The sequence below is a fragment of the Emydura macquarii genome, unplaced genomic scaffold, assembly GCF_026122565.2.
Source record: "Emydura macquarii macquarii isolate MOO-44397 ecotype Brisbane River unplaced genomic scaffold, CSIRO-AGI_Emac_v2 contig_2897, whole genome shotgun sequence".
Classification (NCBI taxonomy): Eukaryota; Metazoa; Chordata; order Testudines; family Chelidae; genus Emydura; species Emydura macquarii.
The window spans coordinates 55,603,837-55,670,601 of NW_027133034.1; the positions used below are offsets into that span (position 1 = coordinate 55,603,837).

At 41.4% G+C, this 66,765-nt stretch overlaps 1 long non-coding RNA gene across 2 annotated transcripts; it reads right to left on the reverse strand.

The window, feature by feature from the left end:
• Nucleotides 1-35,579: 35,579 nt before the first annotated feature.
• On the reverse strand, nucleotides 35,580-60,711 carry LOC137166712 (uncharacterized). 2 transcript variants are annotated; one of them, XR_010923776.1, is made up of 4 exons: nucleotides 60,662-60,711; nucleotides 51,833-51,898; nucleotides 45,285-45,385; nucleotides 35,580-35,755 (listed from the first exon to the last, which is right to left on the reverse strand). It is a non-coding gene; the product is annotated as an uncharacterized lncRNA (long non-coding RNA). The 2 variants fall into 2 exon arrangements; XR_010923775.1 differs by lacking the exon at nucleotides 35,580-35,755 and adding an exon at nucleotides 42,438-43,330.
• Between the last annotated feature and the right edge of the window lie 6,054 nt (nucleotides 60,712-66,765).

Below are 66,765 nucleotides of genomic sequence, written 5' to 3' on the forward strand. Positions count from 1 at the left end.
GCAGTGGCTCGAGTTTAGCGGGCGGTAGAGGCTATTTCCCTTCTGGGGATCGGCAAGGATCAGGGGGAGGGGAGGGGGACGCAGGCCCACCCAACTCCACTGCGTCCCAGCCCAGGGCCCTAGCAGTGGCACGGGTGTTGCCACTCAGTCGGCGGGGCTCCTGCCGCAACACGCCGACTGGGCATTGCCCCTAATACAGCCACGCCTCCGGCTGTCCCTGGGCTCCTTCCTCCCCTGGTTCCCCGGTACCTATGTCCGTTGGCTCCTTGGGGTCGTCGGGGTACACTGCACGGGGTAGTCCAGTCAGTCCTTCCGCGTCCACGGGGGGCAGACTGGGAAGCTCCTCAGCGAGGGGCAGCTCCTCCAGATCGCAGAGTTGGGGGTACGGTTCAGCCTCCGGCAACTCCTCCAGGTCAGATCCCGCCTCCTGGGGTTGGGCGTCTGGCAGCTCCTCCAGGTCCGGACCAGCTTCTGGGCGGAACTCCCAGCCCTCTGGTTCAGGGGGCTCGTCCCAGCCGCTGCGGGCCTGAGGCTGGGCCCGGCGCCTCGGGCCTGGAGACCGCGGCCAGTCCAGAGGGCCCGGAGGCCCAACCCAGGCCTTAGAGGCGGGTCGCCGGGGCCGCAAGGCCGGGAGGGGGTTACCTGCGGCAGTAGTCGGGCGTGGTTCAGCCCCTTGCCGCAGCCGGCAAGGCAGTGCGTCTGTCTCTGCCGGCAGCCTTTTTCCTTCTGAGCTGCAGGGCCTGCTCTTTAGGGCTGCTGCCCTCCCTAAGGCTCCGCCCCCCTGCTGTCGGGTTGGCCGCTCGGCAGGGCCTATCGGGGCCCAGCAGCCTGGTTGCCGGGCAGACTGGGCTGCCGGCCAGTCTAGCGTCTGATTGGGTGCCTGCGGCCCTTCCGCGGGCCCAGGCTCAGAGGAAGGCCACTGCGCCTTCCTACACGATAGTACTCAGGGGCAGGAGTTTCATTAGGGTCTGCTGAAATTTTAGCAGACACCCACTGAAAATGCTAAAAAGTCATCTTCCCATTATGTTTTATTTTTAATTTTCAGTCCTTGCCAAGCTAAGACACTGCGTTCCTCTTACGATCTGCCTGCTAAGTTCCTAAATGGCCCCCACCTTATTATCTGAGTGCCTCTCACAATTATAAAGCATGCACACACAGATATATTTCTCTCTCTTCTCTTAAGTCATCAGGGACTGGATTTCATAAGCTGAGTTTATACTCAGTGCAGCTGAGGAGAACTGGAGGGAAAGGTGGCTCCTGAAATTGTCCCTGGCATAATTTGGGGCAGGTATTTACTTGGGATTGCTGCAGTCCCATAGAAACACTGCACTGGCCAAAGATCAGGTAACATGATGTTCACAGCACCCATCCCCTCTTGTCCTTGGCACATCCTTACCCTGCCCCCAACATACCCACTATGTGCAGGGAAGTCACGGGCAGCACAGAGCTGACTACGTTAGCTTTATGCCATCTGAAGATTCCCCTCTGTCAGAGGCAAACTTCAGCTGCAGTTTTAGGGCAAATTTCTGGCTACTTTGCTCTGAGCCAAAACAGTTTGAGCCAGCATCAAGGACTGGTCAGTCCCTTGCAATGTGACTTTATTGTAGGAGGGCTAAGTCAAAGAAGTGGGTTTTGCATTTTGCCCCAAAGGTGCTGAGGTTTGTGGCTATCCTGAACTTTTTGGTGAGTCAGTTCCAGATTTCTGGGCCAGTTGCAGAAAGTTCTGCAAGCTTGCCAGCTACAAATGGGGAGGGTGTTTTTGTAACTACAACTATGCACCTATTCGTGTTCAGAGCAGATTGTAAAGTTACTAGCTAGCACTCAGCTAATCAGAACGTTCTTCAGCAAAAGGGTGAGTCGAGGAGAGCACTTCAATTTGCACTTCTAACAGAGGCTATCAAAGATAGAAGGAAAAGACCATTTCTAAAGAAACAAGCAGTGCAGATGAGGTAGCTCAAAGAGCTTTAACAATGTTCAAATATTTTCTCCTAATTTCTATCTAAAGTTCAGAAGCAATTTCCTATTTCTTTATATATGATTAGCAAAGAGATGGTACAGGAAACCATTTAAAATAAAATATCTCTACATTCTGCAAAGCATGGATTAGAGGAAAGAAAATAAACATTCCGCCAAGTTCTCTCCTGTGTTGCTTGCTTTTATATATTTACAGACTTCTGCTGAATGGTCATTTCTTTTTGTGCATGCTCTTTAAACAGCGTGCCAAAACATGTCCTCAATCCAGTCCTGATGCCCATTTGAGTCTTTCACTTAGCACACCCTTATGTTAGCGAAGAGACAGCTATTTGTAGGACAAATAAATGGAATATTATGTCAGTCCGTTCAGTCTGATGGGAGAATTAATGTATGAAATAGTTTAAAACAGTTGTTAAATTCAGTACCAAGGTGCCCTCAGGCCCTATTCAAGTTCCTAATAATCAAACGTCCTGAATTCACTGTTTCAGCTTGAATTGTTGTGCTGCTATTCCTGTGTCCTTTCTTCACTGGAAGATTTTCTCTCTTCCCTGAGACATTCCCAGCTGTCATAAAGCAGTTGATGAGGTTCTGTTTGCTTATACTGCGTAACTGATCAGACAGAAACAAAGAAGCGGCTTTGCTACAGGTGCTAAGACTGATATATGTGGGACAATTGATTTAACACATTGCTTTGCTTGAAAAGTGGAAGTTTTACTAAGTCAGAGTTTAGAATGCAGTATTTAGTGCAATATGATTGTATAAAGCTACAGTACAATGTTGCTGATGGACAATATTTGAATTAGTTTAGTATGGTTTTTCCCTCTGGCTATTTTTATATAAAAAGCCACATGAAATTGGGTACCACATAAAAAAATTAAAGACATTAGCACATCACTACATTTTTTATCCTAACATCTATATCCTATTACCAAATGTAATACCCGTCACTCAATATTGTCCCTATAATACACCAGAGGTTACAGAAGCATTTCTATTCTCATACTGAACCAAATGTGTGAGGGGGGAAATGCCCTGAACATTTTCACATTCAAATTATTTGGAATTAGTATCCCCCATTCCACAAAGGAACTCCCAGAACCAAGCCTCCTTCTCCAACACACTTCCCTACCTTTAATGATATCTCCAGCACTTGCTCCCTATCTGTCTACTGCCTTCCCTGATCCATTCCCAGAGCCAAATCTGAGCAGGTCTTTGCCTTGCATTGAACAATTCTGAATCAAACAAGAATCAAACAAACCCAAAGGGTGCCAGGCCACATTAAATTATAGTGGAGCAACATAGTTGTATTTCATTGCTGTTTTGGCAGCATAACAACCACACACATGTTCAATTATATCACCATCTACCTCTCCTCCCATAAAATCCATACAGCAGCAATTCTCTGAAAGAGAAATGATACTATTTGGTATTTATGCGTATTAAGTGTAAATGGACATTTGTGTCGATAAACAATGGTTAAATATCTGTAGAGTAACTGTTGTTCTTTGACATGTATTATGTAAATATACATTCCACTTTAGACGCTTGTTCAACCAGTCCATTCTAATGGGAGACTTTTGCTAGCAGTACTGGCAGGATGATGCTATATATCTTTATGTGCACAGCCAAGGAGATAAAAGGTAGGGCTTTCTGACTTCTCTCTCGGTTCCTTTGTACTAAAGTCTCAAGATTGACCTGTCTAAAACAAAAGAAAAGGATGGAGGTTGTAGAACAAACATGTGCACAACACATTTGAGAAAATACGCTTACATACCTGTACAGTAACTGTTCTTGCTTTAAGTGACTGTGCACATATACATTCTGCTTCAGGTCACTCTCAACCAGTTCTTTTGCAGGTGGTGGAGCTTTAGAATCTAGCTGAACAAAAACTGCAAGATACATCTATCAAAGTCCACAACAACCATTTGGCCGCTTTACAAATCTCCAAAATAGGGATGTGGTTTAGGAAGGCTGCTGAGGATGCTTGTGCTCTGGTGGATGAAGCAGTCACTTTAATGGGGGACCCAGACTGTCTAGTTCATAGCAAGACTTTATGAAGGATGAAATCCAGTTAGAAATCTCATGTGTTGAAACTGCCTGGCTCCTGGAGCTTTCAGCATATGTTATGAAGAGCCTGGGTGATCATCTAATTCCCTTATTCTGTGGATGTAAAAGGCTAGCTCTCTTCTGACATCTGGGGAGTGGAATCTCCTCTCATCTTTGCATAAATGACACTTTGGGAAAACCATTGAGACCTATGTTGCCTGATTCAGGTGAAAGTCTGAGACTATTTTAGGAATAAACTTGGGATATGGCCTTAGAGATACTTTGTCCTTACAGAATATTGTATAAAGCAGATCAGCCATGAGAGTCCGCCACTCAGACTTTTCTGGCTGAAGTGACAGCCACCAGAAATACTGTTTTAGCTAACAATTAAGATACAGCATAGAAAGCTATGGGCTCAAATGATGGATCCATTAAATGAGATAATACCACATTAAGATTCCCCAGGCGGCATAGGATATCTAACAAGAGGATAAATCCTTATAAGACCTTTGAGGAATCTTCCCACTGAAGGATCCTTGCATGGGCAGATTTATGGCTGATATAGCAACCAAATGGACTCTGACTGAGCTGATAGACCAACCATTCTCTTTCAGGGGTGATAAGTATTGCAGAATGTCCTGGATCTGAGTTTGAGTAGGAGAGAGTTGATGTTCTGTGACCCATATTAAGAATCTTCTCCATTTTGTGAGATAAGTATGCCTCATGTTCTCCTTCCTACTGCTAATGATGATGGATTGGACTTCCTGAAAGCATGATCTTTCAATTACGTTCAGCCACTGATAAGCCAAGCTGAGAGGTGCATGGATTGCAGATTTCGATACAGTATTCTCCCATGATTCTGCAAGAGTAGGCCCTCTACTAGTGGGAGGGTTACTGGGAGGTGAATAGAGGTCCTGGAGATCCACACACCAGTATAGCCTTGGCAATGCAGAGGCTATTAAGATCATTGTAGCATAATCCTATCTGAGCTTCCTCACCACAATGGGGATCAGCGGTGTTGAAGGAAAAGCATGTGGAAGCTCTTGTCCAGTAACAGGAATGCCTCCATGATTGATCCTGGGCTTTGGCCTGCCTGGAATAAGCTCCTGAGCACTTGTGGTTGAGATGAGTGGCAAAAAGATTCACAATGTGTGTCTCCCATCTGTGGAATATGTCATGCAGTATGTCCCCGCTCAGGGACCTCTTGCGATGTTGCGTGAATTCTACCTGGAAACTGCATGTTTTCAGAATGATGTCACTGCGAATGCAGAAATTCATGAGCTGGACCCACTTCTTGATGCAACCTGGTTGATCTGTAACATGCAGCTCTTGATCAACTGCAGGAAAACTTAACAAGCCTGAAGTATTGCTCTCAGCTCCAGAACATTTACATGGAGGGAAGCCACCTGTGCAGTCCCTAGAGCTTGAATCCTTAACTCTCCTACACAGGCACTCCATCCAACAGCTGAGGCTTCTGTGACCAGAGTCAGCCATGGTGTGGATGGAGAACAAGGAACTCCCTTGCAGACATTGTCTGGATTCATTCACAAGTCCAAGGAGGAGAAAGCCCATGCAGGTATGTAAACCAATATGTCCAGGTGGTGCCTGTTTGATTGGTAAACAGAGCTGAACCAGGCCTGCATGAACCTGATGTGAAGTCTCACGTGCAAAGTCACATACATACACAATGCCATGTGTCCTAAGAGACAAAGGCAGGACTTTACTGTGGTCCCTGGATCATTTTTCTGAGTTTTGCATAGATTTACAATAGCCATGAGTCTATCCTGAGTTAAACATATCTTCACTGAAGTGGAATCGAGAATGGCCCCATAAATTTGATCCTTTGCACTAGTATTAAAGTTGACTTTGTTGTGTTTATCTTCGGACCTAGTTGATGGAACAAGGTTAGAATCAGATGGACGTTGTCTGAAATCTGTTCTTCTGATGAGACATGGAAGAGCCAGTTGGCAGGGAAGGGAAGACTTGTATACCATTTCATCCGAGATGAGCCGCTGAGACAACAGATTGCAGCAGATGGTATTGAGTGCTTTAACAGAGGAGAGTCTTGCACCAGCAAAGTTAGCAAGTCTTTTGCTGCCAGGATAGCCTATGGCAGGGGTATCAAACATACGGCCCGCGGGCTGCATCTGGCCCGCGAACCTTTTTGATCCGGCCCACGTTCGGCCAGTGTAAGTGAGTCATGCTGACGCATTTCTCTGCGTATGGCATTGCCACTTTAAGAGATTTGTGGGTGGAGGGCATTGCCACTTTAAGGGAGTCTTAAAGTGGTAATACCTTCCTCCGCAGAACCCTGCCGCTGAAAAGCGGAAGATGCCCTGAATTTTTCGGTGGAGAGTATTGCATGGCCCCTGTGAAGTGCAGTTTATGTGAATTTGGCCCGTCGTCATAAGCGAGTTTGACATCCCTGGCCTATGGTGTCAAAGGCAGTAAGACAGGTGGCAGCATCATCGATATCATCTGAATAGATGCTGGTCTCGACAGTACTGAGGCCATCAGTAGTAGATTCAAGAGCACCACCTCCAATGGTCCTGGGCAACAGCACTGTTTATGTTTTGAACCAAAGTTGGTACTGGAGGACTTACGCATGCGAGGAGGAAATCTTTTTGGCTTTCTACTTTTTTTCAGAAGATTTATTCTTTGCAGATGGGTCTGGATAAGGTGATGAATCTCTCTTCTCACTGCTCGATTTTTTAAAGCTTTTAGATATTATGGGAGGAGAACTTTTAAAAGATCTACTCTGAGCTCTCTCCAGGCCCATCTCTTTAGAAGCTGATGAGGATATCATTTCTTGTTCCAGGAAACGGTGTCTGAGAGGAATCTCTCTCAGCATAAAAGACTTGCAAATCGAGCACTTATGTCTTCAGTGCCCCTTGCCCAAACAGAACATGCAAATAGATTGTCCATCACTCGCAGGCATCACAACTTTGCAGGTGTCACATAACTTAAAACCTGGAGATTTCTGCTTATTTAATACAGCTGTTGTGTCTGAGTTAATAATTCAAGATTGTTGAAATAACAGGCTCAACTGGAATAATTTAATCTAAGATTATCAATCAGAGATTAATACAGCACTATACAGAATACAGAAAATAAGAGAATACATTATCAGCCCTTGTTGTTAGACTAAGAGTTGGATATGCTTCTCCTGCATCTGGAGGGGATGTGAAGTTTTCAATCCCCCCCACTAAGTTCTTATATCAGTATCATTATATAGGGTTTCAGACAAAGGAAACCTCATTGCCAAGACTGTTCTCCCTGAAACATATGTGGTGATGTCATTTCTACACATTCTCAGTTTACCTGACTTATGTGTGAAGGCATGATTATTTACAGCTGGGAGGACTAACAATTCTTCAAGTTAATATCTCTCAGTGGGTCTTTCTTACCCCACAATTATTAGTCCATGTTGACTTCCCCCACAGAAAAACATCTGCTATAACAATCCTCAAGTCTATATATGCTTATGTCAGCATTATATATATATAAAGGAGATGGTTTCCAAGAATATCTGGATTTGTATAGACATGAAGGCACCCAAGAGTTATTAAATCCAGTGTAATGAATAAATTCCTGAATAGGGTTACTTATTGGTCAAGGACCAGTGTTCTGAGCCTAGAATTCAGTCATACTTTTTGTGGAAGATAAAGATTCTAAAGAATAGTTAATACATAAATATATTAAATATACAGAAAGAAAAACTACAATATTACTATTTATTAACACGTATTAACACAGTGAAGTCACCTGGAATCAGTAAACAAGAAAGTAATACAAGAAGAAAGAAGAAAAATTACCCCTGAAGAGAATAAACCACTAACTCTAACTAACATTGATGCTATTTACAATTATCAAGAGCACTAGCTACCCAGAAACCAAGTGACTGAGAGAAAAAGGGAGCTCCAACTGACTGCACAGGGAGTAAGAAGGAACTGAGAGGGATGCCAGGCAACCCTGGCTTTTATAGCCTCAGCTGCATGCATGAAGATATGCAGCGTACATGTGTCACCCTTCCAGTATTGTTAGCAAAAGTCTCTTAGAGAGCACAGGGTGCACATAGACCTGAAATGGAATGTACATATGCACAATCACTCAAAGGAAACCTGGGGTAAACGTAATGATGGGAACAGGAAAGATGCTCTGTCCTGATGGCACAACATACGTCACTTCTGGGTTCCTACCAAGTCTACCGTAGAATTGGCTGCCTCACCCCAGCATTGCCTCCTGAACACACCTGGTACTGATCAGTCCTGGATTTGACATAATTCTCTGCAGCTGAAATCCACAAACTTGTATGAAGTTGTGGAGAAATTGTATGATACCCCCACGTAAAAATTTCTAAAATTGAAAATGAATTAAATTCAAGAATTTATTATCCTTTTTAAAAGACACAGATGGTCCAAATTTTGTTCATAAAGATTCATACAGGTCATGTGAAATAGCCAAAATCTTAATCTCCCAAATTGGATCTTGGATTAAAAAAACAACAACTCAGCCTTAATTTCAGTGGCTCTACTTGTGCTGTATAATTATCTCAGAATATAGAGGGTCTGAATTTCAATAAGTCATCTGTGCAGTTTGTATGTGATAAAATGTGTGTGCATGAAGTTCTTTGTCTATTACTGTGGCTATAATGAAAATCAGGTATTTGTACATACTAGTGGTTAGTTATGCATCTCCATGGTTATTTTCATGGGCAAGCATTCAGTTTGCATAAACAATCATGTCAAATATGGATACAAGTGCCTAACTTTCTGAAAGGTAGGCCTAGGTTCTCATTTCCAAACGCACTTTAAGAGACCTTTTACTGACTTGGTTCAGTGACTCATAATCTGGGAAGTTAATTACTTTGGAAATAGTCACAAACCTCTAGTTAAGGAAGTGCCTTACTCATGTTGGGTAGCCCACTCATTCCACAAGTAAATCTATTGACTTCAGTGGGCCTGTTTGTGAAGTAAGGCATCATTCTTTATCAAGATCTGGCCTCTGTTAATTAAAATACATGCAGAAGGATGTTGTAAGGCATAATCCATTAATGCACACAATTTTTTTTGACATAAGCAAGCTTTTAGAAAGGAATTAGAATCATCATCTTGCCCAAGACAAATAATCCCAGTTGGTACAAGAGCCATGATGGTAATGACAGTGTGTCACTGAAGTTCAGCATGACTCCAAGTAACATTCGGTTATACCATAAGGGTGGCTTTTCAGTTCTCTGCTAAGAAGCCAGAATAGAGTGCTTCACTACCTTATTAAATTAATTTGTTTCCCCTGCACAACTGAAGACATGCTAATAATCAAGGGCACATTATATGAGGCTGCAAGATTTTCTCAAATCAAAAATAGCAGACTTTACAGCTGCTTTATAGTTCTGGGTCTACCTTATCTAATTTATACTACCAACCATCACCATAGAATCTGAGCACCTTCCACAGAAAATAAATGCCAAGTCTTTAGTAGATTTCATGGAACCTCTGGTACTTTTTCTCTTTTCAGGGAAAAAAACTTCTTGAGATAGTGTTTTTGATTATGATATTTTAGATTTTATTTATTTGCTTATTTGGATGGTAGGGATTTGGGTTTTTTTGTTTTTTGTTGGTTCTTTGTTTTTGATACAAGGGGATGTCAGTGTCATTCTTATGGTGAAAAACAGGATGGTTTGCAGAGTTTCCTAAAGCTGGTCAGAATTCACCCGGTCTCCTCTGGATCATGGCCAGATCCTCCTGATTGAGAATACTTCATCTCCAGCTCTTATGAAGTTGATCCTGGGTTTCATGACCTGCATTGGCTCAGAAAAGTGCAGTTGTTGGGGTGGTTTATAGCTTGAAATTCAATTTTTGATGTAGCTGGGGCTAAATCAATTGATTGCTTTGAGGATTAGAACCAAGGCCTTAAACTGGCATCAGAACCTGGCAGGTAGGGACTTGAACACAGACCTGAGCTGTGGGAAGCCTGAGCCAGGAGAAGGCAGATAGCAACATTTTATACCAGCTGGAGCCTGTGCATCATCTTCTCATTCAGCCTCAAGTGCACTGAATTACAGTATCTTTATGAATTACAGTACACTGATGTGACAAAAGCATGGATCACTGGGGCCAGGACCTCATCTGGGAGGAATGGACAAAGTTTCCTTGTAAGATGAAGGTAAAAGAAGGTATTTTTGGAAACTGATGATACTTGGTCCTCCAGGCTTAGAGAGGAGTCAGACAGGACCCCAGAAATTCACACAATTTTGACAAATGGTGGTTTTACAAATGGTGGTTTTATTATGCCTTCAGTGGAAGGTGGAGAGAGCATTTTGACTGGCTTCTCGAAGCATTTCCCCACTTTCTCACCAGCATCGCTTCATTCTTGCCTGGGTTCAGTTTCAGCCAGCTGCGCTTCAGCACCAAGCTGATTGTTTTTTTGTAGGCATTCTGATGTTTTGGTAGTGATGGTGGTTGCACCTGCTGAGGATGAGATACATAGTTGAATGTCATTGGGATCATGTTGGCAGCTGAGCCCATGGCGTCTCACTTTCTCTCCCAGTCCTGTTCAGTATTTGCCATTCTAAATGAATTAACTACTTAAAGTAATCATTACTTATTTGAAGTAATACCTAACAGCCAAGATCATGAAAGGGATAAGGAAAGGGTTGTACAGACACATAAGGCAATACCACCCCTGCCCCAAAAAGCTTACAAAATGGTAATAGAGGACAGCATTTAAATATATATTAAAGAACAGCTTTATAATTTACAACCTTTCAGATGTTTCTAAAAATTAACTTTCATGTGAAAACTCAAGCAACCTGATGATTATCCAACCTGATGATTATCAAAGTTTATACCCTCTCTACAGACTGAATTCCTCTGGTGGCTGTCACTACTCAAGCATGCCTCCCCTCCCCCCCAGCAAAAAAATAAATTGCAACAGAGTAATTGTAAAGCAGGCAAAAAGAAAGCTTTATATCTATGTATAAAAAATTCTGTGAATTTTTCAATTCTTCTGTGAAACGAACAGCAAAAACCCATATATAGCCTCCCAAATGGAAGAATATGACACAAAACAAGAATGTTGCTGGGCTATCAACAAAACTGATTCATAGATCTAATATGGTCAAAGAAAGTTATGCTGCATATAACGAAAAAAAATTCAGCTATATATATAGTGACTGATTCTGATCTCACAATGGTACAAATCAGGGGTAATGCCACTAAAAGTCAATAGAGCTAAAGTGGTATAAAATATATATAAAATATAGAAGTCAAGAGACAATCAGAGCCCTTTGCAAAACATGATGTTATAAAATATTCTGCCAAGCAGATATAAGCACACTCTGCTTAGATTATAAAGTGATAGTGCTTGTGAATTATTCGTATTACAGAAATGACCAAAGGCCCCAGCTAAATCAGGAATCCATTTTGATGAATACTTAGGAAAAGGCAGTCCCTCCTCCAAAATGGTTACAATCCAATTAGTGATTAGGTAGACAGACAGACATGAGGTTATCTACCTACCAACACCCCACACTGGAACCCATATGAGGTATCATCAAATTATTATAACTGATACTTCATGGGGACCACATCCTGAAGGAATTTTTTCCCAAACTCCCTCTTCTGGACTTCAAGCAACCTTCCAGCCTCACCAAGCTCATCATCAGACGCAAGCTTCCCATAGACTTGGACACACCAACATAAAGCAGCACCGGGCCCTGCCAGAACAAGCTCCACTGCTACTAATGATCAATACCACCCCCCGCCCCTCCACAACACAACTTTCAAGATCCATGACTCCCTAACATGCCTATCACAACATGTGTTGTACCTCATCCAGTGCATCATATGCCCCAATAACAGCTATATTGGTGAAACCAGACAATCACTTAATTCTTACACGAACTCACACAGAAAAATGATATAAAAGAAAAAACACCCTGCCATTCTTGGGCAAATACTTTTCACAAAGTGATCACTCCAAATCTGACCTCTCAGTCTTTGTCCTCAAAGGAAACCTGGACAACTTCTTCAAAAGACAAGCCTGGGAACTTAAATTCGTAATTCTGCTGAACACTAAAAATCATGGACTGAGCAGAGGGTATGTCTACACTGCAAACATACTTCTCTGTCTACTAACCCGCCTTCATCCTATGACTGCTGAGTGCAGACTTCATTTTAAGTGATCTCCTACAACATGTGTTAACTCCTTATGCTGAAAAATCTGTCCAACCACATATTTAGCTGTGATGCTTAGGTTACCTTTTTCAGACCTGAGGAAGAGCTCTATGAAGCTCAAAAAGCTTGTCCCCTCCACCAACAGAAGTTGGTCCAATGAAAGATATTACCTCACCCATCTTGCCTCTCTCATATTCTAGGACCAACACAGCTACAACACAATAAATAGATAGCATAGATGTATACAAAATAATTTGCTTGAGACCAAGATTCTTTTGCAGTAGGACCTAGTCAACAATATTTACTAGCACTCGATATTTTCAGGTAATATGTTTTTTTTACCAAGAAAGGTGAAATCTAATATACAATTCAATACCAGTTAAATGTTTTGCATGCACTCTCAAAATATTTTGTAGTACTCATCTCGTTGGTGAAAAAGTGTGAGTACACTCATTTCTGTATGAGCTACTAGAAAATGAATGCAATCAATAAGACCTTATACTTTAAGTGCTGATGACAGTATATTTGCTCAGGCTTGTTCTACTTCATAGCTCTTGTTTTATAGATACTTTCTAGTTATAGACCATTTGTAAAAAGAAATGGGTCTAGTGGGTGATGGATTTAGAGCAAATTATTCATGTATTCTGGATTGTGTAATGTATCGAAAGCCATAAAGGGTTAGTCTACTGTATACATCATAGGCTCCTCAGTACTGAAGTAACTGGATAAACTAGTCATGCAAACTCACCAATTTCTGTTTTTTACTCCATTAATGATGGTATTCCCCTCAGCCATCAAAGCATCAATTCATTCTGCTTGCGTCAGCTAATCCCCTGAGATTCCAGAAGAGCTCATTCCTCTCATCTTATGAAAAGTTTGATCCTTTTGTACTTTCCCTCTCTTTATCTGGGTCTTGATTCTCCCCCTTACTAACACTAATGTCACTCAGTTGACTTCAGGAGAGTTACTCCTGCTTTACTCTGGTGTAAGTTTGAGAGAATCAGATGCCTAATTGGCAGGCCAAGCAGGTAACATCCCTCTCCAAAACCAATAAAGATTCTACTTTCCAGCTTAGTGGGAACAAGTTACTGTTGTGCAAGTGGTGTTTATGGATGTTCCTCCTCATCTATCCAATAGCCCACAAAAGTCACCCTCACTCTATGCCTGATCTCCACTGATCTGAAACGTGAGAGCTCCAAGGCCATTTCTGAACTTCTCCTGCTCACCTGCTACAGTATATAGCACTGGTGCCAGGAAATGCAGATTTACTGTATGCAGCTAGCATAATAATTGTTTAATGCATTAACTGTTTAGTGCTGTTATACAGCCAGGAAATGTTATTTGGTGGTTATAGCAGGAGACAGAAATAGAACTCCTGGTTTCTATTCCTAATTCAATCTCCTACCCATTTTACGACCTCTGATAAGTCACTTACTTCTCTTTGTTTCAGAACACTCATTTGTAGAATTGGTATACTACTTGTGTATCTCCTGTTGACTGCCGTCGAAATCCGCGGCCAGTGTACACAAGGCCTGTGTTACTGGAGTATTGTAAGATTGTTTCTTAGGTACTTTGTACTCCTTAAATGAAAAGTATTCTAATTGCAAACTATTATTTGTTTTTTACATTATTTGTATTATTTAGGCAAATAATAAAGAGTAGTAATAAAGAGCAGAAAGCAGCATGAATTATACAAAGCAAATCTATCAGGCATTTATATAGTTCTCCAGTTTTGGTTAGCATGGACTGTTGCCTAGAGATATCATATAATCTGCCCTGATAATTGAGCATGTTCCAAGAAAAGCCCTTACTTACCTTTGGAATTCACTCTCCTTAACCATTACAGATCCAAAATATCTTGAATATGCAGTGTATCTTCCAGGGTGCGTGTTGAAGCTCTCTGTTCTACTGGGTTTCAGGGAAGGGTTGAGAAGTTGGAGAGCACTAGTTCTTTATTTTAGGGAGGATGGGGGGCTGTTGGAGGTTGATTATTTTATGTGGGAAGAGATTCATTTGAGCTGGGCTAACTGATTGCATTTTTACAAACTTTGCATGGATTATATATTTAAAATTATGTGTAAGCATCTAGAGAGTCAAGGATGGGAGCCTTTGTTGCAAAGTAAAATAAATGTCAATATTTCAGCAAACTGAACCAATTCCTTAAGTTAATCTTTGTGTTTCATCTTATACAGACCTAAATGTGTTCATATATTTCCTGGTGTGCATTACTATAGTAGAGTACACTTGAGGCTAGATTCTGCCACCTTTATGTTGAATAGCACCTTACTGTATAAGACAATATATTGATTTTAATGACTGTATTAATGGAATAAGGCAGTACCCACTGTGACAGAACCTGGCCCTTCCTCTAAGCATAAATAATTTTTAAAAAGGCAATTTAGAACACACTAGGCAGAGTCCATCAAATATTATTGTTCTGCACATGTGAGTCTCCTTCTAAAGAAAGCAATTCTGGTGCTCTCGTTGCTAATGGCTAATAATATGCTCAATGTCAAGAAATCTCACCTTCCGTTGCCAAGCATATACTCAGTCAATATGGATCCAATTCTTCCTGAGTCACTGAGCTGTGAAAACTTCCTAATGCTTACTTATCCAGTGGGTAACGTATTGATGAATTCCTCTCTATTATTACCAATACATGATTCCTTACAATATCATTAATCTAATTGACCGTTCTGTGAGGTCTACAGCACTGTATGCGAACATTTTCAGAAACAGTGGTAATTTTACTGTAGGGAAAAGGACATCAGAGCAAATGCTGTTTATTAAATTCAACTTCTTGCTTGATAGTTTAGTAGTATATTTTCTACAAAAACACATTTTCATCTATATTATGAAATTGTTTTAAAGCTATGATCACAAATATTCTGTCATTTTAAGTTTAAATGCTTTGCTAGAGTGGGGCCAAAAAGATTCTAAAAATACTCCAAATCCTATAACATTCTCTATTACGTTCTATGGGACTTTTCCATAAGTATTTGGTTATTTAACTTCAGTCAAAAAGATATAATCTTTGTGCTCAAATACCCAGGGGAAATGGTCACTGACCGTAAGTTTCAGGTATTTAGTCAAATGACAGAATGGCAGTTACATACAGACATTATATATAACATATTTAGGGACTGTTACTGCTCCCATGAAATATGCCATATCTACCCATTGACTTCTATGAAAGAAAAATCAAGTCCTTAATTACCTAGCATGAACTCCATTCCATCCACATAAAACAAATAATTGTGCTATATACCAAGGAGAGTCTAGAGGGATTGGAAAGGTAAAATCTCCCCCAATCCAGGGCCAAGAAGGGCTAACTACAAAGCCCTCTCCTCCAAACCATCCCATTTGTGATGAGTATTGGGGGCCACAAACACCATGTAAACACACATTCTCCTAGCCTCTCCCCTGGCCCTCTACTATTGCAGCTGTCACAGAGACAGTTTCCACAGCATATATACACATACACAGGCACCACTGCACAGCCTCTCCATCCTCAGTCGCTCTCCACATCCCATGCAGTCCATATATAGAAGGCCTTACACAGGCTTAATGCATCACTGGTGAATTTCACTCCTAGAGCAGTTCTGTAGCTAGTGCAATATTTTTAATATGCTGCATATTTGTCATGAAAATATATTACTGTAGTATAAAGGGGTACATTTTCCATACTGTGGGTAGACCTCAGAACTACAAGTATCAGACCAACTATTGATGGACAGGATATCAGTAGGTGCTACTTTCAAAATATTTTCCAAAATACTAAACTGTGTCCAGAGATTTCTAGCATATTTTAAATATACAACACTACAAAGCTGTTCCAAGGCTATAAATGGATAAGGTCAAAGTTAACGATTTCCTGCTGCTTCACTTTGGCATCTATCAATGATAAATACAGAAAAGAAGCCAAGACATTTATTTTCAGATTGGAATACATTGATCCTATGACTGCTGCATTCCACATTGATCTTGCAAGTTCATTCCCATTATACCAAATGACTAATAAGGTGGATATTTTATTCCATCTAATAAACAGAAATGAAGTTGGGGGAATTGTTTACTATACCATCCAACTTTATTTTTGACAGTATCCTTCATATAAACTGCATCACAAATGCTTTTTACAGTGTTATGTAAAATGTAATAGAGGGAGAGAGAAATTAAAGAGCAGAGGCAATGTATTTTCATCCAAGAGCTGAAGTGATTTTACCCTCTGCATTGTGATTGCCTTAAATAATATATTTGGTCTGTGCCCAAGCAAGTTTATTAATAAAAAACACAGATTAAACAATAATAATCCATTGTGTTTTATCAATAAACTATTTTCTGATGGGCTACAGTTGTATTATTTTTCTTAACTTTTATTCATAAATAGGATTCCACCATTTATCAGTGTGATTGGTTGGCATGAGTTTCATTTAGTATAACTGATGGTTTTAAAACCAGTCCAGGGCTTGAGAAAAAAAATACTTTTATTTAGCTTTTGATTTTGTAGAACTGCTTTAGGGTTTAAAACAAATATATCTGGATACATCATTTGAAGTAAAAAAGATTAAAGATTAAAGACAAACATTCTTTATTTAGTATGTGATGTTTTACAGCTGCTGTAGGGCTCTGCAATTTAATTTAACATTTGGAGGTTTTATACCATTTTGCAGGTCTAGACAAAAGAGAGAGAGAGAGAAATGCCACACTTTTTACTAGATGTTTAATAGTCTTAGAAATTAATAATTGTATTTTTAAACTCTAAGAATGGCTTCAAGCTGAAATACAATTATTATTTTACATCTCATGACTAATAATGCTGAGCACTAATATAGCATATCTCAATATTTCTACAAATAATTAATTAATTTAGCCTCAGGACACCCATATGAAGAAGGGAAGCATTAGTGTCCCTATTTTATAGATGAAGGATCTGAGGCAGAGAGAGGTTAACAGGATGGTTTTTGAAGGTGGTTAGCACGCAAGGCGTTGAGTTCCACTAGCTCTGTATAAACACAGATCAGGTAACTGGAGCACTCGGTAACAAAGCAGCAAGGAACTGGGATGTTCAGTTTTGGATGTTGTTAATCATCAGGAGAATTTACAAAGCTTCAAGTGGAGAACTCAGAGCAGGAGTCACATTTACAGAATGTCTGGGTGCTGGACACTAGCTGAGAACTCAACTTTAGAATTTTCAAAAGGTGTCTGCCACATTAGTTTCTGGCACCCAGCCACTGCTTTGCAACTAGCTGACAAACACAACTGTATTTCTGCCCTATTTTGGACCCTATACAGACAGGGTCTATGTGATGGCCACTGCAATCTGAAGGACCCCCCCACACACACACACACAGATCCAGGAAACATTCAAGCCATCAGAAATAAAACATTCTGCTTAGATGAGTATATACAATTTATCAGATCATTGATAAGCCTGCTTGGAATAGCTGGTGGGAAAATGTTGCAGAATATTGTTAGTGAAATATACATCTGATAAGAGGCTTCTTCTGCAGCATATTTTCACCCCATATTGACACATTTCAAGGAAAGATACAGGATCATAGAAATCACAGAAATGTTTCACTGAAAGGGACCTGGATAGGTCATCTAGTCTAGGGGCCTGCACTAAGACAGAACTAAATAAGGATTACACTCTACTAATGACCTCAAAAGAGATGGGGTGGTAATGACCCATTTCCCATTATACACTGGCTAGCAGATCTGGCTGACTATGGAGGGAATACATGCTGCACCACTGTAATGGATATCATGGCACCCATGCTCTCCCTCTGCATTCTAGAGTTCAGGGAGATGTTGTATATTGGTCCCTGGCCATACTTTGACTATCAGGTAAAAGGTCCAATTGAGCATACAGTTAGGCTGGAGATACTTTTCTGCAAGGCTGAGTTAACTAGGCTGCAGCACATTAATTTACATTTAGATGTGTGCGTCTTTGTGACCCCTGCACTTAGGCAGGACTAAGTATGATCTGGACTATCCTTGACAGGTGTTTATCTAACCTGTTCCTAAAAACCTCCAGTGATGGGGATTCCACAGCCTCCCTAGGTCATTTGTTTCCGTGTTTAATTAACTACCCTTACAGTTAGCAAGTTTTTCCTAATGTCGAACTTAAATCTCCCTTGCTGCAATTTAAGCCCATTACTTCTTGTCCTGTCCTTGGTGGTTAAGGAGAACAATTTATTGCCCTCCGTTTCAGAACAACCTTTTTGCATGCTTGAAGACTTATGTTCCCCTCTCAGTCTTCTCTTTAAACAAACCCATTTTTTTCAATCTTTCCTCATAGGTATGTTTTCTAGACCTTTAATCATTTTGGTGGCTCTCCCCTGAACTTTCTCCAATAAGCCCACATCTTTCCTGAAGTGAGGTGTACAGAACTGGACACATTACTCCAGCTGAGCCCTTATCATTGTGCTGAGTGGAGAAAAGAATTGCTTCTCATGTCTTGCTTATAACACTCGTGCTAATACATACCAGAATGATGTTTGCTTTATTTGCAACAGTATTACTGTATATTGTTGACTCTTATTTAGTTTGTGATCCAGTATAACCCCCAGATACTTTTCTGCAGTACTCCTTCCTAGCCATTCTGTATTTGTGCAGCTAATTATTCCTTCCTAATGTAGTACTTTGCATTTGTCCTTACTGAGTTTCAGCTTATTTATTCCAGACCATTTCTCCAGTTTATCAAGATTATTTTGAATTCTAATCCTGTCCTCCAAAGCACTTGCAATCCCTTCCAGCTTCATATTCTCCGCAAACTTTATATGTGTACTTTCATGTCCCATTTCAAGGAATCACATCAGGAAACATCCATTGACAGTAATATCTTGGACCAATAAACAACATACAGGCTTGGAGGAGACAGTCATCCACGTGATGGTAAATTCTTATCTGTATCTGTACATGAACAAAAGCAGCTCTCTATGATATGAAGTCCAGGTATTGAGGACACTCTGTTTGCTACAGGGGCACAGATGCGGGGACAACACTACTCAGTTGGATAACACTACTCAGAATTCCCCATGTGCATCCTCAAAGGCACCAGGGATTTGGGTGACCTGGCAAGCAAATATCCCCAACTCCTCATTCAGTACCAGTTGCACACTGTTTTGAGAGGCTCACATTTGAGTAACAGCAACTTACGAAATTCCTGATGTATGTTTTATAATAATAGGAACGTATAGCTACTGCAACCTATAAGTCAGCACCAAGCACAATAATCAGTCTTGATGCAAGGGGATTTGCAGCAGTTGAGGGGAACAGTTCCAGAGGGGTAGCCGTGTTAGTCTGTATACAGCAAAAAACAACAAGAGTTCTGTGGCACCCAAAGACTAACAAACTTAATTTTTGTAGGCATAAGCTTTCGTGGGACTCAGCTCACTTCATCAGATGCCAAGGTAGAATGTTACAGTAAATAGGAAACATAGATATACAAGTGCATAGAGAACAATGCAGGAGGTGGATGAAAGCCAGGTACTTGAGGGCTAATGACAGTCATTGAGTAGGAGGTGAGAATGGGTGAGCAAAGCAATTACCTCTTGTAATGAGAGTTGAGGGGAAGGGATTCTCTCTTCCAGGCCACAGAGCAACAGCAGAGCCACTACGGAGGCCCTGCAATTGCAGTAGCTCACCACTCTCATACATACACCCTTCAATAGAGCAGGGGGTATGGTGGGGGTGAAGTGAGTGGTGAAGTCCTTACACCACTATGCTGACTGGCATCCCAGGGCGGTGGAGTCCCATGAAGGCTCCAAAGACTCTGCCCAGCAGAAGTGGCAGGTTCTGCTGCAGTGAGGGCTTTCCACAGCCCCTGGAGAGACTGTCAACCATTCCTTTTACCCTCAATAAAAATAGTAACTAAAATAATTTATATTGAGACATCAAAAGGGTTGAAAAATGAAGGGATAAATATCCAGGAGAGTTCAGAGGGATCCTGCTGCACACCTCCCATTAATTTTAATCCGAGAGCCATGTACAGTAGCTAAATCCCTATGATTTATCCTGAAGATTTAGTACTGAAGGCTTTTAAACTCTATCCTCCAGCCTCTCAGGGACTTTAACATTAAAAGTTAAATATTAACATTAAAAAGTTTAATATAAAAAGGATTCTGAACATTCTTACACATTATCATCTAAAGGATACAGTACTTTTTCAAGCAACAGCACTGCAAGTCTGCAGTAGTTACAAAGAACTTGCCTTTAAGCAATAGATGGCACAAGCTACTTGAACATCTAAAGAAAACTGATGACAGTAACCCCAACCCCTATACACTCTGAATAAATGGGCTATGCAAAAGGAACTCTGGACAGGGTTGACAGAAAGGAATCCATTCCCAAATGATGGTCACAGAGTAATTCCACAGCCCCTTCATGGCTACTATTCCAGACCCTGAAATAGCTGCAGCAATGCATTTGTACCCCAAAAATTTGTGCAATCAGCAGTCATGATCCTGCTCTTCCCTAAACCAACCCCAAATTGTCCCCATGCACTCAGTCAGACAGACTCGGTGCAGAGCCCTGCTTGCAATGGATGTGGAGTTCCCCTCTGTAGCCATTCAAGAGCTGTCATCCCTCCAGCCCCCTGGTGCATCAAACCCCTCAGGGTTCCATTCCATTGAAGTCTTTCACAGTCTGTGCTTGAATGAATATATTTATAAGCCTTTCTCCTGCTTACTGAATGTGCTGAAAATAACTAGGAGAGCCTGCCTGGTTAGCAAACTTTGCTTTCCATTTTAAAAGGGCTCAGGTTCAGCAGTGTCTCAAGCTTGGGATGAACCCAGTGAAAATCTATGAAAAATGTGCAAAGTTAAGGGGAAATAATATAAGAAGCAAGGCAGGGGAAGACAGGGGAAAGTTTACCAAGTCACCAAGTCTACCAAGTCTACCAAGAGAATCTAGAGGGACATGATCCTGCTCTTCATTAATGTGAGTAATGGAGTATGTCAAGAATAAATGTCATACGGGATTGGAAGCGAAGCATCAGAAAGCAGGGACAAAGGGTCAGCATCTTACCCACCCTATAGCAGCAGAATACAGCTATAGCGTGTGTTTGATAACCTACAAATTAATGTTAATGGTAGAGATGCTCAGACAAAATATTTCCCACAGTGTTAGCTGCAATGCTTTGCTTCCAGTGTTTAGTGAAACTATAACTGAAGTTATTTCCTGTACCCAAAACATATAATCTGATGAAGAGCGAGGACAAAATTAAGTAAATACAGTCATTTTTTCCTTACCGGTTTTACAATAAAATGGAGGCCCTGCCTGGCTCTATCAGCATCCAAATCTATATTAAAATCTTGACCAATATGTTTTGGAGCAGCAGTTTCAGCTGCTGGATAAAAAGGAGAGGAAATAAAAGGGAAGAAGTGAATTTATATCTATAGAAAGTGGTGTTTGCTTTTTAATCATGCAAGAGACTGTCCTGTCAGCCATCCACAGTAAAACAGCTGGCATGCGATGCAGACATATCAGATGACGCACATGCAACTGTTTCCTAGCAAGCCATATTTCTGGTGAGAGAAACTCTCGTGCTCATGGATAAATTTGGACAAATTAGCTAACCTGTCCATGCCTCAGTTTCTCCATCTGTATAATGGGGACAACAATGCTCACTAACTATTGTAAAGAACTTTGAGTATGTCTACACAGGGATCAAAGCCTCCAGCTTTACAGGGTCCCAAAGCTCTGGTTCCAGCCCAACCCTGAATGTCTACACAGCACTTTTTCAGCTCGACAGCCTGAGCCAAAGTCAGCTGACCTAGGGCAGCTGCAGGCTTGTTATCCCCAGGTAGACATATTTTTTGTGATCTACTGATGAAAATGCAATTAAAAAGTGTTCAATGTTATTAGTACAATGAATATATGGTAAAATCCGTCTTTGTGCAACGATTCAGTATCAGGCTTTTGAACCATTTAAATCTTCTTCTTTTGGGACTTGTATAGGCTTTGTGCTTCCTCTGTGCATATGACTGAACTTCACTGACAGAGAGATAGTCCACTGACACTTGCAATCCTATACAATAGATTCAAATCTAGGGCCAGAGCTGCTACCTTTTCAACTCTCTCCACCCCAAAGGTGAGACACTAATGGAATCTCTAACCTTCTCCCCATCTGATCACCTGGGTAACAAGCAAAGGCAGAGGGCATCAGGGGCATCCACCCTACCTTGCACAGAACGACAATATCAATTCTCGCACACCATGAACACAAGGATCAGAAGAATTTATCACCACTGGTGATATTAAAAACTCCAAAGGGCAGGAAAGCCTGGGGAGGGTCAATAGCCTGGCCCCACTTCTGCACTGGCAAGCAGAGCTGAGTTAGGACAGGGAGAAATGTCTCATGTTTAAGGGTGCAGGAGTCGCTACTGTTGTGTGTGCATTTTGTCTATCTCAGATTCAATTTTTCCAGGAGCTGTCATGGGCTCTTCTTCACACACACCCTGCTCCCAACCATGAGTTACATATAACCCCTACTACCATGCTACAATCGAGTCCTTAGAGAAGTTGTGTAACAAAGTACAAACAGTGGACAACTACCATATAGTATGTGCAATGCTACAACAGTGATTCCCAATCCCAAACAGAATTATTGTTGATTCAGTCATTGTTTTTGCAAATTCTACCTATACTCCCTTACTGAGTTTGGACATTAAATTGCTGTTTTGAATACTGGCAGTGCGGAAGGGAAAGGTTATGCCTATAATTATTCACTCAAATGGGTGACAAGTAGAAGTGCGGTGGACAATCTGCAAAGGCACCTTCATCTAATATATGCTTCTAAGTCATTGAAATAGCCATGGTCTGCTGATGCAGGAAAAGTCTTTGATAGAACCATAAAAATTAGAGGTAGAAAATACCTATTAAATCATTTAGTCCACCACACTGCCAGCACAGGGCAGATTTGAATGGATGTAATCTCATTCACAAACAGAATATATTTGGTTCTAATGATCAATATCTTAAAATAGATTAAAAAGCTTAGTTCTAACCAATAAACAGATCTGTCTCCCTATCTTTCTTTCTTTTCTCTAGGAACTAGCTGTTTTTGCTTTTTCCTGTTATTTGCCTTGTCTTTATAACCCCTTCCAACTGGGATGTATTCTGGGATACAAAGAGGAAATAGAACGTCCGAATTATTCCTGCGTGCATATGATATTTTATTTACGTGAAGGCAGTGCTTAATTTGTGCCAGGCCTTGCCAGTGCTGAGCCTCTGCACCTCTAGGCTTGGCAGTTCATAGCCCTAGCAACCTCTGGGCTTCCCATATCAGTTACAAAAAGTTGTTTGAGCCCTGGCACCTCTTTCACTACAAATTAAGCACTGCGTGAAGGGATCCAGCTACCTCTCTTCTGTCTATCTTGGAATTAACAGACAGCTTCAGAGTCCTCTCAAGATTTTAGGATTAACTGAAACAAAACGGAACTGTACTCTATTCAAAGAATAACTGGATTTGTAAATGAGAGCTGCATATGATTACAGTATTAACAACAAGTAGGAGATATTTGGAGGATTCTGATTACATTTGATTTGGGAAGGTTTGTTCAGAAGACTGTAAATACTTCACTAAGATGAAAAGGTAGTTCATTATTTAGTTTAGAGTGGTAAATGACAGGGCTCTCAGCTTAAAAAGCTGAATGCATTTAAAATGGTGACAATGCACAACTGAATTAATTTCTTTATTAATATTTTTAATACAGCAAAGGGCTAAACGTGTACATTCTCATGAAAGGTGCAAGAGTGAAAATTCTGATGATTCAAGTGTGTTATCCACTGGGCAAATACAATATAGCAATAAAAATAATTATGCTAGAGCAAATTCCCTCACATCAGATGTTATGTGCCAGTAGGATGGCCCTATCTGGGACTAAGATGGCTATAATTCACTTCAACCCTTACTTACAGGGATCAGATCTAGGAGTGAGAAGGTAATTCAGTTTCCTGTTCCATTCAGTCTCTGGCCCCTGAGATTGCTAGCAAGATGCCAGTTCTGGTGGTGGTTTTGTAATATGGACATCTTTCTATTAATAACTGGACTAAGACCACCAGCAGTGGTACACAGAGACTAAATAACACCTGTGTCCTATCTAAGTATTCCCAGACCTAAAGAAGAGCTGTGTAAGCTCAAAAGCTTGTCTCGCTCACCACCAGAAGTTGGTCCACTAAAAGACTTAAAAATTTTATTGAAGATAATGTTTAAAAAAATGGTCAGGTACAGAGCTTAAAAGGAATAGTTTCTGGACATCCAGGCATAATGTACAGATTATAAGTGGGTACAGAGTTTGGTTGGGAGTCAGAGAGTACAATGAAAGGATAATTTGTGGTCTCCTGGATGGGGGGGTAATAGGTTTGACAGTTAAGAATACAAGCGATCAGTAATTCAGGAACATCACTTATTACCTCATCTGTCTCCCCAGTATTCATGGTCATTTGAAATAGGTCTGCGGTACAGCCTGTCAGAACTCTCTCTCAAATACTTTAAAAATATTAAACATTTCCAAAAACACAACATCACCGCTGCAGGAAACAAAAGCCAAATAGATCCAGCAATGCATTATACACCTCCCCGTACATAACAAACCCAAACCACATAAAACATGAGCAAGACCAACATCAGTAAAATGCCACAGAAATCCACTCACCACCTGTGAAAAGACAACATCAACTTCCTGTCTAGAAACCTTGTATAGGAAACACATGAGAAACAATTCTGGTACTATAAGTAACTGAGAGTATGTATTAATATATATATGAAAAAGATAAGTATTGATGATATTGAATTTGTAAAAAAAGAAGTCAAATTTTGAAAACTAGCATCGCAACATATGTCTTAATTTCCCCAGAGTTTCCCTTCTTCATTTGCAAAGAAGTTGGATGATGGGATTTGGAAGAGTAATATATTTGGGGAGAGCTGGAATGATGGCCTCGCTAAGATGTACAGGTCTAAGGGAAGAGAAAATAATATAAGTTGAATTTCCTGTAAAATTATTCATAGAATATACTGGAGCCACTGAAGTTCTAGAAATTGGGTCTAAAGTCATAACCTAAGTTATGCTGGAGATAACATAGGTAGGCAGGAAGATACATACATATGCTGTGGAATTTACAAGCTTCCATCAATTTCAGTGACAGATCAGGCCCAATATGGGAGAAGTTGCTATTTCAGAAATACCTGCCTCTCTGTATAATCACCCAAGTTTATGATTTTTCACAATAGGAATGTAATTTACTAAGTCAAGTTAGAAATCTGAAAATGGTGCGGGTTTACATTTGCAATGATTGCCTTAAGTCTAGAATAGTGAAAATAAATTAATAAATACTGACATGTTTCAGAAATAGCATGACTATCTCAAGTGACAGGATTTAACAAAATGATATATAAGAGAGGGGATGAAATTGAGGCGCTTCAATTAATCTGAGTAGTCATTCTATTTCATTTTTCTACTACAAGTGCAGGACTCTGTCTTCTCCATTCACAGCCTACGGTCCACGCAGCATGATGCTACTAGATTAACTTTTTGTTTTCTTTGCCAATTTCATATCACTCCTTTAGCCATCTACATTAGCTGCTGATAAACTTGAAGGTTATGTTTATAATTCTATTTCTGGTGCTTCAGAAATGTCATACCTTTGCCCCCTCCCCGATTTGATTCTTGACACATCCCAGTCAGATTTCTGTACTCAGCAGCTCCCCTGTTTCTCCCTTTTATGTTCTCTAAGTATTGTATCTTTGCCCAGTTAGCCACTTGAGTGACAGAATGTTCTTCTGAGAGAGATTCACCAGGCGGACTCCATTATTTCCATTAAAACCAAATTGAAAATAATTTTTGGCTGCTAAATTTGATTTCTGACTGTCATGTTAACTGTTATTTAAAGTAGCTCAATTGATCTGATTGGGGAGAAAGTAGAATATCATCTCCTTTGAGTATTTACATTTGTTTTTATTTTTTAACTGTAGCTGATCCATTGCCTCACTAGTCAGTACAAAACTTATATGGAAAAATAAAAATGAGAAAAAAGAATAAATATGAACTTTCACATTCACTTAGGGCCTGATCTTATCAGGTCCTGAGCACGGCACAGGAACAGCCATCAATAAGTGTGATTTTATACAAATCATTAATTTATCTTTCAAATCCTTTTCTTCCGCTATCAACATTTCTCATTATTATGGTGTTAGTATTTAAACATAACATTTCAATTGACAGTTTATGGACATCTGCACATAAACTTTCCTTTTCCTGCTATATCAGAGAAGCTGTCCAGTTCTTCTTCACATTACATCAATCACAACTCACCTACAATAAGTTTCTAGTTCTGGGATGTGATCAGAACTTGAACTTCACACATGACCAAGTCAGTTTGCAGCAAAATTAATTCGTTGTTACTAGACTAGAACAGATGGTTAAACAATAGGCTCAATTATAGTTCCTCATGCATGTCTTTAATCACTTTTTGCTGATACATTTATACAGTATATGGTTATGTTTAATATGCAAAGTTGGAAAATAATTTTATCCATTCCACATGGCTTACAAAAATAATTTTTCAAAATGTTTTGCTTGAATCAGACTGAAAAATGGTTTCCTTTTGTGACCGATCACCACTTTAACTGTTTATTTTCTTATTTTTTTTAAAAAGGAAATATATCTAAAAAGACTTAAAATGAAACTGATGACACTAATACAACAGAAAAACAGTACACTGCCATTAACAGTGTCAGAGGAAATATGGTGATGTGCAACATATTTCAAAGTGATTTAGTCATCTGCTTTAGGAGGCAATCCTTGCAGGGGTAGAGACTGAAGACGTGTACGTACAAGAGGGACTTCACACTCCCTTCACACCAGGAGATGAGTTCCACACCAAAAGCAAGCGGAGAAAACATTATAAGTGGACAGAGGTGGCCCAATTGAGTGATTTATAGATCCTGTGGCCAGCAACCCCCCTCATATTCCCTTCCATTCACCCTCCCAAAACATCCATCCTTAACTTACATCATCTTGTTTCCCTACTTCAGTGGAATCCACCCACTCTCAGTTACTTAGTCCATTAGCAACTGTCCCTTCTCATTATCCTTACTTAATGACCTTCTTACCTTTCTGGGAATCTCAACCCCACCATCAAAACACCCCATTAAGGTCTCAGACCCCCCCCCCCACACACACACAAAATCCCTTGTCACATGTACCTCTTCTCCCTCTGTTGTTATTTGAAAGTTCTGTCATGGTATATTTGAGTTTGAATTATTGAGGAGAAAAAGTGAACTGATCTGAGTTCCACTTCTGTTCTTTGATTAAAGACACAAAGCTTATCAAAGCCTTTTGAGGGGGAACCCTACCAGGACAGCCAACCCTCACTACAAAACCTTTCATCGCTACATGCTGTTGGCTTCTTCATCGGGTGGGCCAGAGGCTTGCTATTTCCCTCAGTTGCTTGCAAGGTTTGGCAAGGGAGCTAATGGAAGGCCTGCTCTAACCATTACAGATCCTGGCCCTCTACTGTCAGATTCCATTCACAAAGTCCATTTAACTATTACAATCACCTGCTGCTTATGAATCTAGCCCTTTAAAAATGATCAGAAATAAAACATTTCGAATCAAATGATATGTTTCATTTCACCTGAAATCAGACTTTTTCAATTCACCAAAATTTTTCAGAATTTTCAGATTCAATGCAAACCAATTTTTTTTTTAAACTGCCAACACATACAAAAAATCAGTTATTCGCCCAGCTCTGCATTTGATAAGCCTTGCCACAGCAGGAAAGAAGAAAAAGCTGAAGGTGGGAGAGTGAATTATAGATAGGGCTGGTCTGCTCATGGACAGCTGTGTATCCTACAACTGCAGGAAGACCGTAGCTCCAGATCCATTTAATGGAAGCAGGGCTGTACACCAATTCTCTTTTTTATTTTCCTTCAGTGTCACTAACTGAAATAAAGCAAACTCACATCTTTCTTACCAGGGAATAAATAAATGGCCAAAAAAAACCATCTGATATTTCAGTATCATGTCTCACTTACTTACTTACTTATTTTCATCTAATGCAGTGGTTTTCAACCTCTTTTCATTTGGGGACCCCTAAAAAATTTCAGTTGGAGGAAATTCAACCTTTGGAAATTCAACCTGTGGTCCACAGACGCCTACCAAAGAAGTTTGAGACTGAAAACTGACTGAACAGAATTCTACTATAAATGTTGCACATGCTTGGTACGACATTTGACGCAGCATGAGAAAGGGCACTAAATGGTGGGCTTCTGTTGTAATGACAACTCTTCTGGATTTTGACCTGTAGGTGGCGGTATTCACATACTTCTGATTGATCAGAAAAACAGAATGCCTTTTTTGGGATCTGAAACTTTATTTTCATAGTCACCTTTCACCAACCCCTTCGACATAGTCTGCAGATCCCTAGAGATCCAAGGACCACAGGTTGAAAATGCCATGCAATGGCACCACAAGGAGCACCCTCACAGTCTCCCCAAACCAGGCTATATCAAACCGTCATCAACCAGCCGCAGGCAAACCCTTGCCATTTCAGTTTCTTTTGTACATTCTGATGTAGCAAATAAAATTAAAAAGATAAATTCACTAGAAAGGGAAGTGGTCATGCCTTCCTATCAGTATCAGCCTTAAATATTCTTTAGGTTCCTCTTGAGTTTGAAAGGTGGATGCTACAACCATCCTATTGATTCTCTCTGGCCAGTGCCATTCTCTATCCCGAGAGGAAGGCCTCAGCCAGATACTCAAAGGTATTTAGACTCCTAATTCCATTGTAATCAATGGAAGTTGAGCCTAAATACCACTCAGGATCTGAGATCTCCTGAATAGCAGCTTATCGTCAGTGCCAGGTACCAGCTGGAGGACACATTGAACAACACTATGACTCATAGAACAAACCATTGAAAGACCAAGAGCTCTGTATAGTGGGGCCCCCACATGGGGGAAAGGTACACTTTACCAGGGCCTAGAAGCCCTAGGGGACATGGTCCAGGCTACAACCCCCATGGGTGTGTGTGTGTGTGTGTGGGAGGGGGCCGGTGTTACAAATTTGTACTGATCCCAAAAAAATTATGCTTTGGCCCTGCTGTATAGACAAGAGCACCAGACACTATGGTATCACCTGTTCTCATCTAACTCCAGCCAAAACAATGTTGTACCCCAGCTGAGAAAGAAAGCGAATCTGTCAGCAACTTTGAGATGAAAAGGGTAGTAAGAGTAACGTCTCTACCTTCAGCCGTTATTCAATCTCTCAATCTACTATAGAGGAAAAGTCGTGCAAATACAACATGCTTTTCACACTCTCTTTGTGGTGCCAATATTTAGTATAGTAGCACTTTAAAAGTTTAGTGGTAATCAATTCAGTTGTGTTGCATTGTAAGAACATTGTTCTTAATGAATTCATTTAACATTCATTTAATTAGTTCATCCTGTAGGTATTCCCTAGTAAATTGCCACTGAGCAGTGGACTTGTGAAGCATTACTTTTGTATACAAGGAATGGGATTAGAGTTACTGTTATTGAGCTATGGCAGAGCAAATAAACAATGGATACGGTATTTAATTTTAGCATACTTTCTATCTCTTGTTTCTCACTTATGGTATTAGATTTTCTTTTCTACCCTCTATTGGTCCTGTTTGTTTTCATTAACAAACACATATGTCGTGCTTTTCAAATTAAACAGCCTGACAATTTTGTGCTTCACCAACTCATAATTACCTATCAAGTCAATAGGTTCAGCTGGTATTACACTGGAGTCCTATGCAAGATGCTGACACATCTAAATTTCTCCCATTTTCGGTGGTCCTGTTTAGTGATTATTAGAACTAAAACTGTTGAATTTAAGTCAATTGATTAACATACAGAGCAACACAGTTTATAAAATAAATATAAAATTTGACTGTTCCAATATCTCCACAAAATATAGCTAAGTACTTCATTCATGCATTATAAACTACGTTTGCCTCAGATATTTCATTAAATTTTGTGTCCCTGTTATCAGCAGCATTCCTTAGGGAAGGCAAGCAGAAATCCTTTCCATAGTGAATGAATGACCTTGTATTGTGTATGGATTGTTCAGTGTTTGCGAACTTAAAGTTTAGCAGGATTTGAATTTATAATATTAAGCTTGCTTGTGGGTGGCTAAATGCTTCTATTTAAGACTGATAACCCCCTCCTAAAACTGTTCATGCAGCACTCCAGAAATTGCACTCCATGTGTGGCTGATAACTATACAGAATTTCTGAACAAGTTAAAGTAATTTAATACCTTGAATTTAAGCACAATACAAAATCTTAACTGGCAGGAACACTCATCTCCCTTGATCCTAGAAACCACAGCAGACTTAACTGACATGCATTTGGCAAAATGATATGCAAATTATATTTGTTCTCTAGCAAACAGCTTCTATGTGACCACATATACTCTCTGTAATACAATTCATGAATATAGTTACACTTCTGGAATATAAGAACAGCATATTTTTATTAACAAGGGTAAATTTACATGTACATTTTAAAGTTATTTCAATATCATTCCTGAAAAATTTGACTTTTGCCAAAGACCAGACTTCTTGTAGCCTAGACCAAAATACCAATGAAGAAAATATGTTAAAATATTAGTGCACAAAGGATTCTTTTTTCCATGTTAATACACTTGTTCTGTTTATCAAAATACAAGAATTAGGACTCTGATAGATACAATCCACCTAAAAGTATGCCAGCCCTGCAGTGCGTTTTTCACCTGAACCAAATGTCATTTCCCGATCAGGGCAGTTAAACTCAGCATGACACAGGCAGACTACATTTTTAAGCTAATCAATATGTAGTAGGTTTGTCTACTGTATGTAGGTGGCTTGAGCTTTTTCAGAGTTCTGTTCTCCTTGAAATAAAGTCAACTGGTGTATCCTTCCATGAGTTTACATTTATCAGAAACAGGAGTTATCCTGAAGCTAAGTTTTAGAAATGGAGAAAAATATACTCAAAAGTTCTTTTTTAATAAGTGTCTCTTCCATTAGATTGGCCATTGAGGCCCATGAAGTCTGTGGATCTGGGTCCTTCTGATTTGGGAGACCTTGAAATATAAAAGAGAATCTTGGGTTTCATTTTTAAGAGAGAATTTTCTAGCCTTTTTCCTTGTGAAGGTAGTCTTGAAAACATACACCAATGCAATCGATTGCTAGGGTTAAAAGGAAAAGGCAACTGAGCTCTACTTCTGCAGCAGGAAGTTGCAGAGGATCTAAAAAATATACATATGCTCTAAATTTAACTTTAAATAAAAAGCATATGCCAAACAATAATCTCACTAACTCTCTCCCAAATCCGACACCAGCCCTGTGCATGTGATGTGATTATAGAGGACAAAAATCAGTTGTATCTGAAAGAAAGGGAAGCTAAAATGTGTTATTTGGGCCTATTCCAAAATGTTAAGTCTGCCCTGCTGTTCTGTCTGTTAGCTGTGAGAAGACACGTGTGGCTTCATTCCTTAAAGGAAGCTTCTTCTGGTGGTGTATTGTGTCAAGACCCTTCATTGTTAGGTAAAGCATGTGTGAGTGACCTGTTCCAGCTGATTTCACAGAGCCTGCTGATGGCACGTTCTATATCATAGCTAGCCATCTGTATGCTATATAAATCTCACAGATTTTGTAAACATTTCCATTGTCATATCTGAGAAATAAATATTCTTAAGGACAACAAGCTGGTCTGATTACCGGTGCTGGTTGCTTGCTCCCTTTATTTGCAGAAGGATGGTAGCTCAACCATCTGCTCTTACTGCTTGCTATTTTTCACTCAGAGAAAGACTGAACTCTTTAGGGCCTAGTGGACCTCTTTTTGAATCATAGGTCACAAGCAAGTTTTATAATAATACACTATGGCAGCTTAGCAGACTTAACTAATTAGCGGAGTTAGCCATGCAATTTCTGGACTAACTGGGTATTCCACATGTTGCTACAAGAAAGATTCAAAGCAAGACTCTTTGTCCAAAGCCAGGTGTTCTACCAGGAAGCCCCAAGGGAATCTTTCTTTTTGACCAAACCAGTCAGAGTTTGTATGAGCTAAATCATAGACTCATAGAAGATTAGGATTGGAAGGGACCTCAGGAGGTCATCTACTCCAACCCCCTGCTCAAAACAGGACCAACTCCAATTAAATCATCTCAGATACAGCTTTGTCAAGCACGCCTTAAAAACCTCTAAGGATGGAAATTGCACCACCTCCCTAAGTAACACATTCCAATGCTTCACCACCCTCCTAGTGAAAAGGTTTTTCCTAATAGCCAACCTAGACCTAGACCTAGCCAACCTAGACCTGCCCTTGAGACCTGCAACTTGAGACCCTTGCTCCTAGTTCTGTCATCTACTACCACTGAAAACAGCCTAGTTCCATCCTCTCTGGAACCCCCTTTCAGGTAGTTAAAGGCTGCTGTCAAATCCCCCCTCATTCTTTTCTTCTGCATACAAAACAAGCCTACTTCCCTCAGCCTCTCTTCATAAGTCATATGCTCAAACCCCCTATTCATTTTTGTTGCCCTCCGCTGTACTCTTTCCAATTTGTCCACATCCTTTTTGCAGTGTGGGGTGGGGGGCAAAAGCTGAAGGTCAAGTCATTCTTTGCATGTCTGTCACTCTCTACCAAGAACATCTTCTCTCATGGCATGTAAGCAGACTACCAAATATTCCTTAAAGAAGAGGGCCAAAATGGTTACATACAAAATCAGTAGCAATTGTTTCTAAAGAGACAGAGCTCCAGCTATGAGATTTTGTTCTGCATGAGGCATCCTTTGCCTTATGAGAATGGGAGATATCGCAAATCCTAGGGACTAATTCTCCTCTCATTCACAGAAGTACCGCTGTTGAAGTCAATGGAGTTGTACTAGTGTAGATGATGAGAAGGTAAATATTTTTCTTTATTAGGAAAGACCTCAGTGTGAGTGATTTTAACAATAATTATAGTAGAATAATCCCTGAAAGTTACAGGGACAATACTTCTTTATTTGAAACTCTTTTAGGCATATGAAAAATCTTCAAAGCCAAGAATTTCTTAAGTGAAATTTAAAAAAAAAAATCCTCAAGACAAGAACCCCTCATGCCAACATAATAGGCTCTAATAGATTAGCTTCCCTAAACTGTAATATTAATTCAATAGTGAATCACCCCCCAAACAATGTGAATTTCAGAAGGAACTACTTCAATGATATTGAGACTTGGAGATGAGGGAAAGTATATATTTTTAATTTGTAAGTGTAGTGTGACAAGGGAGACTTATTCTGCTCCCATGAGTCCTGACCCTTCTTCAGCTACGCCGGTGGTGTGTCTGGGTGGGAGTGGCAGTCCTGCCCTCTACCTCGGGCCCCGACCCAGGGACCCTGTGAGAAGTAGCTTCAAACTGCTTAGTCCATGAGAACTACTACCTTCCGTGGACCGCCTGTCCATGGTCCCCTGCTTACAGTCCACTTCCTGGAACCGGGGAGGAGGGTTTTTCTGCCTTCCTTGCCTTGAGTCTCTCCGTCTCTGTGATCTTCCCCTGTTTGGGTGAGGATCCCCCATCTCAACTCCTTTGCTCAGTCACCTGATTAGCAGGGTCCTCCTTCAGGCCTTTGGGCCAACAGACGGGCTTCTCCCTAACTCTCGTACCTGGGTACTGTGGCAGCAACAGCAATAGCACCAAGGTCTGTAGCTGCGCTGCTCCGCGCCACGCTGCACTGCTCCTTCTCCCAACACTCTTTCAGCTGCCCCTGTCTGCCTGAAATGGGGGCTTTTAACTGCTGTGGCCAGCTCCTTAATTGGCTTCAGGTGACCTAACTGAGCTGGAGTAACCCTGGCTGAATTACCCAGGGAGCAAGGCTTTGTTGAGCCTGTTATCTGTTTTTAAATCACTAATGAAGTTTTCAGAGGTGATACATTTGTTTGTGCATGGTTCACATGCTCTGAGATCCAAACTTTATTCTGGACTGTTGTATTGCACAGAACACACAATGCGAGAGTAGAATCATGGCTTATTATTTTTCTTGCAATTCTGTTTCCTAAATCTCATCCTGTGTTCTCCCTTCATGCATAGGAACAACAAATCTAATAGGGCATAATGAGCACGTTATCAATAGTTTGGTTATGAGTAAATAGAGCTGAGAGTTCAAATCTGTCTTTTTACATTTAAGTCCTTGTGACTAACTGCATAATAGTTTTCTCTGCAAATACTTGCAGTTTGTGCATAAATATATTACATATCATGGAAATCACAAGCTGTGTTACCACAGATATTTTTCTGGTATTTTCCCCTTTCCCCCCAAGTTAAAAAAAAAAAAAAATTGGTGATTGCAGCAAAATTCCACTAGAAGCCTTTATGCTCAAACACTCCGAGCAAAACACCTTTTTAGGAAGTGTGTAATTTTTTTTAAAAATGCCTTCTTTCATCACTAGTTTACTTGGAAACTTCGTCCTTTCCCCCCAGAGGAGAATCTGGCCACAGTGATCAATGCATCTGTCACTCCAAGCTGGATTATTGTAATTCACTGCACCTGAGGCTGAATGTGAAGATGATGCACAGGCTCCTGGTGGTACAAGATGTGGCTGCATCATCGTCGTCTCATCTCATGTCCCTCCATTGGCTCAGAGTCAAGTTCTGATGCCAGTTTTAATCTTCTTAGTTTTAATCTTCCTTAGTTTTAATCTTAAAAAATAATTAATGGATCAAGGCTCAGCTCCATCAGAGATCAAGTTTCAATTTGTAAACCATCACGATGCAGATCAGAAAGCCCAGGACAAAGCACATGAGAACCCCCCCCCCCCCAAAAAAAAACAAAAAAAAACACACACACCCTACCTCAAACAGAGGTCTGCCCCCATAAAAGGGAGAAGTGCCAAAGATTCCAGGCAGTCTACTAGGAATTTGGTTATTGTATTCATTTTATATGGAAGGTGCTCAGATACTATGGTGATGGGTAGCAGTATAGATAGATTGCAAACTTCCATTTAAAAACAAAAAGTAAGATTTTGGTTTTTATAATTGTGAAGAAAACTTGAATGTGGGGCTAGAAGGAGTCATCTATCAGTGGAGTCTATTTTCCTCCCCATCCATGTCTTAACACTTCTTCACTACTTGTGTGTGGCACAGGCAATACACAGTGCTCACCTGCCCTCTCCCCCACACACCTTCAGAAAGTCTGAGTTCATACAGCTGAAAGGCTCAGGTGTCACTACAAAGAGCCACTGAAGAAAAAGGACAAATCAAAGCCTAATATGCATCTGTTACTGTTGCCCTCAAGCAACTACATCACAGCAAGAATTTTGCCCCAAGTACTAATATTGTTAATATAAGAGAATTGAAATTCACAAAACCAAATTCTTTTGACAATTTGTCATTTTAAAAAAAAGGAAAAGCACAATAGTGATACAGGTACACAATGTAAGGTAAGTCTCCGGAAATGATGGCATGCTGTGGGGGATTGCTGGATTATGGATTTCATTCACTTTGGACCAAGATCTTGGAATTTTTTGAAAACACCCTGAAAATTCAAAACATCTCAGCAATGACTTATCTTTCCCTAAACAGAAAAAAAAATTAAATTTTTAAGCAAGGCATTGTTCATTTTTAGGATCTTATGTCTCTATCAAAAAGGTTCTATTTTTTTGTGAATGGGTGACTGAAAATTATAGGAGACTGTTTTCTACTGGAGATTTCCTCTCTTGAAAAGAGGTCATTCAGCAAATTATGGAACTGTTCATTTCACCTGATCCACTATTGAACAGTGGGTTTGTTCTATATGAATAGAGTTTAGATTTTCCCTTTCAAAATTTAACTGGAAACATATACATTTAAAGCACCTTCTCCTACTCCAGAATCTCTGTTAATGGTACTGTGTAATTGTTTACTTGCAAAATCTGTGCCTCTGTTGAGCTTGGGATGTGTGTAATTTTTCATTCCTTGGGATGCATGTGTTGGCCTCCAATTTTTTTTTTTTTTTTTTAAATAAAGTAAACAAAATTGTTTTAAAAATAGACAAGGGTCAGATTGTAGCTCTAGCCCCTGGGCTGTGTTGGGGAAGGTACACAGATGCATTGCCCTGTGGAGATCCTGTATCATGGGTGGCGTGATATATTGACTGTAATAATTTTTGAAAGGATGCAGCATATGCTCCTCCCACAACCTGCGTGGGGCCAGCTCTGCTGGACTGTGAAGCTGGGAGTTGAGGTTGTACCTGTCAGATGCTGGCAGTGCTAAACTTTTGTAGTTCTTCTGCTCTCTTGAGCACAAGGGCTTAGATTGTACATGATCCCTGAACAGGGGTGCAAGAGGAAAGAAAAGGCTCTTTGCACCCTCTTTTCCCCTCACTCACCTCCATGAAGCCAGGCAGAATCTGGCTCTGTATGTTTGGGCATGTCTATAATGGAGCTGGTAATGTAATTTCCAGCTTGAGTAGACATATCACACCAGCTCAGAACAAACTAGTATGCAGTGGAGCCAGAGACATGAGTGACAGAACAGGCTAGCCACCCTGGGCATGACCCCATCTGAAAACCCTAGGTAACAGACTAATACAGCTACCCCTCTGGAACTTTTCACCATGGCAGGCACTGAATTTAGCCGTATGAAATGGAAATCTACCAATGTCATGAAAAACTCGCACAGATACAGACAGACATCATCTTCCTCTCCACGTGCAAACAAATGGACATCATACCAAATGGACTAAAAGTGCAAAATCCCTTATTACATCTGACGAAGTGGGTTACAGCCCACGAAAGCTTATGTCTGCAGAAATTAAATGTTAGTCTTCAAAGTGCTACAGGATTCTCATGTTTTAGTCTATCCTGACTCTCATGCCAATACAATGACACTGTTTTTAACAAACTAGCTCAATCAGAGCTAGCGCAGTCTGTCTACATGAGTTGGAAATTACACATCCATCTCCACTGTAGATACATCCTTTAAACCAGAGCAATGTAATACCAAAATTTTCTTTTGTGCATATAATACAGTTATCTTCCTTTTTCATCTGGACTCCTCCCCATCCTTTTCTTTTCCTTCTCTCCTCATTTCCCTGGGCCAAATCCTGATATCCTTAGTCATGCAAAATGCCTATTGAAGCAGGTGCACACACACAAATGCACTAACAGTGGCTCTATAACTAGGTTATTAGCTGTTTTCTCTTGTACCAAGATGGGTCCCACAGTTTGTATAATGGGTCCAGTGATCCTTTGTAAAGCATTTTGAGATCTACAGATGAATTATTGTAAATAAGTTTTGGGATATTTTTAATGATTTTGTATTTTGAGGTTTAGGTACTTTTCTTCCTTCAAGGCCTTTAAACCCAAATGTAGTGTGGTCTTGAGCATATTTCCAAAAGGTATAGGGAATGGGACAAAAGGATTAATCATGCCATCATTGGGAAACCCAGAATGATGTGTGGATCTTGTTTTATTGACTAAAAAAAAAAAAAAAAAAAAAAGTAGCTAGTTCTCCCTTGTGCAAGGCACTTCATTGATTAGCCATGTTTGTATCTGAAAAAGGCCTGAGGCAGGAGGAGTATGTTCCACTCTGTTATCTGGCTTTCACCAGGATTAATAAAATGACACAAAAGTACATCTATAAGGCAAATAGATACTGTCCACAATAGGACTACTACTTCTTAATACACAAAAAAGGACCAACATACTGCAAGGTCATTGCTATCTTTCAAAACAAGACAAAAAAATGTATGAGTACATCAACACTTCATAATAGAAGGCTCAATCTGTACACTTCCCTCCCCCAATTCTCAGAGCCATGTATGCAGAAGTGTTTACAGCTAATATTTCAGGATCATCTCATGCTAAGAAGTGAATGAACAGTTGCTTCATGAGTCATCCTATACCCATTTACCATTAACATTAAACACTAGTTTGTTTTTTTCTTCAGTAAAGACTAAGTCCATTTTTTCCCTTAAAGAGCGAATAAAAATCAAATAATTAAGTGGATCCACACCCACTCCCAGGGGCTTGTTCTCAAAGATTATTTCCTCTGTCACATTCTTCCTGCTATCTAAGGGCCAAATCCTGCCCATGTTTACACAGAAGTAAAATACACATAAATCTCTTACTCCTGTATATGACAGCTGTGCACTAGCTGGACCAAGTCTTGATAGGTCAAATTAGCATGAAGCCCAAATACTCTTGTAACCTCAATGAAGCTGCTGCAGAGAGAGAGCAAGACAGAGAATGAGCAGATTCCTGAGCTGGACTGCCCCACCCCACCGAGTCCCAAATAGACTTTGTATCTTTTCAGAAGGAAGGATGCAGAAACTCTTTACCAAGGCAAGTTTCCATTAGCCTGATACATTTACAACTAGATAAAAATGTCAGACCTAAAACAGGCTTTGAAAGCCTCTAAACATCTGGGGGAGGTTCAGATCCAGGGTTAGGGCAAAGATATGTGTAACTGTATCCTTAAAGCCATAAAATTCCTTGTTCAGTGTTATAACAAATTGACTTTCTGGATTTTTTTTACCATTGAAGCTGAAATGTGACAATCAGCCCAGTACAAAAAGAAGGGGCATATATGAAATTTGCATCCAGTCTCCTATGTGCGAAGATACAGCCTTCCCACTGTTGAAAGAGACACCTTTCTGCTCATTACAATGGCTATTATGGGATTAATAAATGCATGCAAACCTTATTGGAACAGCATTCTCCAATCTGATCATCTGACGAGACAAAACGATCATTAATGATGGTGGTTTCAACTGAAAATGGAAACCTTGTTTTCGTAGAATTAAAAACAAGGAGAGTTGATTACAACATACTTTGGTACCCCTTGTAATCATAAATGTGTATCAGAGAAACTTGCAATTATATTACACACACAGGATTTCCTGTCAGGAACTGCATGTCCTGTATGCAGATATATTAAATGTATGTAAGAGACATTGCAACAGGTATTTGCTTTTTCAGAGAAATGACATTTAAATGGATTGATCAATCCAAAAAGGAAAAAAGAGCCATGTTAGATCTTAAAACTGCATACTGAAAAACTGGAACAAGACTCCTTCACCTAAACTTGGATTAAAATATATTCTGCCAGGGGCATTCATCTCTCCCGGTATCAAAAAGAGCAACAGGCTTTGCTCTCACATACTGCTGAAGTTTTATGAAAATTGTGATATGCTCCCCACAACGCACATGTCATTTGTGAACTTGAGAATTGCTCTTTGCAAAATTCTTTGTTTTGGTATACATGCTTTTTTTTTTTTTTTAAAAACCAAAGTCACTGATTATTAAATTTACTTCTCAGAGATTTCAAAGATTTTATTTTAGAAATAAAGAAAAAATGTACTGTGGGCATACAGATCTGAAAAGACTGAAGTGATAAGCTTTATAAGCTTTTATTAAGATAACATAAAATGATAGACAAATGACTGATAAAAAGAAAATGGATAATACGATCTTAATTTAGAGACTCATGTGATATATATTTATACGACATGCTTTGGCTTAATATACTCACACCCTTCCCTGATGACCTGGTTGAGAGAGATGTCTGGTTCCTCAACTCTTGAGTAGAGGGGCAGAGTAGGCAATGCTCGAGGGCTAAGAACTATAAGGCTAAGACTAACACTACAAATAATACTAAGTATAAACTAAAAAGCTTTTAGGAGTAGCAGCTGATGTTTGATCGCCCCAAGTAGCACGATTTGCCCCTTCTTATATCCTGAGCCATATGGGTCCTCCTTCTAAGTCCAAACTTGGATTCGTCACCTCCAAATTATTAGGGTACACCTATTCTATAGGCTGGCAGGTTCGTGAGTATTAATAACATATCCACATCCTTTCCAGATGGTTTCAGACAGTTCGTTTATCTCACCTGTGTTATTTCTGGCTCTTTTGTGGGTTCTGTGGTGTACCTGTGAAGTTTACTTGGGGCATAACCTGTGACAGCCCCCCCCCCCCGTTTTGATGCCTCCTGATTTATCTATGGTAAAGGTTATAACCATATGTCTTATCCTTTTACTCATCATTACTTATGTGGGCCAAAGGTCCTGAACATATGTATGCTAACTGCCTTAGCTTTCATACAGGATGTGGCCTGCAGGGTACCTTGCATTACAGCTAAAATATTTCAGTATAAATCTATGACTATTATAATCAAACAACCATACTTAAATCTATAAGGAAAGATATATATAGATATATAGATAGATATAGATATGCGCAAGCAAGCAGGCTAGTCCTATAGGCTACAGTCTTAAAGGCTGAATAAGCTTTTGCTGGCCTTTTGCACAGAGGTGAATTTCACCCATATTAAATAGTGAAACAATTGTTTGGGCCACTTTCAGCTGAACTTTAGAGCCTGAACTTTAGAGTTATTCTAACTATGCTTAGTGCAAAACCCAGGAAGACAGAAAGCATTCAGATCTGATTTAAGAAACCAAATTTCATTATCACTTTTTTTTAAAATGTTGAACTGCTCAAAGCATTTTTTCCACAGCAGAAGGTAAAAGGATGCTTCTGGAGGATGCTTTACGTTAAGTTTTCCTCCTCTTCTTCCCCCCCCCCCCCCCACCTTCTTTAAATGATACAGACACATTTCAAATGGATAACTTCAATCTAGGAACTCTTCAAAACCATTACAAATTCAGTTTGAATCTCCCCCCCCCCCATCTATAAACTTCCCTTTGGGGGTACAGGGGAAAAATAGACTATGTAGTGTATGTACCTCGGAGAATGAATTAATTTCTAACTCCTCAAAATAATGATGAAGCACATTGGCAGGGCACTGAAGCAAAGATAGCACTACCTTCCTTCTGTGCGACACACTGTTTATAAGCAAACATTCATTCTCCAGTGCCCTCTAACCACCACGTTTTTATCTTCTGTTGTATCGTGTACAGGGAATTATGTACAGGGAAGAAGGTTTAAAGTACATCAAAGCCTTCATCCTGAGTTCTTACAATGTGTTCTGTATTTTCTAATACAGATTCTTGACTATTCATGCAATGTGTCCTCTCTAGTAGGTATTAGCTATTATCCCAAATGTTCTTTTAACTCAGCAGCTGACAGCTGAGGTATTTTAACAGTGAGCATTGTAGGATGACAATACCCTCTGTGCTGAGATTTATTGTAATCTTTACATAAAATATTGGTATAGCGACACCCACTGGTGCTCAACTGATAACAGGCCATAGGCTTTTCCAGAGATTTAGAGCTCAGTTATGAAAGTTTGGGCTGAAGATTAGCATTAAGGCCTTCAGTCCAGAAGCAACACTTCTGTAAAAATTGAGAGAGAGAGAGAGAGAGAGAGAGAGAGAGAGAGAATTCTATGTAATTGTGTGGTGAAACATTTTAGGATGTATTCTGCCACTCTTTTGCACACTGAGTGGTATATGGGGACTACCTGCAATACTATTCAGTGTACGTATAGGTGATATATTTTTATTTTAAGGAAAAATTCGATGAGCTAAATTCTAACAAGTGAAACATTACAGTGCAAATTGCAGGTATACACATGTCGACTATTGAATAAAAAAAATGTTTTTTTTTTTAAATTTAATTTTCAGTAAACTGAATCATAATGTGAATAGTTTCCTATTATTCTTCTCCAAGATAATATAAGTAATCAAGAAACTAAGCTTTAAAATTATAGTAAGAGGATCAAAGAAATCAGTGATTTAGAGATGCATAAGCTTTATTTGCGACAAAGGCCATTTTCCTGCCAGTTTAGGATTGTTCCCTTATTAGTAGTGCTAATTATTTATATGTATTATGGTAGCACCCCGAAACCCTGGTCAGGATTGGACACTGTTATGCTAGGTGCTATATACAAGATGTGTTCTTTGCCCCAAAGAACTTACAGGTTAATTTAAGACACATACTGTAAGGTATTGGATGGAATGAAGAAAAGAAAGGAAATGGGAAGGGGAGTATGAGGGTAGCAGTGATACTTGTGAGTGCATTGTCCAAACCAATTTTGACCATCCAAAGCAATGGGATTATTGTTATGTGGTGCAGGGATGGAGCTGTACCTTTGCCCTACCTTCTCAGTCTCTCCATGGGCACTTCTTCCAAGAGACACTGCATTCTCTGAGAGTGGAATCCCAGGAATCACCCCACTTTTACAGTGGATTTACCAGGCGATGGCACCCCTGTTTATCAGCCTTATTTCTTCAGCAGGCCCCACTGGGTTTGGACCCTGCTACAGACTTTTCTCTGGGAGCTTGTGATAAGTATGAAACGGCAGTCACTAAGGACAACTCTTTAAAACAAGTATTACATATTTATTCATAGCAACATGAAGAGAGAGGAAAGGGTTCGAACAACAAAAGCCTAAAGGCATATTATTCCACCCAAACTCAACCCCTCCTTGCCAGTTTTAGTAGCTCCAACTTAGCTTTGGGCCTTGGAACCAACATGCATCCATGGTTTCTCTCCTGACTCACCAGAGGCTCAGCTCTAACTTCTTTCAAGGTCTTTGTTTGAGAGTTCCTGCTGAAAAGCCCCTGAAGTTTCCATACAGGAGAGAGTTTCCTCCTCATACCCCCAGCAGGAGTAGCTTGACCCTGATCCAATATTCAAGGAAATCATCTTCAAAAAAGTTTTATTCCCTCCATTGTGTGCCTGAGATTGGCCACTGAGGCTGTCTAGAGCCAACAGATTTTCATTCCTACAATCCAAAGCTAGCTCAGGCTGATTTCACTCATTAATTAACCATTCGTCAGTCACACAATTACCACCACGCCCATAGCGGTATATGTAACGTTCATAAAATTAATACAGGTAACTCCCACATTCTTCAGTTATCACCACTTATATTAGAGAGTGGGGCAAGAGGCCCCAGATGGGATCGTACCTCATGTGCTAGGTGCAATACAGACACATAGTAAAAGACAGTCTCTGCCTTCAAATCACTTATGAAAATACTATACCACACTGTCAGGGTGATTTTTGATATTTAGACCAATATTTCATTTTCTTGTTTTCATTCCACATCCCCTAGCCAACATCCTTCTATCACTCTTCAGATATCGGTCATCAGTTCTACTTCCCCATAGTTGTTGTGACCTATCTCCTCTTTGGTCCTTATGCTTCTCCTCTTGCATCCTGGTGGCTACACAACACACTGGCAGACAACACCTTTGCCCACATCCCTGGACCAAGACAGAGAACCCATTTAGGTTTGAGAAATTCTTTACCCTGCAGCAGCCTCATTTGAATGCAGGCTGTTTTCTTCTCCTGCAATAGAAGTCCCCAAAATTACAACAGTAATCTAAATTAAACACAAAAAACAAAAACAAACAAAACAAAAAACAAAACAAAAAAAACACCACACACACAAAACAACCACCCAATCCAAGATCTATTAAAATAGGGAGACAATGGAATCAGACAAGAAATTGTTTGCTTAACACATCTTCATTTACAATTCTCAAACTAAATTACAACTTACAGAGAAACAAATGAAAGGTGACTAATTTGTGCCCCTTGAAAGTTCTCAGATCATTTTAGTCTACCTGTCTGTATCACCCTGCTGTGTCCAAAGATCTCTCTTACCAAGCCCTGCTCCTCTGCTTCCTACAGGGCTGCTACCCTTGCTTCCCAAAGCAATTTTCTCCAGATATCTAAATACACAATGGGGTTTAGCAAACAGTTTCAGTCCCCACTGCCCAGGAGACCATCTACTGAGGAAAAGAAAACTTAGCTATGACTAACATCTGCTTTTCAAAGGTTTAATGACCCAGTTCAGACACCAACTTTCACAGGCCAAAATAGCTGGCTCTAGCTAGTTTCAGTCAGGCCTATTAGTAAGCCACACTCAGCAGGTTTGTTTTTTTTCTCTTTTATCATGATCTGTGGATTGTGGATAGAGGCCCAGACCTCTGTCACACTTGGTGTTTGGCCAAATCATAGATACTTAATACTTTTAGCATTAGCTCAGAAATCTCTCTCCAAGCCCTTTACAGTTTTGATTTATTTTCCCTGAACTTCCTCAAGTTGACATTTCTCTGCTAATGAATTTAGAACAGTTGTTGTCTGAAAATAAAATGAAATAAAGAAGTCTTCAATATTTTGAATTAACACCCATAATGCACCAGGAAAAATGCATATTAAAGCCTTTATCCTGCAGTAAAACCCAATAGCATGAACACTGGCAGCTCTGCAGAGTCCCATTAAAGGATACAACAGCAAACCTGACCACATGATTGGGACCTTGGACTTATCTACCCAGGGAAATTTCCCGGTATGAGTATATTGCTATAACTCCCAGTGACACACCTTTATTCCGGAATAAGAGTGTCCATACAGGAGTTAGAACGGTATAACCACAGTGATATAATTAGGCCAGGAAATTTCCCTGTATAGACAAGCCCTTAGTTTCCATTAAGAGACATAGTAAAGACCAAACATACTGACTGTTTTGACTATCCAAGTGTTCACAAGCAGATAGGAAGCTCTGTATTCATAATTTTCTTAACCATTCCACACTGTAGAATTGAATTTGATCCAGTTTATAGTGAAGCAGCAGCAGAGAACCAGCTGTCTTTCAGGGTCATTAATAATTAAATGGAATAGTTTAAATCCAAAGGGAAACATAGGACTATAGCTGTTGCAGCAAACCGGTACTTAACTTCTGAACTTCCTGGCATTTTTATAGCTAGGCTAGCAACAAGTGCAGTTGGACATAAGATGTCCAAATTCTAAATAGAAGTAAAAGTGCTGGACATATGCTGGAGAGCATAGTTATCTGCTGCCATTCAGAGTTCTAAGAGCAATAATAATTAGATTAATGTGACCACAATTAGACAAGAGTTTAGGCTGCTATAATTCTTCTTCTTCATAATGCAGCAGTCTACCAACCAAAAAAGTGGTACTGTAATTCCAAGGTTCAGAAAGTGCATATTCTCATTTTATGAAAGAAAAGTTGTTGAATGTCGGCACTCTGTGCTTTCGTCTCTGTAACTCAATTAATTAATGCAACTGATGCTAGACGCAAATTGATCTTTTGTATTCTCATTATAGTACCAGATCTGCTAAAGTTAAGGTTGAGAACCCCTTCCTGTTTAAAAGGATAACTTCTACATGTGCTAAAATACTAAGGCTTACTTGAATTGTCTTGACATTTTCTTTGTCGAAGGGGGGGTGCAGGAGAGGGTCAGTGATCCAAATTTGGACTGATTTCAGCCAGGAGTTCAAGACATGGACTTCTGGGGGGGAAAAAACCCAGCATTTCATAAAGTCAGACTACTTTCCCCCCCACACACACACACACAATCTGGGACTCCAGTCATGAATCTCTAAACTCATCTCAGTCACTTGACATTAGCTCAGCTAGTAGATGACACCTACTACCCTTTGAGGAAGCAATATTGAAATCATTATTAGAGTTAGGCTCTGTAGATTAGCACATGCTAAACACTTGTGTGCCAAACAGATTGCAACACACGTGCAAAAAGACTAGGTAAGAGGATTTTCAGTGAACCTGGCTTCATGTGAACTTTGTGGCTCAAGGGAAGTGCTGTGGCTATTGAGCCTGTGCTTACAGCAAGTTACCGTAAGTTCAAACCCTATCCTGGACAACTATCTGAGAAAGATCTGTAGACATGTTACTACTATCCAGCTCTGTCGAGAGGGTTTTTTAATTTTGGGAAATGTAATCTGGATGCAACTGATAATTCAAAAGGAGCTCAAACTATTTAGAGAATGAAAATAAATTACATATGTGAATGCTTGCTGCTTGGTCTCAGGGGCGGGAAAGTGCAGAGAGATGAGAGGAGTTCAGGTGTGGGGAATGTATTAATTTAGAGGGAATAAATGGGCCCAAAGAATCAAAGGTGTAACATGATCCTGTGACTGTCCAACAGTTTAAATGATGTTAAACAAGGTTCAGAGTTTGATATACAGAGAGCTCAGCCAGCTTAGTACCATGGCAAACATCATTAAAAAAATCTTTTTAAGAAGGCAAATCAGTTAAAGCATTTGTAATATAAAGTATTAAATAAGGCTTTCATTTTAATAACATCCCATGTTCCCTTTCCCTTTAGCTGGAGAGGGTTTTTAGAAAGAAATCCCCCTTCTCTGACAGCCTGTTAAATACTAGTAAAAAGTAGAGATGCTAATAACTGTCCTTCTTAGGAAAAAGAGAAGAAGTTAGTTAAGATGGGCTGTTGATAAAGCCCGATCCCATTTCCTAAAAGACAAGGCAAGACAAACACACACAAAGGAAGAGAAAAGAACAGCAAAGATAGAAAACACAGTTTCTGGTGTTGATTTTTACCTGCAGTCTCACTGCTGGAAAAACACAGGCACAACACAGGGTCTTAGACAGTCCAAGACCTGGCAAACTTGTACCAGTATTGGGCTATGTAGGGCATTGCTTTTAGCTGCCTTTCTGGTCACAGGCTTTCAGCAGTGCTGCAAAATACAGTCTTGGCTGGCTGACCTAGACTCTTATTAGACAGAAGGCAAATGAAGAGAGATAGGAAAGAAAAGAAATAAGGGTGTGATGCTGTATGATTGAAATATGACCATGTTTACATCCATTTGTTTACATCCTGTCTAGCCAGCCTTTCTGAATGGACAATTCAAGCTTGATGGCCCATCAGAGATATATAACTCTCACAATGGGCCATAGAAAAAACTCAGTCCACCCAAATGGCTTTTCCTGCAGACACCTTAGCCTCCAAGTGGCAATGGCTGCCCCTGAGAGTCAGCAAGCCACGTAAGGACATGTGACATGCTCAAGTGACCCTGGATTCCATCTTGTGCCTCTAACTTTCCACATACTGTGCTGTGCGCGTTGTTTGGAACAGTACATTTCCAAGCACATAGCAGAGGACATAAATATCCCTTGAATCATCTCCATATTGCCTCTTTCCTGCTCTGATTCTCTGGATTATGGATTTATAACTAAAGGGAGCATTCTAATCTATGGATTTTTCCAATCTTTTGGAAGTTACCAGAGACTTTACAAGCCAGCAGTTCATTCTATCACTGCTATAAACCTGATATAAGACCTTGGAATGATTGTATGTATATGATCTATTAACCATTTTAACGTTCTTCTTTCCTCTTATAAATAAACTTTAGGTTTTAGTTGCTAAAGGATTGTCAGCAGCATGACAACTGGGTAAGATTTGAGGTATTCATGGACTTAGCTAGGTGGCTGATCTTTTGAGATCAGAAGAAACCTTTGATTAAATGGGTTTCCACTCATCTTAAAGTCCAGTGTCTGGGCGGTGAAGCAAAGGCTGGAATGCCTAAGGGGCCTGCATTTTTACTTCTTGTTAACTACGGTGGTGAGACAGAAGCTTACTTTTGGTACTGGGGGATAATCAAAGAATAGAATAACTATCAATTTGGGATTGGTCTGCCTTGTTTCTCAGCAGTTTGTCCTGAATTTGGCATCCTTAGCTGTGACCCAGTGAGGGTGACAAAAGGGGGAGGAGGGAGAGGACAAAGTCTAACATCCAGGGGGTGTTTGGGATTTAGCCAGAGCTGATGGACGTGGCAATGCCATCTGGGTCCCTCTCTCTCTGGCCGGGTCTAATCCCTTAGGATCAGGATGATGAAGGCACAATGTTGTCATGCTGGGTCCTGGGGTCCCAGAAGACGGTGAGGGCAGCAGCCATGATGGTGAAGCTTGCTCCTTCCAATCAGCCAGCACCACAGTATCCAGCTTTCCCCCCGCCGCCCAAATGCTCTTCTTTTGGAGGACCCCAAAAGGGAGAAATGGATGGAACAGCTCATCCCCTCATTATTTTGTTCACCAATTAAGCCTACTTTCTGACACACCAACTTTGGTACATTCATTTCTGGTCCCCACATCTCGTTTAGCAGGCATGATTGTAGCACAGTCCTTGAGTTATACCAGTAAACCTTCTTGTTTGAACTAATTCAGTCTCTCCCCCTTTTGTGCCTTTTCCCATCAACAGCTGTTTAAGTTATTATGATATAATATGAACTTTCACTCCCTTTTTACATTTGAGCTCACAATTACGGTAAATCTGCAGGCCCACTTATCAGAAGTGTGTGTGCGGGGGGGGGGGGAATTGTTTTGGGATTCTGTCCAAAGACTTCTTTCCACTCAGTATCTTTATTTGGCATACAACAGCACTACACTGAGTTGATCAGACTCAAATGCAGGGGGATGGTTGCAGGGTATGTCACAGCTCCAAAGTTACACAGAAACCTTCTCCCTTTCTATACATTACATATCTCACTGCATTTACTGTACATTGCACCACACATTTTTGGATTGCCTTGGTTACTTTGCGGGAACCAATCCCTGTGCAGCACGTGTCATCCATGCACTTTCCATACTTTGACTTCCTCTTTACCTCAGCTCTACATTCCTAACTTATTTTGCCCCTTGTTATCTAGTTCATAGTAAATAGTTCCCTGGGTGTTTTCCCTCTTATCTTGGTTGGCTCAAGCATTTTGTCTTCTTAGCCTACTGACCTATTTACTTAACTTATTTAGCACAAACATTCTGTTCTCAACCTAATAATTTATTTCCTTCCCTAATTCTAACTTCCAAAATAATGAGGCCCCTCTCCATGTTAATTACTCATGTCAGGCCAGGCCTCAGCTGAAGATAAGAGGTGAGGGAGGGTTGGGACTGCGGTGGGGGACTGGGATAAAGGGAATGGAGGAGGGGAGAAGGGTTGGGGATTAGGAGGAATTAGAGGTGTCAGTGCCTGTCAGCCTTACTTTCTCCTTTCGTGTGTGTAACATGATATGGAGAGGCCCTCCCCCTGGGGGGGGGGAGAGAGGGGAAGAATTTGAGTCCCTCTCCCAAGTGTCCCAGTATTTAGGAGGTTCCTGCTCCTCTAAGGGTTCCAAGCCCCTCTCTCTGCCACTTGTGTGCAGTGGGATCTAGGGGCTCTGACCCACTGGACGTATGTGAGCCCCTTTCCCTGCCCCCCCCCACCCATGTGAGAACCAGGCTCTGGGGAGGCCTTGTCCCTCTAAGGGAGGTCTGAGCCACTCTTCTTGCCCCCCCCCCCATGATGGAGCCAGGATCTGGAAAAGCTCTGAAGGTTACACAAATTTTAAACCTCTGAAAACCAAGAAATACCAAGTTACAGTACACACCACCCTATGTAGAGTGGGGGGGGAGGGGGGATTGGCTGGAGTGGGAAGGGGTAGACTGGATGTGCCAGAAGCACAGCTGGGAGGGTCTCACTGAAGAAGCGGTGAGGGATTAGCTGGGGGTATAGTGAGGTACGGGGTCCAGTTCTGTATACAGCTGAGGCTATAAACCAAGGAAGTGAGCTACCTTCCATGTGTATGCAGCAGCAGAGGGTTCCAGACAACAAGGAGCAACTATCTAATGGCTCAAAGAGATGGAAGGGGATGGGTCAGCAGGAAATATTGACAGGAGGGCTGTGTTGCAGGGGAGTGGTGGAGACACAAATGAAGAGAAATACAACTGTCTTTTCTCACATATACTTAAAGTTACTGTAACCACCAGATAATAAAACTCAAAAATTTTGGGACAATAGTCCACCTCTGTGATTTTGCTCCCTGCCTTGTCAGCAACTGCACCCTCCAAACATTTCAAAGCATGACCATTATCACTATAATAAAGTATATAGAAGAGGGGGAGGACCACTTAGGAATCACACAGCATCCATTACCTTTAAGTAGCCACAGTAGCACTTCTACTGCAATCCTAAGTGATATTACAACTGCCTACATGAAACTAATCCCTACGAAAAGTATTTCTCTTTCTGTTAAACACACACAACAAAAACAAACACCCAACAACCTAGGAAATACACTGACAGAGTTAAGGCTGCCTAGGGGTATCTCATGCTCTTCCAGAACATGGAGTTCAGCAAAATTCATACTTCTGCTAATCATCGGGGGTGGGGAGAAAGAGTTAATGTCCCTAACACACATACTCACACTCAGGCTTTGCAGATATTGCAGAACACTCAAGGAATAGGGCACATTATTATTGCAGGATTGAGCCTATTGCAAGTTTTTGCCATAGCAAAGAGAAAGCTTAAGTGCCCTCCACTCAAACTCTTTGACTACTCCACAGAAACACCACACCTGCTAAGTTTTACAGCCACTTACTTCATCCTTACACCCAGGATGCCATTTAATACTATACTGTCACTCACCCATCATTGAAAACATGGATCACTCACACCTCTCACTCAACTGTTGATAATCCCAATATCAAAAAGACCCCCGTGCCCTATTACTGACAACCTACACAACACAGTGCTGAAATGAGGCACACTGTATCTTTCAAGGTAAACATGCATCTCTTTCCTTTGATTACACATGTAGGGGGAGAGAATGGCTCAGATCTCTCCTCCAAACGGGCAGAGCTCCACAAATCTCACAACACAAGCTTGGCTCCACCAGACTGCTCCAACTAATCCCTCCATCCAGAGATGACCCATAAATCTTGATGGGGGCAGGCACAATTTAAAGGGGGAACATGTGACCTCCCCACACATCTCCTCTGGCCCCTTTCCCACTCCCCCTGCACCTCCCACACCTGCTACATGTTGGCACCACCTTACCCCCACTCCCCTCACAGACCCTCCTTCCCCACTTACTTCTCCCTTTGCCTCCCTGCTGCAGGTGTGGCATGGACCAGAGTGGGCTCTGGATACCTACTGCCAAGCAAGTAACTACAGCTGTGGGTGAGGAAAGGAAGGGACTTAACAGACATCCCTGCGCCCCCTCTGGCAGAGCTTTGACACCAGCCCCATCTCTCTTCTTCCTCTGGGCACCTCCTAGCAGGACTTAGGCACCAACACCTAGTGCTCTTGCTTTCCCAAGCATGTCCCCCTCAGCCACTGGCAGAAATCTGGGGGTGGGTTGGGAGGGGAGGGCATGCTCCCTTGTGGACCCCCCCCCCCACACACACACGTCACCTCTGCCTCCGCCATTCAACATAGCTCCACCCGATACAGTGAATGCAGCTGAAATACATGCAGTTAATTCCTAGTGACCATTGTCAGCCCCAGGGAGGCAGAATTAAGCTTGTATGGGTGTGTACTTTAACTCCTTATTTCATGGTTTTCAGGAGTTTGCATTTTCCTGATCTTGATGTTCTGGAAGGGCACAAGATCCCACCAAGCAACTTTCACTCTGCATTAATGATGATTTTTTGGCAATGACAAATACCTCCAGTTCATATACTTACCACTTTATTAATAATTTCCAAGTTCCTTTTTTTTTTTTTTTTTTTTTTTTTTAAAAAAGCCATTCCAAAAATATGGCCTCTTTTCTTTTAGTAAAAGAAAGCAAATGTACATAAATGGTTTTGCTAATGTTTTTCACCGGCAAATAATAGGGTGTAATATTGGGAGGTTCCAAGAACCTTTTCCCTTAATGGATTTCTACAAGGACAGAAACAATCTAGTTCTAGTATAACGTGGCATACTGTTCTTTAGATCAGTGAAAGATTAAGCTGGAAAAGTATTATTCTTTCATATTACTTTATCATATACTGCTGAGAGCTGTGCAGGGTTAGCAGAGTTTCAGTTTAAATAAAAGCAATTAGGTTAATTCAAGTACACACGAAACTTGCAGCACCAGAAAGTGGAGTATAATAGAATCATGTAGCTAAGTTAGATACAGAGTAGATAACTATAATGTACATTTCTTAAAGTTTCCCCACTCACCTCAGCCTGGCTGGACCATTAGCACTCAGTAGTCAGGGGTGATTTAATCTCCTTTATGAATGAATCCTGTAAGGAGATAGTTATAGCAAGTGTTCATTTTAATTTATTGTAAATAAATCAGCCAATCACTCACATATTCTCCAATACTTTTGTCTCAGAAAAGAGTCATTAAGTCGTGTTCTAACAGCCCTTAGAAAGCAAGCTGCTGGTTTGGTTTTAGTTTAAACACTTCCCTGACAAAAAAACACAACAGCGCACAAAACAACTGAACATTCATCTTTCATGCTGGGTTTTGGGAAATAAGAACTTGAAAGGCTTGCCAGAATACAAATGAGGATGAGGTGCACAGAACCATTGTTTTGTGCAGTTTGGAAAAGTTTGCCTTGAAAATCTGGCCCATATTTGTAATGTGCTTTCAAGGGTAAAATTTTCAGAATTGCCTAAGTAACCTACTAGCCCAAGTCCCATTTTCAAAAGTGACTCAGGCACTTAATAATTTTAGTCCCATTGACTTCAATGAGACTTAGGTTCCTAAGTCATTTAGGAGTATGGGACTTAGGCATTTTTGTCAGCACAATTAGAAACATGTCTTAGAACATCTTCGTGAATATAGTTGTTTATAGTCCAAACATTGCAGCACTGTGAGAGTACATGGGAACCAGAAAGCAAAACGGACTATAAACAAAAGTCACCTAGTTCCATTACCTAAGCTGAGTGAGATGCAAAAAAGGTAAGCAAACAGTAACATGAGCAAAGGAAACAGAAGTTTTAGAATTCTTTTGTTATTAATAAGTTAAGATGACATTGATGATACAGGAAAGGAAACATGTGAGGGGGGAAAAACCTATTCTTCAAACACTTATTACTGACTCCTCACAGCAGAAAGTACTATGCCTGCTAGTAAAGTCAGGGCCTGGTTTTCAAAGGTGTGAAGCACTCACAATTCCAGCTGAAGTCAATGGGAGTTGCAGGTGTTCAGCACCCCTTCAAATCAGACCTTAACTGTTTGCAGGTTCAAGCCCATGATGTTTAGCCCAAGAGTGTTCCTGTACATTTCTAGCTCTGAGTTTTATGAAACTCATATGATAGCTTTTGCAGTTCGCTGCTTGGAGAAAGCTAAACTCTCTCTCTTTTCCAGAAAAGAGGATTAAATTTTTGACGCACAGAAGTAAATATCCTCCGGTTTATAGGCTTTGAATCTGTAAGGTGCTGAGGCATCTTCCCACAATGCACTGAGTGCCCTGAACTCCCATTGAAGTCCGTGGGAGTTGTGTGGGCTCAGGATCTCTCAGGAAGGTGGGATCAAACACACAGTTTCAGGGACATTAAGCCCTTATCTTTAACTTCTTCCATGGCAGGGTTCAGTGTAGGTAATACCACGTCTGTAAAACTGGGAAACTATATTCTGCCCTTTAACTAGCAAAAGGTCATGTACTGTCACAAGCTTTAAATAAAGCCTGTTCTTTTCTTCTTCCCATTATTAGGATAATCTTCTTTAATATAGTCAGCTACTATACGTGCATGACCTCTATTAAAAGCAATGACCCATGAAGAAACTTAAAGAGATTTGTATATTATTAAACTCATAGATCAAAATGAACTCGATAATTTTTCAAGAGAGCCAAAAGCCTTTATAAATGACAACCAAACAAGATTGTGTACAGAGTGCAATATTTGTTTCACCGCCTTATTTTGAAGGCCATTGACATTCACCTCTTCCCTCCTCTTCCTCAACTGAGGCTACATCTACACTCGAGATAGGTATGTAATTTCCAGCTTGGTTGACATACCTGGGCTAGCTTTGATCAAGCTAGTGCACTAAAAATAAAAGTGTAGTCAAAATGGTGGGGCTGGTGGGATGAGACAACTGCCCAGAGTACAGTCCCATCCAGGACCCCTGGTACTTATTTAGGAAGCTAGCCCAGCCTGCCATCTACTCTGCCATGGATACACTGCTATTTTTAAGAGTTCTAGCTCTATCAAAGCTAGCATGCATACATCAGCCAGAGCTGGAAAGGACACCTCCAGCTCAAGTGTAGGCATACCCTGGAGCAGCGCTATGTAAAGCCAGCTGGAGCGCTGCAGTTGGGGCTCCCTGCTGTGAGGTGCTAAACTGTCTGGACTTAATCCAGCAAAACTGGTAAACGACTGCTTAATTTTAAGTATATGAGTTGTCCCATGTAAATCAGACAACTCAGACATTTAAAACAAAACAGATGTTTAAACGTTTTGCTTGGACTAAGGCCACCATTCTCAGAACCCTGCAAGATCAAGCCCTTCATTTCCACATGCAGTTGCAAAAACCACAGGTATAAAAAAAATGGACATAATTATGCCCTCAGTCTATAGGGTTTACACCTGTGAAGTTGCAGCCAGATTCAAGCCCTATGAGGTATAAAGCAGTCCAATGCTGTGCCTGTGCAGGAGTTATATGCTTGCCAATGTCTTTGCATTGCAAATGAAAATTAAACAAATGGTTTAAATCATTAGCTAATTTAACTTCAGAAAGCTTTTACTGACTTTCCCTTTCTCCTAAAGAGAGAACTGTTCTTTTGTAGAACTTGTCTTCGCACAAAATATAATTTCTAAAGTTAAAGGTGATCTGCAAAGGGTTTTTAAATTGGGTTTGTGCCCTTCCTTGCTTTTAGTTCCTGATCCTGCATATATCTGCATTGTATGGTATCCCACTGACTTCAGTGAGACTCTGCATATATGCTAGAGTCTTCACTAACAGATCTTGTTGCAGGATTGGGCCCTGCAATAAAAAAGGTCTACATGGCTGTAAATGAAGGTTGTTTATCGCCTTAGAGTTAAAAATTATGTTTTTTCCCTTACAAAAATCAGGAACATCAATTCCAGATTTGCCTGGCTTTGGTGGAGGACTTTGAGACACTTTTCTGTGACATTTATTGGGAGATTTCACACATTAATAAACAGGGACTGCTGATTTTCTGTAACTTCCTTTTCTTCCAAGCATTCATTAGTCAAACAGGTGTTCACAAAGATAGAACACTATCAAAACCCAAAGGGCCTGATTCTCTTATTCATTTAGCTCCCAAATCAACAAGGCATAACTTTAAGCACATGATTAGTCCCTAAAGTTTCATCAAGTTGCTTGAGTACATGTGTAACTTTAGGGACTACTCTCAGAAGCACACGTATAATTTAAAGTAAGCACCTGAGTGAATCAGAGCCTCGGAGCAGTGCAAAGGGGCCAGAAAGCCACTGTATCTCCCCAGTTTTAGGTTCCAGTACCTGGCATACTAGCTGGAATAGGCATTTCCTTCACCACTTCTCTATAAAGCCCCCAGTACAAAAAGACATAGCCAGAGCACTACTGTACTCCAGCTACTCTTCCCTGGCAAATGCCCCCCTTGAGGCCACACCCAAAAGATACATTTTAGAGCAGCAGCATAGAACCAGCCCCACCACAAACGGTTTACTTTGAGGGCCCAGCCCCCACCAACCTAATATATTCAGTAGATACTGGGTGCGGAATAGGATCTAGCCCAAACCCCAAAGGCTTTTATACAAACTTGTAGCCGGGAGGGCTGGTCCCCCTCTGAGGAGGACCCAGAGAGGGAGCCAGACCCACCCTGGCTGACAGAAGCCTGCCCCAGGGAAACACCTGACCGGAAGCAAGGGGGCGGGTCTAGACCTTTAAAGGCCCCAGTGGCCCCACCTGACCGGAAGCAGGGGGGCGGAGCTAGGCCTTTAAGAGCCCGGCCGGCGAGCTCAGTTGGGAGGAGGCGGCCGAAGGGGAAGGACGCCTCTCCTCCAGAGCCCTTAGCCGAGGCTGGGCCGGGGAACCGGGCTGAGAGGGAGTGGCCGGCCGTAAACCCAGCCCGGGGATCGACCGAGGCCTTCCCCAGGTACCCAAAAGCCTGGGAGTCGGAGGGACCGTCGGAGACCCCCACGGTCTGGGAACCAGGAGAGGACCCGTCAGGGCTCCCCGAGGACTACGGGCCTGACGAGCAACCCCCGGAAACACCCGGGGCCTGGGAGCCGGGGACAGATCTGCCCGAGCCATGCCGAGCCTGGGACCCCGAGGACCTACCGGCCCTGCCTGAGGCCTGGGGACCGCAGGACCTAGAGGAGCTACCCTTCGAGGACGAGCCCATGGAGCTCCCCGATCTGCCGCCTGTGGACAATGAGGGCCTAGCCGGTCTACCCGACCTCAGCGACCCGGAGGAGACAGGTACCGGGGGTTTCGGGGAGGAAGAAGCCCAGGGATAGCCGCACGATAGTGGCTGAGGCAGGGGCAACCTGGGCGGTGTGTTGCGGCTGGAGCCCCACCGATCCAGCGGCAAACGCTGTTGCCGCTATCAGGGCCCTGGGCTGGGACGCAGTGGAGACGGGCGGGCCTGCGTCCCCCTCCCCCCTTCCCTATCCTCCGTGAGGAAGCCTTCCCCACCGTGCCGTTCCCGAAAGCGGCTTGCTCACCTGCCAGCCCTGCTCGAGGGCCCGGCCATAAACTGCTGCCGCGCCAGCCCTGCTCGAGGGCCCGGCCATAGACTGTTTGCCGCGCCAGCCCTGCTCGAGGGCCCGGCCATAGACTGTTTGCCGCGCCAGCCCTGCTCGAGGGCCCGGCCATAGACTGTTTGCCGCGCCAGCCCTGCTCGAGGGCCCGGCCATAGACTGTTTGCCGCGCCAGCCCTGCTCGAGGGCCCGGCCATAGACTGTTTGCCGCGCCAGCCCTGCTCGAGGGCCCGGCCATAGACTGTTTGCCGCGCCAGCCCTGCTCGAGGGCCCGGCCATAGACTGTTTGCCGCGCCAGCCCTGCTCGAGGGCCCGGCCATAGACTGTTTGCCGCGCCAGCCCTGCTCGAGGGCCCGGCCATAGACTGTTTGCCGCGCCAGCCCTGCTCGAGGGCCCGGCCATAGACTGTTTGCCGCGCCAGCCCTGCTCGAGGGCCCGGCCATAGACTGTTTGCCGCGCCAGCCCTGCTCGAGGGCCCGGCCATAGACTGTTTGCCGCGCCAGCCCTGCTCGAGGGCCCGGCCATAGACTGTTTGCCGCGCCAGCCCTGCTCGAGGGCCCGGCCATAGACTGTTTGCCGCGCCAGCCCTGCTCGAGGGCCCGGCCATAGACTGTTTGCCGCGCCAGCCCTGCTCGAGGGCCCGGCCATAGACTGTTTGCCGCGCCAGCCCTGCTCGAGGGCCCGGCCATAGACTGTTTGCCGCGCCAGCCCTGCTCGAGGGCCCGGCCATTGTTTGCCGCGCCAGCCCTGCTCGAGGGCCCGGCCATAGACTGTTTGCCGCGCCAGCCCTGCTCGAGGGCCCGGCCATAGACTGTTTGCCGCGCCAGCCCTGCTCGAGGGCCCGGCCATAGACTGTTTGCCGCGCCAGCCCTGCTCGAGGGCCCGGCCATAGACTGTTTGCCGCGCCAGCCCTGCTCGAGGGCCCGGCCATAGACTGTTTGCCGCGCCAGCCCTGCTCGAGGGCCCGGCCATAGACTGTTTGCCGCGCCAGCCCTGCTCGAGGGCCCGGCCATAGACTGTTTGCCGCGCCAGCCCTGCTCGAGGGCCCGGCCATAGACTGTTTGCCGCGCCAGCCCTGCTCGAGGGCCCGGCCATAGACTGTTTGCCGCGCCAGCCCTGCTCGAGGGCCCGGCCATAGACTGCTTGCCTTGCGAAAGGCGCAAGACGGCTCCCAGTGGGAGGTAGCCGGGAGGGCTGGTCCCCCTCTGAGGAGGACCCGGAGAGGGAGCCAGACCCGGACGCTGCTCCCCGGTTCCAGGGGCACGTCCACAAAACTATACATCCCTTCCTCTGCCTTCACCAAACCGTTCAGATTTTAGTCTGTTTGATTCTTGGGATAGCACAGTTTCCCTACTTCTTCAAATATCAATGTCTTCCAGGGTAGGTACGACCTGAATTTCTAACAAGCAGAAAAATAACCCAAAACCATTTTTGACAAAAACATGTTGGTTCTGCTATATAATATAAAAGAGCAATGAAGGACACCTTCCCCATTCATTATCCCTTGTAGGTCACCTTCAAAAGTGTACCCCTTCTTTGAAACAGGATGCAGTATCATGTGATAAATACAAAAGTAGCAGAATGTCATGATTATTCCCCTTGCTTTATGCATTATCATGAGAAATTGATTCTCTTTCGTATTGTCCTGCTGACAGCAGCAGCATGAGCTAATTGCTGAACCAGATACACTTCTAAGACTCATCGGATCCATCCCATCAGGTTTCACAGTGTAACAATGACAAAATAAATGCACTGATCTTCACAGACGAATTAGTCTATCTGGGATTCTTTCTATGCAAAAGCTATAATATATGAACCTATATATTTTTATATATTTGAAAACCCACCACCACACAGTAACACTGATATCTGTTCTGAACTGGATTTGTCACTGAAGTTACCATCAGACAATTATTATTTTCAGACAATGTCACTGCCATTATGATGTCATTATCTTCAACTCTAGGGAGCAAATCAGAAAAATCTTCCTCCTCTTTTTTTCCATGAATCCAGGGTTTTTTGCCATTCCTCTTTTAAATTTTTCTGTACTAGGCTTTTGAATTCCTGTTTACACAAGGTAATTTCTGTGTCAATCCTTCCATTTCTTACACTGTATTTTTAGTTGCTTTGTCTGCTATTTCATTCCCTGTTATCTCGACAGGTGCTGGGATCCAAGCTAAATGCTACATGTATCCCCATCTGTACAACTCTGCTATTAGAAATATAATTTCATTGGTTAAATCACTTCTACATACTGACACACCCTTTTTATTGACATAAATTCGGATATTGTATCCAAAAAAATGACCACCACTACTGGATGCACATCTCAGATCCAATTTAATGCTAGCATTATTGCTACTGGTTCAGCTGTCATGACACCTACATTAATGGATATATTTTTAGACATACTAATTCCCATTTTTGGTACACAATATGCCATCTCTACTTTTTCCTGCATTCTCTTTTTTGGCCCCACTGTATATTTGACAAAACTGACTCCACTTTTCATCTATATCCTGGTATACTTATTTTTTAATAACTACTGTCTCCTTTTTACCCTTAAGTTTATAAAATAAATATAAATCCACATCTGGACATGTGACTTTCCATCATAACTAATATTCCCCATGACTAAAAGTTTGGACTTCATTTGTTTTTTTCTTGTCTTTCAACTTCTGCATCTACCCTTTAATTCAAACAGCACATGGAGTTCTAACATCATGTGCTATAGTTCACCTATCGCCTTTCCAACAGTCCTCATATATTTGTTTGGTACCTTCTTCATTGCAGTTCCCACTAACTTTGGTCCAGTAGTTTCATTCATAGTGTAACTGGCATTTCACTAGAAGCTATCTGTAGCGCATACACTGGTTGCAATAAATGCATCATACCCAATTCATAGTGCCTGGGTTTGTATTAAATCTAATTTTTTAAGTTCTGATTTTGATGCTGACACAAAAGCTTGGCAGCCAAAGTCAAATAACAGATCTGATTAAGGTTTGTACAACCTCAGCGGTGTTTTCTTATCCACTGACAATTAGTCCCAGCAAGACTTTTAAACAGGTTAACCCTTCCTGTACATTGATCTTTAATATTGCCTCTATGATCTTTCCAAATAAATTTAATATAAAACATTACCCCTAAGAATTTAAACCTTTTAACTATTTGTTCGCCATACAGATACAGTTCACATTCCTTTGTAACTTTCCTTTTCGAAAAGATTTGATTTTAGTAATGGAGAACTTGGCACTCCATGCATTTCCCCAGTCAGAGTTCTCTTAACACTTCATTGATTCTCTTTTCTGCCACCTCAATATTCCTGCTCCTAATCTACAGAGCACAATCACCTGTGAATAGAGTGACACCTGCCCTGGCACTTACTCATTTTGGGAGATTGAGTATTGTAATTATTAAATAAGGATGGCCTGTAACATTTTTAATCATATATATTTGACATAATTCTGTCCCAATTTTGACCTACATGGTCCTTTTACTCAAAAATTCTCTAACCTACCCATTCATTCTCCCCGTTATCCCTAGGGCACCTACTTTGTACAACAAGCCTTCCCTCCATTGAATGTCATATGCCCTTTCGATAGCTAGAAAGACAGCTATCATTAAACCTTTTGTCACATACTTTTTTGTATTTCAGTTTTTAATTTTACAATGTGCTGAGGGTGCATCTTCCTCTCCTGAAGTCACTCTGGCACCTTATATATAATGCCATTATTTCCAACCAATCCTTCATCCACTATTCTCTCCATAACTTTACGCAGACAGAACATAAGGGCAATTGGTCTAGAGGCATCCACTTCTGTGGATAGTTTGCCAGGTTTTCGCTTTGGAATTACCACTATATGTTTCTGCCCTACCATCCTTTTTCCCATATAGTGCGTGGCTAATTGCCAGCTCCGCTACCAAAGGGCCCACACTTCTCTCTCATGGCAAGTCAGGGAGCCACCTATTGCTCCTATTTCTGGGCATTGGCCAGCCCAATAATGCTCAGTGAGTCAAGTGGGGAGGGGGAAGGGACCCAGGCCCACCCTCTTCTCCAGGTCCCAACCCAGGGACCCTAACAGTAACAGCTATGCACTGTTGACAGTGCTTCAGTCTGCAGTTTTCCCTTAGGCTACTTTGTCCCTCTGTCCTTTCAGCTTCTGGGATTCCCCCCTCCCTCTTTTCATGGGCAGGATCTCTTCCAATCTTCCTGCCTGGGGAAGTCTCTCAGTCCTATTCCTCCCCTTTTGGCAGGGTCCTTTTCCCTCAAGCCTCTGTACCTTTGAGCCAGAGGTTTGGCAGGGAAGCCTCCCTCACTGTGTTCCCCTTCACCTGGTTCTTTGGACTCACCATCAGTCACCTCAATACTCCAACCAGCTCTCCTTCCTCTCTCTCCCTTGTCTGTCTGAAGCAGGAGGTTTTACCAGGTCTCTAGCTAGACCTTAATTGGCCTCAGGTGCTCCTAATTGACCTGTAGTAACCCCTCTTCAGGCTACAGGGAACAAGGCTCTGACCATTCTGGGGATTATATAACTCCCATCTATTACCCTCCTGCTGCCTTCTAGCCCCACTTCTAACAAGTGTTATATAATTCCAAGTGATTCCCTCAAACTGCTTTCAGAGAGATATTAAACATTGTTACATATATTATTTTTACTTGGGGATGTATTCTTGTTGATATGCATAGCCTTCTCAAATTCCCACATACTAAACCTATTAATTCAGTATTCGATCTTCCTGTTTACCCCAGCTACATAATAGATCATGACTCTCCTCCATGAACTATATTTTAATCTGGGATATCTCATCAGGCTTAAGCAGGCTCAGGCTCAAAGGTAACTCAGTTTTAGGCAGCCTCAGAGATAACTAATCACAATTTCCTGCATTGCTGAGAAAGATTTTGTCAGCCTGTGTCACAATTTTTCACAGAGATCCTCCTGGAGCACTGGCTCTCCACACTGTTCTCAATGCAGGCCTGTTCTTCAAAGGAAAAGGGTTAGTGGTTAGATCACAGGACTAGGAGCAAGGAGAACTAAATTCTATTCCTGAGTCTCAGTGTTATCTTGACTAAGACATGTCGATGTGCTTCAATTTTAGAGTTGGCCAAAGAATGGAAATAATTTTATCACAAACAATTTATAGAAATGTTGTGTCTTCCATTAATATTTTGAAATACTTTGAAATTTTCCAGCCAGCTCACCATCTGTGAAATAGGGATAACAATATTTATTCATCTTTGTAAAGTGTTTTGTACTATTCATATGAGCAGCACTATGTAACTATCGGTATTTATTATTGTTATATTATTACTGTTAATGAGCACACATGACCTTGTTTCTTTAGGTCCTAATCAAAGACCTATGTGCTGTAAACTGCTTAGATTCCAACATATATGCAAAGAAAGGATGATCTTGGGATGTGGACTGTCCTTTTACAGTGTGTTTGTACAGAGTCTAGTACAATGGAGCCCTAATCCATCACTGGGACCTAGAGGACCCATCTCAGTACAAATAAATTAATAATAAATAATAATAATGATGTCAAAATGCTGATTTGCCAGTGTTATAATTTGAATTTGTGATTCCAGAGAGTCTTTTTGCTTCAAGCTGATTCCTGCACCACTAAAGTTATTCCTTTGGTTAACCCCCAAAAGAAGACAGACAACTGCATACCAGTATGGAAGGACATGAACAAAAAAATCTTTTGCTAAAAGCAACTTGATTGTCAAGATGTAACATTAAACAGGAAACGTGCTCTGGGTTGTGATGTGATTATTAGGAACTTGAAGCAAGATTATTTTATTCCACAGGAAGTTTGAAGAACATGCAGCTGAGAAGATATTATAAATCAGCTCTGGAAAAATGTGATTTCCCCACCATCAAATGCTGCCAGAACAGGAAACACTAACTAGAGATTTGTATTCAGTATCCAACATTTATATATATTTTAACCAAAAGCAAGACCAAAACTCTAGCTTGAGACCATTATTTAAAAATCAACTAAGCAAGATTATTTTAAAAAGATGGGGGCACTCCTGCAGCCCAGCTACAGCCCTCAAGGAAAAACAAAAGACAGACAGACCAAATACACCATTGACCAATCCCCAATGTGCTGTGCCATTATTTTAAAAAGGTAAATAGGATGATCACAGTAATTAAAGACCTGTCATTGATCTTGGTCAAACTAATGGAATGGCTGATATGGGCACATGATTAATAAATAACTAAAGGAGGATAATATAATTAATGACAGTCAATGCAGGTTAATAGAAAATAGATCTTGTCAAACTAACTTGGCATCTTTTTTTTAATGATATTACAAATTTTATTTATAAAGGTAATAGTGTTGATGTAATAGACTTCTGTAAGGCATTTAACCTGATACCACATAACATTTTAATTAAAAAACTAGAATGAAACAAAATCAATATGGCACACATTACATGGATTAAAAACCAGCTAACTGACAAGTATCAAAGTGTAATTGTAAATGAAGAATCATCATTGAGTGGCTGTGTTTCTAGTGGGGACACACAGGGACCAGTTCTTAACTGTGCTATTTAACATTTTTACCAATGAGCTGGAAAAAAAACAGAAAATCTTTACAGAAATTTGCAGATGACACAAAGATTGACAGAGTGATACATTTTGAAGAGGATAAAACACTAATACTGAGTGATTGCTTAGGTAAATCAGTTGCAAGTGAATAATATGTGATTTAAGATGGTCAAATGTAAAGTTATGCATATATGTAAAGCAGCGACTGAAAAGGAATTGAAGCAGTGATTGCTGAAACTCTGGATTTCTGATTTGTAAGAAATATCAAAATGCTGAAATTTCTTGCAAACCAGAAGTTTTTAAAAAATAGTTTTGGAAACATCAACGCACATTGTTTTTTAAATGAAATTTGCTTCCCAGGACCTGCAGCTCCTGAATTCAATTGACATTCTTGCCAAACGTCTGACCATCTCTACTTGGGAATAATAGTGGATCATCAGCTGAACATGAGCTCCTAATGTGACGCTGTGGCCAAAAGAACTAACACCATGCTTGGATACATAGACAGGGAAATAGGAGTAGAGAGATCACATTACCTCTATTGGAATATTGTGCTCAGTTCTGGTGTCCACAATTCAAGAAGCTTGCTGATAAATTGGAAAGGGTTCAGAGAAAAGCCACAAGAATGAGTGAAGGGCTGAAAAATATGCCTTCTAGTGAAAGACTCCAGGAGCTCAATCTGTTTACCTTAACAAAGAGAAGGTTAAGGAGTGAACTGTTAAGAGTCTATAAGTAGCTACAGAGGGAATAAATAGTTGATGACATAATGCTCTCCAATCTAGAATACAAAGGTATAACAAGATCCAATGGCTGAAAATTGAAGCTAGACAAATTCAGAATGGAAATAAATTTTAACTCTGAGGGTAATTAACCCCCTGGAGGCTTGTGAGGGATTCTCTATCACTGGCAATTTTAAAATCAAGACTGGGTGCTTTTCTAAAAGATATGCTGTAATTCAAACAGGAATTAATTCAGAGGAGTCCTGTTGCCTGTGAAATACAGAGTGTTGAAGTAGGTGGTTTCAATGGTCCCTGTCCTTACTGGCTTCATAATTAGACTTGGCAGATTTCGATTTCTTTTTTTTTCTAATGTCAATAATTTTGATCAGTTTTCATTTTAAAGATGTTTTCTCTCTATGTTTAACTATTTTTATTTTTACACTTGTGGGGGAGGGTAGGTTGGGACTAGGGTTAGGGCAGTGCTAGCAAGGAAGAGCAGCTGGTGAGTGAGAGCACAGGGCCATGACAGCAGGCCTGCAAAGGGCTCCCTGTACTGCCACAGGAGCCATTCAGCAGTAGGATGGCCCCTCCCGCAGCCAGCTTGTCCTCTTTCTTCTTGCAGTTCTGGCCAGTGGTCTCTGCTCTGCCCCACCAGAACCACAGCCTCCCCCTGTACCTTGTGCTGCCTGGGTTCAGGTATCACCAGCCCTGAGGCAGCACAGGGATCTTTCTGCAGCTCTGCCATGACAGACCTGCTCACCCAGTCCCTGTCAGCCTGGCTGCAAAGGTTTCCCTGCATGGCCACAGGACCAGTGACACCTGATCCCTCCAGGCACGCTGACTGTTACTGATTGATTGACTTTTTTTTTTTGTCTATTTCAGTGTGTCAGCTGAAATCAACATTTACTGACAGTTACTGATTAAAATTGAATCCTGCCAAGCACAGGCAGTGGGTATACTAGGACTGAGGAGGCAAAGCCGCCCCAAACAGCCGCTGCCGGAAGTTCCCTCTCCACCCTGCCCACACTCCATTTTCACACTGCCACAGACCCCGAGGCTCCCAAGCCTGCCGCTCGTGCCTCTTCGCCCTCTCTTCTAAGGGGGCGGACCTCAGAGGAGGAGGTGAAGAGATGCGAGCAGTGGGCAGCAGAGCCACAGGGGAGAGGGCTGTGTGGGAGTGGAGCCTGGGATGGAGCAGGGGTGGAGCGTGGGTGGGGCCTCAGGTGTGGGGGCAGTGCTACAGTCCAAGCACTCCCTTGCCCAGCCTCCCCAAAGGCAGAGGTCACGTGCTGCCCATGCTGCCACGCTTATTATAAGCCATGAATTCTCAACATGCAGTAATACATTATGGACCAATGCACTAAGGCCACTCAATATACATTGACTCAAAGACTGGACTGATCTTCTGCTGGGCTACACCACCTATGTAGACTACCAAAAGCTATATGTTGGCGCCATGGTGCTGATGAAGCTATATTCTTACATATAGCATGCGATTTTTGCTCATTTCGACAAAGAAATAGAATTTTTCATCTTAGAAAATACCAACCCTTTACTTAATTTATGTAAATCGAAGAACAGACCATTTCCAATTGCCTGCAATGTGATGTCTGAGCAAGTGGGTGAGCAAAATAACAGTAATGATAACAACTGGATTTTGATACTTCATTGAGATCCCTCCCAGACTAAACATAAGTAAAGGTGTCAGAATCTACGAAGTGAATAGTGAAGAGGCTAATACTAAGAAAGTAGAAGGAATAAGACTATTACTTTGGTAACCCATCTGTCAGAAGCCACAGTGCCCAAAGGACTCAAAAGCATGGATATACAGCATTATTAAACACAAAGAATGCCAGCTACGTGTTTTTCCAGCAGACCTGATGCAGTTAACGTAATTAATCTTCTTCAGACTGAAAAGGAAACCTAATAAATGTGGTACAATTATCTTACATTGATACTTAGATTTATTCATATCTTCCTTTTCCCCATGCGCCTAAGGTTATCAAATTTTTTAAAAAATTATTTTTAAGGTCTGAAAGAAAACTGACCTAATTCTGAAGCTTGAAATAGCCCTGTTGCTGTATATTCTGCTTGATAATATCTGCCTTTCGGAGCTTTAACAGCTCATTTTTTCTGGAGTGAAGGTCATTACCTGCCTACAAAAAATTTGAGAATGGTTAGACTGCTGGGACTACTGCCTACCACAGCTCATCATCCTGACCAATACTGTCTTATTGTTTACTTGTGCTCTCCCACCTGTCTGTCTCTTGTCTTACACTTAGATTGCAAGCTCCTTGAGGCAGGGACTGTCATTTTCTTCTGTGTTGATACAGCACCATGGGGTCTGGGCTTATGCCTAAGGCTCGTACGTGCTATGGTTATAGAAATAAATACATTTATATTTATTTATTAATTTATTTGAATATTTCACAGAAAGGCATGTTTGTATTCATCTTAAGATATTTAAGTGTTAGCGCTGATAAGGGATCTTCTATAAACAAAGCAAGTATAAGTCTAACTCCTATGATTCTCTCTAAGAGAGTAGCCAGATAAGAACCATTACATGTAATTTGTGATACACTCTATCAGTACACTCCATTATGGCTTTAGTAATATCCTAGTGTAGCTACCTAGCTGAGATTTCAACCTCATAGGAATTCCACTCAGACTTAACTAAATGATCATATCTCTGTTATTTGAGTAGTTGATTATCTAGTTCCATCACTTTTACTTCAGACATAAATCAATCAGGCAAATTAAACCAGCATTGCTTGACATGAAACAAGAAATACTGTGCACATACTCTAGATGCAAGATTACACCATCAAGCATTACAGCACTAATATCACACCCAATTATGTATTCATTTTGCAGGATTAAATGGGACCTGACTAGTGCATAGGCCTTCATTGGACCCTCTGAATATACACAAATTTCATTATGTCATTGATAAAAGGGAAATTCTACCTTAGCATGAAAAATCTCAGAAATATTGCCAGAGATTGAGGGTCACGACCAAATGCTACAGCAATGGTGCTGCATTTGTAACATGTCAACCACACAAAACATGCAGACCGCTGGTAGAGAGCCTAGATTTTGATTATCACCTTTCGAAAATAAAATAATTTGGCAGTAAAGCAACACTGAAGCTCTGTAGGTATTTCCTTGCAATCTATAC